Consider the following 61,335-nt stretch of genomic DNA (forward strand, 5'->3'; position numbering starts at 1 on the left):
CCGGTTCGCCTCAAACAGTCTGGTTTTAACAGTGCATGAGCCAAATGAAACGCAATCCTCATTACTACTAGAAATAATGACTTACTCCTGTGTAGAAACATCAGTAATACATATTGTTAACAGTCAGAACAGCAGGAACATTGTACACACGGTTATCAATTATTGCACAAAATATATATTATATACTGAAATACACATATTAATTGTAATAGGGAATCTGTTTTTCCCAACAAGAACACACCATCAAGCATGACACCTTCAGGAGGCAAGAAGCACTGGTCGCCAGTGTTCATGACTCATGATTTCAAAGATGAGGGTGTATGTGTGGTTGGCAATCTCCAGTCAGAAATAACATTTGAATAAAAGTGCTGAATGCTTTGCATCTATGGCGGTTTACAACTGAACCAAAGTCACCTGTCTACCTTACAAACAGCATTTACAGGTACGGTGACAGGGACACGAACGGGACACGAAAAGCTAGAAAATGCGTCTATTTTTCCTCTTACACTAAAACAAGCACGGAGGAAAGTGTGACAGCACATTTCAGGCAAACTAAACGCCAAAAATGAAACAAGTGTATGTACAGTTTTCTACTAGTGTCCGTTTACATCTGAAGACATTTCTCTGACAGGATTCGAAGGCTGTTAATGGAAAACGTGAGTGTGTGAACGTGAATGCAACAAAGGGTTTTATCAGTCTGTGTGTGTGTGTGTGTGTGTGTGTGTGAGAGAGTGTTAATGTGTGTCTTATCCTCTGCGAAGCTCCCTAAGCTCTGCAGCGACTTTGCGTAACTCTGCTTCAATCTCCAGCAGCTCCTGTAGATGGAAAACATGAGAAAACACACAGTTACACTTTAGATAACAGCCCACAAATGACAGTGTAAATACTGCCTGTTGTACAAAAATCTAAAGGGAAAAAGTAGATGGGATGTAGAAATAAATGACACAGTAAATACTGAATAATTAGAGATTAGACTATCCTTTGTTTTTCTATTTTTTATCTCCTGATTGTTTTCCACCTTTTATGTCTGCTTTTACTTCATCACATTTCCTCTTAATCTTTTTATTGCCCACTTTATTTTATATAGCCCTAATTTTATTATTTATTTATTCATTATATTCTATTAATCTTTTATTATCTTTTGTTTTTGGGGGGTATTCTGAATTTTCACCCTAGCTCTGGTGTTTCCTCACAGATTCCTGTTTGTATTGAGCCATTATTTCTTTCTTTTCTTTTTCTTTTTTTACTATGTAAAGCACTTTGTTCTACATTATTGTATGAAAAGTGCTATACAAATTAAGTCTGATTGATTGATTGATTGCTTGATTGATTGATTTTAAAACTACCTGGTACATATCAAATATATAATAATAACAATATCAATTTTATCCAAATTCAGTTCAAAGCCAATGTTTACTCTGCTTACTGAATAGGCAAAATAAGCAAACTTACATTATCAGTTTATCTATAAATTTGTCACCTGTGTTTCGATACTAACATTTTCCTTTGCATGGTCTATTCTGTACAAACCACATCTATTGCACGTCTGTCTACCCTGGAACATAGATACCTCTTGGCTAATCCTGAGCTTTCATCTATTACTCCCTGTTAAAATAGTTTTTTAGGGAGGAATTTTTTTCCTTCTAAGAATAAAGGATGCTGTACAGACTGTAAAGCCCCCTGAGGCAAATTTGTGATTTGTGAGTTACTTGTTTATATGATCTCTTTCAATACTGAAATAGACACATTTTGTTTACTGTTCAACTGTATTTATTGTGGTGAAAGACTGTACTGTGTTAAATATACCAGAGTGAGTAATGCTGCATATTACAGCCTGTGTATCAAATATTCACTTTGTATTTACCTTGAAAATGTGGTGAACAATGAATAGCTTTATTTTACAGGCTACACAGCCTGTAACTACAGTGTAATTACAGAGAAAAGGGGGTGAATTGTCTCCAAGAGATTCGGTAACAACAGTCACTTCAGCTTAAATTACTCATGTGTGCTATACAAAAAAAAGTAAGTCCTCTGTTGAATTGCTGAATCACTTGCCTAACTATTCTTTATACTGTAAATTGTCCAAAAATGTCAGTGAACACCCTGTAAGCACTTAATGAATAACATATAGCTCTACTGTATGTATTAATATAAAGTCACTTCTTATTTGTACCAACTTACCTCGCCTTCATCCTCTTCTGCGTCCCCTCCATCATCATCATCTTCCTCCTCTGGCCCCTCCTCATCCTCTCTGACATACTCATCCTCATCGTCCTCATCCTCCCCGTTGTCGTTGTCACCCTCCTCCTCCTCTTCCTCCGCGTCCTTGTACCTCTCCCGCTCGAACTGCCGCGTGGCCTCGTCGCTGGCTTTCTCCATTACTCTCTTCTGCTGCGGCTCCTTCACCTCCACCGCCTCCTCCTTCGCTTTGACGTCATTCTCCACTTTCTCGTCGGACCCCTTCTCTCCGTCGCCCTGCTTCTTCTTGCTCTTTTCCTTCTCCTCCGCCGGCTTTTGATCGGCGCCATCCTCTGTCTTCTTCCCCTGCGCCTCCTGCTCCTCCTCCTCCTGCACCCGCTTCATCTTCCTGACGAGCTCGTCCAGCTCCTCCTGCTTCTCCTTCATCTCCCTCTCCTGCTCTGGCTTCTTCTTGCTCTCCTGCTCCTTAAGAAGCTCCTTCAGCTCCTTCTCCACCTTCTCCTTCTCCACCATCAGCTCCACCTCATTCTTCCTCCTCTCCTCCATCCTCTGCTTTTCCACATCCTCTGCTACATCTTCCTTCTTTTCTTGGTCCTCCTTTGGTGTCTTTTCCTTCGGTTCCTCCTTCTGCTCGCTTCCAGAGGCTTTCTGGATCTCCCTCTCCTTCACCGACTCATAGCGCTTCTTCTTCAACTCTTTCAGCAGCTCTTTGAGCTCCTCATCGTTCTTCTCCTCCTTCCCTTTCTTGGTTATCTCCTCAGCTAGCAGCTCCTCAAGCTCTTTAGCTCTCTCCTCCTCTTCGTCCCTCCCTCTGTCTTCGATCCGTGGCTCCTCGATCATCTTCTCCTTGGTGTCATCCTCCTCTGTCCCATCTTCCTTCTTGTCCTCTGTCTTGGTCACGTCGCTGTCCTCCGTCGCCTCCTCCGTCGCCTCCTCATCCCTCTGCTCAAAGTCACTCTCGTCGTCGGCCAGATTGTACTCATATCTCTCCTCCTCGTCCTCTCTCTCATTATCTCTCTCTGTGGAAGCGAGATTGCAACGGTCAGTGTAGTGCTCATCGCGGCGCCACAGTGCATGAGCACTGTGAGTAATTAAAGGTGAAGACATCACTTTCATATAATTTCAATTCCATGCAAAAGACAGCCTGACATAAATGTGTGTGAGTGTGAATTTCTGCATACCATCATCAGCCAGCCTCTGCAGTTCCCTTAGCAGACCCTGGTGTCTTTGCACTTCATCAAGTTCCTCTGTGAAGGGAATATTAAGAGACACAGCAACACTTTAACACAACTGTGCTGCAAAAACACAGTCCAGAAAAACAGCAGTGTTGCTGAAAATGAAAAGGGAACTCTGCACATCTTTGCACAACAAGAGGAATGTGATAAAACACCCATCACAGATTAATAGTAAATGTAAATTACAGCAAATAAATCTCCATCCTGTGATCGATGTATTTCAGTCATTCAGTATATTCTCATGTTCTGTTCTGTTAAATTAAACTTTATCAATGAATAATTTGGTTAATAAAACATCAGAAAATCTTGAAAAATTGCTGTAACCATTTTCTAGTAGACAATTATACATGTTGTGTCTTGTTTTGTCTGCACAACCACCAAATGTTTAATTTATGATCATATAAGAGAAAGAAAAGCAGCAAATTAAGGTAATTCTGGCCATTGTTTACTTAAAAAATACATACAAGATTCATCAATTATCAAAATTGTTAATTTTCTATTTCAGCTCTGAACACCAGATGATATTATTTGATGGATATATTATTAGAGGTGTCACCTGCCAGCTGGGGGCCACATTCATGTTGTGGCCCATCTCCATTCAGCGTCTCCTGAATAATACATTCAACCTTGAGGCACAAAAAAATATATGTAATTAATAATGAAGATATTAAAATATCTACATTATACTGAATGATACAGGATGTAAAAAAGAACTTGCTTCTGACCTTTGCATCATTAAGGGGTGAGGTTACTGGCCGGCATCCCACTGCATAAGACAAAGAGAGAGGTGCAGAAAGAGTAAAGAGAGAGAGAGAGAGAGAGAAAGGGAGAATGGCGATTAAAATCAATATGTTTAGCATTTGTGTCGCAGTTAAAAACTGCACCAAACTACCTCACAGAGCAGCACAGGTCAAACAGTTTGTTTACTCAGCAGTGGTTTGTCCTGCATGGGTGTGGGGGAAGCTGTTCCCTCATTAAGGTAAGCACAGTTACCTTGGTAAAGCGACACAGAAAAGAAGCTTATCCCTCTCTCCCCTTCACCCTCTCCATGATGCAGAAATTCCCATCGGCTTAAACTCACAGGTAGTTTCCCACCAGGGCTAAATCAGTCACCAATCCCTGCCTGCCAGTAGATCATTAAAGGCACACTAAGCAGCAGTGTGTTCAGTGTCTCTTTCTCACAGAGATACACTGAATCTAACAAGGGTCTAAATGTCAGTATAGATAAAAATCCATGTTCAGCCTGCAGACCGCAACCTTTGTTTTGTATTGGTTGAGATAATATAACATAAGGTGCTGTTCAATCTCCACACTGCTGCTTATTCATGGATCTACATGTCAGGCTATGAACTTCGGGTCAAATGAAAAAGATTTTTTTATTTTCTGACAAATTGCCACCATCAACATGATCAAAGGTACTATCTTTACTCTCAGTTGGAGTCTAAATTTTTAAAAACCCTCAATAAGGTCAACTTTTAAACCCAGCCTCAAATATTTGACCCAATATGGACTCAAACTGTACAAACACTGCGGACACAGATTCAACACTGTCTGTATCTCAAGTGTGTATACTTCTTTCACCGACGTGACAGCTGCAGGTTTCATCTGAACTCTGCGGTCTGTGTCAGCTCACAGTCAGATCAGCACAGATCAAGATCAATAAGACTAATTGATACCATGGTCAGTGATGAACCCACAATGACACGTGAGTGAGCTGCCCACAGTTTGGCCCTGTAATGCCCGGCATGTCCATGTGATGAACTGTTTGTGTGTGTGTGTGTGTGTGTGTGTGTGTGTGTGTGTGTGCGTGTTATCCACACTCTCTGAGCTGGTACACCCCAGGCTCATAATTAACACTGTGATCTGGCCCTGATTGTATTCTTAACCTGCTGCTGCACAGTCAACCAAACCAAATGTTAGAAATAAAGAAATCAAGTGCAAGCAAATGATTGGACAGGCTCAGCTCCAACATGCACAATGATGAGTTCATAAAATGATATCTTAATTTACACTGAACTGTAACTTGTATTTTAGAGGTATAGCAGCCTATCACTATTGGGCTTTTATAACATGATGTGGTGAGATGTATCTTCTAAAACCAGCCAAAAATGCTTCAGCTCTGCTTCTATAGGGTGGCTTTGACTACTGCTGGCCTATCACACACTGCGACAGGCACAAAATAAAACTTAAAGCACCAAACATTATGTAGGTTATCTGCATCAGACTGTGCGTAACACATATTAGCCTGTTTTTCACCCGTATGTCTCTGTGGGAAACAGACTCCTCTGTAATTCTCACCCTCCACAGGAAGTCTGCACTTATATTAATTAACATGATGTTCACAGCAGCTGGCTGGCGCATATCAGCGGGCACGTGCGCATCTTTTATTTCCCATTATGTTGTATACGTACAGGAGGACTGGCTCGTATAATACAAGATATGCGTATGTGTAGAAAATAAATAAATAAATAAATAAATAAATAAAAGGTGCAGAATCCAGTCTCAACAGACAGAAAGCAGAAAGGTGAGCGCATAACAAATTATGTAACAACGCATTTGTTTAGCCCATTAGTCTAAATCCCTGAGGCTTTCATTAAGGTTACCATACACACACACACACAGTCTATTTCTATTCAATATGACGCGTTGTATTTGGTCTGTTGTCTACTATAAAGGCTGTTTAATGCCAGCAGGAATAATAACTATGTGTGTGTGAAAGATGCGGCTCGCCTGAGATGAGAGATCCTCGCGTTTTGTAGCGTTTATTCCCACTGAGCGCCCCGCAGTCCATCACACTGTATCCATGTATGTGTTCAATCAATGTGATGGATTCTTACCTCCGACAGCAGCCCAAAGAAAAACCGCGGTTATCAAAATTCCCATAGGATCCGAAAAGTGAGGCTTCCTGCAGGAGATAACCTTGAAATAACGGGCTGGGAGCTTCTTCACACACCCGCCGAGCGAGGTGGAGCCGGACAGTGGAGCACAGCGGCGCGTGTGTGTGTGCGTGTGCGCGTGTACGTGTATCTGTATGTTCAGTCTGACTTAGCCGACTTTCGGGGACACACTTAAGAGTGAAGACCATTTAATTGGGGTTAGCCTGGTCAAGTAGGAACAAATTCTGGGTTCACATTTGGGAAAAGGTTGATTTTGCAGTTGTGAATGTTAGTCTATAAAATGTCCCCAAAAAGGATCTGTGTGTAGTTTGACTTAGCCTACTTTCGGGGACACATTTAAGACTAAGGACCAGTTAATAGGGGACAGCTTGTCTAATTAGGGACAAAACCTGTTTCCTCGTGTGTGTGTGTGTGATCCAGGAAATTAATGTAACTCTATATAATGTCCCCAAAAGTAACCTAAGTAAAATCAGTGGGTGAGGTTAGAGAATAAGGGTATGTCTCCAGGAAATTAATGTAACTCTCTATAATGTCCCCAAAAGTAACCTAAGTAAAATGTGTGTGTGTGTGTGTGTGTGTGTGTGTGTGTGTGTGGTCGCCCTTTGCTTACAGTGTGAACAAAATGTGGATCCTCAACGTTCAAGCTGACACTGTTAATCGCAGTACTTATTATTAGTTCTTGTCAAAGTGATGTCATTTGGAGAGCTTAAAGAGTCCAGGTTTAAATGCTGAACATTAATTTCCACTTTTATCTCCACTGTTCAAATTCTGATGAAAGTGCTTGTGAGAATACTGTTATCAGCTTTTATTTGACCGGTCCATGCAGACAATTCTCTTCCACCAGCTGCCGGTTAATTACTTTTGCAACATTGATTATTGATACTGTTAGAGCTGCTAATGTAACAACACATGAATACGCCTGTATGACATCTTTGGGAGCTATTAAATATGCTACTGTGCTTCACCTGCAGGCCACCTCTTCAAGGTCAGTGTCATTCAGTGTGTGTTCAAGTGTTTGTGTGTCTGACTTTCGGCACACAATACTCAGCATAAGGTATGAGGAATAAATGTGAGTTAGAAAACAACAGATAGAAATAAATACTTTAAATCTTTTTTTTTATTATTATTATTGGTTGTGCATGATGATGGCTCTCCTCAACATCTGGAAAACACATAATCAAGCTTACATTCACACTTCTCATATCATTCCACCAAAGATGAGACATAAATATATTTACATTGAGAGTAAACTTCTGGATGGAGCTCAGAACAGGGATGCACTCAATTCCCACTCAACTCAAAAAATCATACTCTAATTCATTTAGTTAAAACATAATGGAGATGTACAGCTTTTAAACAGGCATACAACATGTAGAAATTATTGTGGATGAATCATCTTTTGCATTAAATATCTGCTCTCTTTCTGAATTGAATGTGTTGAATGTGAGTTGACTGCTGCTTCAAGTATATTTGTGGAAGATGGCTGGCATCAGAGCACTACTTCTGTATTTGTGTCATCTGGTTTTGGGTGCGGGTCTGGGTGGCCGGGTCTGCTGGTTGGGTCCGATGTATTTCAGTGGGGTGCACTTTGGTTTCTCAATCACTTCGAGACCAAAATAAGGCTGCAGGGCTCGGGGTACACGCACTGATCCTTCCTGTGGAGATGGAGAGAAAGGAACAAATTTGTATCAGTAATATCATCCTGATGTCAAAAGCATTAAAAATGTCTTAAAAAAACACAAAATTTGTTTTTTTGGGGTTCTCTCCAGACAGGCTGATGTAAATCCTTAAGGAGATTTTTAATAATATGTATAGTTTTGGAAATAAAAACATAATGCAACATTTATTTTGATTTCTGTAGTTCAAATGAAGTACATTATAATTTGTATAACTGACAACAGTCACAAGAGGGAGCCACTTCAACACCATACACTTTACATAGGAGCATGCAAAGAAATCATGTTTTATTATTGTGGAAGATGGACAAAGTAACATTTTGTTGGATGAGACAAACACAAAGTATGAAATTCAACATTTACTGTTCATAAGAAGATTCACATTTTTACACTTTTGCTTTAAAAAGTGTCTTTAAAAGAAAAAAAGTTTAGTTGTTTATATGTTGTTTTTTTTACTGTCTACAGATTTTATATTTTTAGGTGTTTGGTCATGTGTGTATTTGTCCACAGCTTATCTCACATACTGCTGGACCTATCATCCTAATATTTTTTGTGCACATTCAAGACTGCATGTTCAAGGATGCTTGTGGTTGTAGTGATTCACAATTGTTGAAAAACCTATTTTATACCATGTCTGCTGACTGCTGACTCCTCACTCCTCCTAACAGGCTGGTAGGAGCTGCATGTGATCAACAACTGCAGCAAAAGACATTTGCAGCAATGTTGTGGGCCACATTTTGGCCTTTGCCGTGACTCAAAAACTGACATTCATAGAAAAGTTTGTCTCATGTTGAACTGGAGCATCTGCTGATTAATTTCATACCCAATATGTTATGATCAACTAAAGTTAGGCATGATACGAGATGATTCAATCTCTGTTTTTTTAGCTACACCATCTTGACTGTAAGGGAACCAGGAGGGATAATTGAGTGAGATTTTCAGCTATTACTGGTAGACGAAATAATACCATAACGGCAACCTGTATATTATTTAATCTAACCTTGTCTCTGTACAGCTTTTGTTGGGATATTAGCAAAAAAAAAAATTGAGGTCTTGTTACGTCTGTTTCAGTTCCTATGATGACAAGACTGTCATATTACAATTTGTTGAAAGGAAAATAGATATGTTGATGTATTTTGTCATTTTCTAGGACCTTTCCATGACTGAAGACCTGAATTAAATAATTATAGGTTGTGTCTTACTTTGGTTTGGTGAGTCTCCAGGATAGCGATAATAGTACGAGGGATGGCACACGCTGTAGCATTCACCTACAGAAAAAACACCCATCATATATATATTACAGTAAGCCAAAGCAACAGGAATGTGCACCAGCGCTGCCTTGTCTGCTTTCTTACTGTGTGGGCGTACTGCAGGCTGCCATCCTCTCTCTCATACAGGATGTTGAGGCGTCTGCTCTGGTAGTCTGTACAGTTGGACCCACTGGAAATCTGATGTATAAAAGAGATGAACTGCAATCAGAATCAACAGCAAAATGCAACCAGCTCTGTGTAGACTGATGAGTACAGCAACAGGAGGCGCTGAACTGGAATAAAGAGAGAGGCCCAGCAGTTACATCTGAGCCTTTTTTTGTAATACATGACAAGATGTTAAAAAATGAAAGAGATGGAACTGATGGACCTCCCATAAATGATTTGTTTTCTTGTTGCAAATGTTGAGTTTCACTGTAGAGGTTTGGAGGAAGGATGAGGGGGCTATGAGGGCTTGCTTGTATTTTTGATGACTCTTTGGATTAAAGGCGGGTTGAGGTTGAGTTACTTCACACATATTTGAAATATAAAATGCAAATGAGCGCAGTAATTAAGCAGGTTAGTAGGTTAATCCCAGATAACAGTGACATGATGGGGCTGACCTCTCCATAACTGTTCCTCCCAGGCATCCAGGCTTCAATGTCATACTTCCTGTACGCTGGAGGACCCAATTCCTGAGTCGGCATGTCTAGCACTCTAAAGAAAACACACAACCATAACTGATGCATTTATCTTAAATATTACTTAAAAATGAACATGTGTATAAAAGCACATGGCCAGAATGTGATGTGTGGCTGTACTAACCTGTAGTGTAGCTCCAGTGCAGAAAACATCTCTTTTTGCAAAGAGACAAACTCCTCCAGGAGCTGAGAGCTCTCCTCTCCTGTCTCATCTGCTGTCACTCCAAACATCTCCACCTGCACATTTATACACACACACACGTTATTTAAAGCTCATTGGGATATTTATTGAGTAGCTTCTAAACTTGAATGAATGAACACTTATTGTAGCCCACACCTGAAAATCTGACAGTCCTGCACATGTCATTTACAGCTAAAAATCTAATCTGATTGAAGAAATGGACAGAGTGGGATTCAAATTTGCATCCAAATGAATACTCCTGAACTTTAGACCTTGTTGAAGTGATGAACTCTGTAGAGGCCCCAGGTCTCTCTGCCCGTGTCCGTCTCCGCCCTGTAGCACGTGCTGCTGCACACCGTCCTGCAGCCAGAGATGACACATCACGTCAGCTGTAATTACTCCAATTTGACACTCAATTTGTACCAAACCAGGAAGAGTGAGAGGTGCTTCTAACCTGACAGGCAGGTCCTTCCAGTTTACTGCATGATCCATGAAATAGCCTGGAGATGAGAGACATCACATGTCTATTTTCTGCTTGTGTGAAATTGATTCTGTCATGAATCATCTAATCAAAACAGGCCGTGATTGTTAAAGTATCTAGTTAAAACCTTATACTACACAAACATCACCATTTATTCTAATACTTGGTCTGCCTTGATGATGTGTTTTACCTCTTACATGTCATCTTTGCTATTATCATTTTACAAAATAAAATGACTCCACGTAAAGAAACATTTGATGTGAATTCAAGGTTGTTGCATTCAACATTTATGGTAAATTATACAAATGTAAAATTTAGGTTTGCCTAAAAAGTCTTGACAAAAATAGCATTTTAGAATTACAGAACACATCAAATACATAGTAAAGTATGTAGTGTCTGTTAGTTCACTATTCATTCTTGTGTCATTTATCAGGATGCACTGAGAATCCCACTAACATGAACGTCATTGATTAACATCTCTGAACGTATTCAATGAAAAATGAAAGTTCATCCTGCTGTACAGTCACTGGTTGTTTATTGCTACAGAGAAATGGAGACGTGTTGAAACAATGTGGTGAACTGAGATTCACCTGCCGCTCCGACCTCTCCGGTCCCTGCCAGGTTGAGGTCTGGGAAACGAGCCGGATCCATTGAATAGACCTGGGAGCGATGAGCGTTGGGTTGCATGCCACAACCCTCCTGGAAGATAGGAAAGGTAGAAGGGGAGAGTGCGACATTGGAAAAGTTCAACTTTTTGAGAGATTTGATTTCTTGCCGAGGCACATGGGGAAATTTACACCACTCTCTTGTTTGTACAGTAAATGTGAATCTATAGCCAAAAGCCAGGTACATAAACTCCCGACCTAGAAACAGTCCAGCACATACCACCCCCCCTTAAATAGTACAATGTTGTTTTTAAACTGAACAAATAAGAAATAACTTATTCATTAGTAAGATTTAGAGATGTTATTTGAGACACTGAGCAGGGCTAGCTGCAGGTGGCTAAGCTAAGTTAGCCACCTGCAGCTTTTTAGCTACTATGTGGACATGACAGTGGTATCAATCTTTCCCTATAATCAGTTCATTCTTGCAGCATGAATACAGACTACCGACAGAAATCTTAATAGTACTTTGTGAATGCAAGATACTTAATGTGATATTTAATTTATAACAAATTAAATCTTGAAAAAAAAATCCATTAAATCATATTCTGTTATCGTGACAACTGCAAATGCTAAGTCAGGTCTGATGAACACAAATGGCACAGAGTCAGTGTAGAAGAAACTCACAAATACTGCCCCCCTGAGCATGTCAGGTACAACCATGGGAATGAAGCCCTGCAAGAGACAAATGGAAAAGTACAGACGTAGCTCTCCAATAAAAATGACTACTACACATTCATTTTACTCATGTACAATATTTCACAGCCTTACTCGACGCTGCAGTGTGTCAAGGGCGAAGTTTTGGAGTGCAATCTGTAGTCTGGCCCCTGCTCCTCTCAGATAGTAGGACCTGTGGCCTGAGACATGAGCTAGATGCCTGTGGGAAAGGACAGAGGAATAATATAATCAATGAGGGTAGACTAAATATTAGACAATATATTTAATATTGTGTCATTACTGTATTCATATAAAACAATATTTCTTTTTCGTAAAGTCTTCATAGCGCTCAACCTGCCGTTGAATAAACTGAAATACTAGCATCCTCTCACATTGCACAGACAGTACAGCAAGAGGAATATCAAGAGGAACAACCACAGTCATCCTCACCTCTGCCTGATGAGACCCAACTCCTCCCCCAGTTCCACATGGCCTCTGGGCTTGAAGTCAAACTCTACAGAAAAGATGGAGCACATTTTACAGTCACTTTTAAACTCATGAGGGTAAAGCATGTCTATTAAAAAGGTCAATTCATCCACAGTTCAGGTATAGTGTAGTAGAGAAATAATATTCATTATAGTTTCATATCCACTTTAGTCTTTTGAAAGAAAACCTGTACTCTTGTGTAAACAATGTATCTCTCTTATAGTGTGTGAAAGTGCTCCCACTCAGGCACTGATAACACACCACCTGTGAGGCCTTGTCATGTCTTAGTATAATGAGCTGATTCTCAGAGCAGGGTGGGATGAGCGGACAGAGATTATAACTTTGTGTTTTTTAGTTAGACAGTCAGTTCTCTGTACATTACCTTGTGTGTGCTGTCTACTGAGCTCATCTTGTACAAGACTTTTCAAAATACTAGTTTGTGATTTAAATGTATTTACTGGACTCATGATTTTCTCTCACCACTTAATCTCCATTACAATAGACCACATAAATCACCTGGTTTCTGTCCAACCAGCTCCACCACCGTCGCCTGGCTCTCATCTCCAATTGGCTGAAAAAATGGAAAGGGAAACTTTAGGAACATATGTAGCAAATGTCTCACCACATACTCCAGAAAAAAGTGTGTGTGTGTGTGTGTGTGTGTGTGTGTGTCCTCACCACATCAGGGTGTGTGGTGTTGGGTAGCCGGAGCGCTCGTAGGTAGTGTTCCTGGTCCAGCTCAGTCTCTTTGGCGGTGAGATGGTTGAGTCTGTTGCGGATGTCTCGACCCCTCTGCAGAGCCTGGTTGTACTCAGGAAGCTGTGAGATTAAAACAACAAGGACTCAGAACTGGGCTCATATTACATTTACAGTGCCGGTGCAATATCAACAACACTGATGATTCAATTAACTAAATAATAGTTGAACTTACACTGGTGAGAGTCTTCTTGTCATTCTTGACCTGTGAGGAAAACATGACGTCACATGAGATATTATAGTAGTTTTTTTGTGTCTATATTTTATGCAGTGATCAAAACAATCAAAATAAATAACTACAAAAAGTCTGTCTACACTAAACACATTGTGGGAAACTGGTAATAGTGAACAGTGCAGTAATGACCTTTGACCTTTACTGACCACTAGTGCTTTGACTGTTTCACTGATGTGTTTCTTCTGCTCCTCCAGCTCAGAGATTTCTTTCCTCACCGCCTGGAGCTGCTGCCACACACACACCTGAAACATGCGGAGAGAAAAAGCGCACACACACACACACACACACACACACACACACACACACACACACACACACACACACACACACACACACACACACACACACACACACACAATCAGTGTTATCAGCTGAGAAGTCAGTACAACAGTGGGTGTGAAACTGAAAAAGTAATTCAATTTAAACTCTTAACTTTCAGTGTTCTCCTTTGTGACCATGTTGGCTTCACTTTATTTGGCTTTGCTCAGCTGTGTGTTCATTGTTTAAATTCTGGTATGTTTTACAGTTGGAAGTATTGATGTCTTTAAACATAAACTTAAAACCTCTCCCTATAACCTGCCTGGCTTTTGATTAGATTGGTTTATTAGCTTTATGGACATTACTCATTTTATTTAATCATTTATTACACTGTAGCTGTCAACTGTGAAGCACTGTGAATTGCATTAACCTGGAAGAAAGGTGCTATAAAAATGAAGCTTGATCGATTAATAACAGACACATGCTGCTCTAACACTGATGCTTCACTATTATTAATTGAATGATCTCATATATAATAATATATCAGTCAGAGGGACCAAAGCACTACTTTTACTGTAATACTGCATACTACATCACTCATAATACTGCAGTACTTTTACTGTAATACTGCATACTACAACACTCATAATACCGCAGTACTTTTACTGTAATACTGCATACTACATCACTCATAATACTGCAGTACTTTTACTGTAATACTGCATACTACATCACTCATAATACTGCAGTACTTTTACTGTAATACTGCATACTACATCACGCTCATAATAATTATGTACTTTACTGTAACACTTTAATTACTAGTACATCAATACTTTAACCACGAAAGCAAAATAACAGTTTTAAGATTTTCAGCTACAATGTCTAAGACTCTTTCTAATGTGTTATTATGTTAACTTGTAGAATGAGAGGCTTATTTTAAATCTCAGTGATTTTACAATAATAAAAATACTGAAGTTATTAATTTATAGCTCTAGCAAATTTATATTTAGGAATGTAATATATATTGTAATATATATTATTATTATTATATATATTCAACATCTTGCCACAGTTTAGCGGTATGTATAGATTTTATTATGTATGTATACACAGAGCAGCAGGTTACAGGTTTATATACAGTATGTTTCCCTTAACTTTCCCCTGAACTTTTCCCTTACTTTCCTCTTAACCCTGAACATGACACTGTCTTGCCTGAAGAGGTCAGCCTCGCCTCTCTGTCGGCAGGTTGCATTAGCATTAAGGGGTGTATGCAGGCTAGGCTATAAGTTATTTTAGTAAGACTTTTGAACACTCACAATGTTCCGAACATCCTCCCCCCGCAGGTCTCCTTTCCTGCTCTCCACATTAGCTATGACCGAGTCAGTGTGCTCACACACTAATGTCATGTCCAGCTCTGGTTTGTCACTGTAGCCTTCACGGACATGCTCGTACAAACTGCTGCGGGCTCTGTGACAGAAGCGGTGCGGAATGACAACGCTGCTCCTTTGCCTTGAGTAGTGTCGAGCCACCGGCTTCAACACAGTCAGTGCAGCGCGTCCTACTCTCGCTGCCATGCTGAAGCCCGTCGCCATGTTTGTCCTGTGGTTGATGTTGCATTCAGGGAGCATGGGAATAATTAACATCTCTATTAGGCTCATGGTCACCCTTTGTGCGTGCGCTCAAAAAGATATGCACATTAATTCATGTTTTGATAGCATACCACCTCAATGAAGTCATATTATAATAATCATGACAATCAGAGTTCTTTTTTTTATTGTTTTTTTGAAGGATCCAGGGAGCATTATTTTTATCTCTATAGTGTCGTATCTGCCTGAAATGCAGCATGAATGCGGAAATGACAAAAACATAAAACCTTTTTTTTTTTTCAAATGTATAATAGATGTTTAACACGCATAATATCAAAGAGGGAGCGGGTGAGGTTTTAATTTTTCGAGTGTCCGAAAACGAATCCGTTCCAAAACAATCGTCACGAGCTAAAGGTCAGCCAATCAGATGGGCGGAAGTTTAACGTTTCGGTAATCCGGTTCAGACATGACAAGTGCGGCCGACTCAACCTGACCTCACTCCTGATTTTTCTGCCCTGCGGGGTCTAAAAACTACACTTTGCACCGTTTCACCACCGAGCCGGACCGCGTGTGGTGCCTGCCGTGGTGGGCCGATGCGTGTTACGACTGGGCGCTTTTGTGCAGGAGGAGCTTTTTTCCCCCTTTTTGTGAGCTAGTTTGGTCGGTCAGTCAGCGGGGATGTTGTGCGTGGGGGAGCGGGATGAGCAGCGAGTAGCCTGACGCGTCCTCTCACCGCAGGCCGGACGGACTGTTTCAGCAGAGACCGGAGGAGCCAGATACCCAGACACCCAGATGGGAGCCAGGAAAGCACCGGGAAGCTAGTGCTAATAAACGGGGTGCTTGGATACAGATAGCCCTGCTCCAAACTGCCTCACCAATTCCTGCTGGAAGTGAGACCCGACCAGCCTTCACGGTGGAAACTAGAAGAAGAGCAAAGGTAGTGTCAGCTACAAAATGTCACATCTTACCTGTAAACTACAACAGCAGTAGCTGTGTGCTTTGTGTTTCCTGTTTATTCCAGCCAGTCTGTTATGAAGACCTCCTCCTGGTGATGTATAGGAAAGCATACTGTGACATACTGTAAATCTGTAGGAAACAATCTCCACTTTGCTTATAATTCAGTTGCACAATACTATAATAAGCTATCACACGCTTCTGCTAGAAAAGCAACACTTTTTCCACAGAGATTGGTGTTATCTGGGTCATATCTGCACCAGGCCTCAATCTATTACACACAGGCCTGTGTCTAGCAGATAAGGCCTTTGCATGCATTGATGTTACAGTGTAAAGACCTGTTTGCTCAATTTGCATCCATTATGCATGTGTGTAATTCTATGTGTGTGTGTGTGTACTGTACCTCAGATGAATGCCGTGCGGGGGGGCACAGTCACCTGGCGTCCCCAGCCATGGCAGGATGGGGATGGGGGAGGAGGGGAGCCTCTATCAGACAGCGACTCAGAGGAGGAGGACTTCCCAGATGACAGCACCACACCTTTAGGAGACTACATCACACATGGTGAGACGGAAAAGAGAGAAGTTGGGTGGATGGGTGGGTTGGGTTGGGTTTTCCCTCAAGGGCAGTAATTAGTATTGTTTACTCATTTTCTGTATCTGTCTTCCCCCTCCTGTCACCTCCGCTGCTTCCCTTCCCCTTCTGCTCCGTCCTTTTGTCCTCATCATCTTCTGCATTTGTGTGTTTTCGAAGGATTGAAGCAGCTCCTGGATGCTCAGCAGCTGTGTGATGTTACTCTGCTCGTTGAGGGGAAAAAGTTCATGTGTCACAGGTATGGAGGCTATATCCTACAAGGCAGTGTGGTGATAAGCTCACATTGCACACATAATGAGCTAGGGCTGCAGCTAACAAATATGTTTGCACTGTGAGACTGTTAAGAGCTGTTTTGTTTTTATAATCAATTATTTACTCTATCAGCTGGGCAAATAATGCCTTGCCAATTGCAAGTTGGTAGATCTGTCACATACTGTGTCTTTCCACCAGTCAGTTTACAATTTCAGTATCAAGCATTTTTGCTTGACAAGTGATAATCAGAGTTGTCGTTCATTTTCTTGTCACTGAATTACTGATTAATGTTTCAGTAGCGATTTTAACATGAGAGTTTTCTTATCGGGTGAGACTACCAGACTTTTGAAGACGGGGATGTTTCCCACAGTGAAAATTGTTCTTGTAAAAGTCACTTGTAGATTTTGTTTGATATCAAAGAAGCAAAATGACAAAGAGGGTCTGCCAGGTGCAAGAATTTAGCTTTGACAGTAAGTTTTCTTCTTGTGAGTACATAGAAAATCTAATCACAGTATTGTGTAGAAATGTGAAGTGACTCTCCTTCCACAGAAGCAGTTATCATCTATACTCCTCACCCTCTGCCTCTTTAGAGTCCTCTTGGCGGCTGTGAGCCCATACTTCAGGGCCATGTTCACCAGTCCTCTGGTGGAGTCTCGTCTCACTGAGATTCGACTGGAGGAAGTGACGCCGTCTGTGATGGAGACAGTCATCCAGTTTGTGTACACCGGGGAGGCGGGTCTCTCTCTGGACACGGCTGAGGATCTGTTTGTGGCTGCCAACCGGCTTCAGGTCATGCCCCTGCAAGACCTGTGTTCCAGGTGAGTCCGCTAAGTTACAGATAATCATGTTGACAGTCTCATTTAGTTTGATATCAGGCTTCAGTTAATATATACCAGCTCCTGTCTTTTGGATTTGGTCTAATTTCCTCTCTCCTCTTTTCTCTATATTGTCCCTCTCTCTCTCTCTCCCCCTGCTGTTTTGCTCCTCTCTTATCTCTCCAGGTTTCTATTTGAGCACCTCTCAGTGGATAACTGTCTGGGGATGTACTCTCTGGCTCGCTCTCACCACGATCAGCTGCTGCTGCGTGCCTCCCTGAGGCTGGTAGCACAGCACTTCCCCCGGGTGGCCCGGCAGAAAGACTTCCTGCTGCTAGACCACGGCACTTTAGGCAGCCTGCTAAGCTCCGACCGCCTGGGGGTGGATTCAGAGGCGGAGGTGTACGACGCTGCACGCCGCTGGGCAGAGCACCAGCCCCTGGACCGCTACGCCCACATGCCAGCACTGCTTCACCACCTGCGTCCGGGACTGCTGTCACAGGAAGAGAGCCGAAGACTGAGCCAGGAGTTGGGCCCCGCCGCAGCTGGAGAGGGCCTTGGGGGGCCTCTAAGACCACGGGAGGGCATGTTTGAGAAAAAAATAGTGTGTGTGGACCTGACACCTCGGGAAGATGAGAATTTAGCTGCCAGAGACTACACAGTGGACTGCTTTGATCCTCGGACAGGGAAGTGGGAGAAGTTAGCAGCGTTGGGTTCGCTGGTCAGTCCTGGCTGCACAGCTGTGGGTGACAGGCTGTTTGTAGCTGGAGGGATTCTACGGACAGGCTCTGTGTCTGCAGCCGTGCATGAATACGATGCTGTGTTGGACCGCTGGATAGAGAGGCCTTCGATGGCCCAGCCCCGGGCTATGCTTGGCCTGCTGGGCTGTGGGGACTCACTCTATGCCTTGGGTGGCAGTAACCGCTCAGCCCTTCTGGACTCCAGTGAGATCCTGGAGCTGTCTACACTCCAATGGGCTCCCGGGCCGCGGTTACCGCTCCCTCTGCGTGCTTTTGCCTGCGCAGCGCTGCGCGGACGACTCTACCTTCTGGGTGGAACCACACTGGAACAGAACCGGGCTGTGGTTCACTCAGTGGTTCACTCAGGGGTGCTTATTTATCACACCCTGACAGACTGCTGGACACGTGTGGCACTGGACTCCGGTGCCACCTGCCTCGCTGGTGGTGTAGCAGTGCGAGGAGGAGTCTGCGCCATAGGGGGATACATGAGGGACACCACCAAGTTCCTGGATGGAAACTACACCAACCTGGAGACTTTAGACGCCACAGGGCGCGTGCTGTTTTTCAGAGAGGGCCGGGGGTCTGGAGTAGAGAGGGAAGTGACCGGGGGAGGGGTGATGGTCACCGCAGAGCAGCGGGGCGGTGCAGGTGGCGGAAGCGACCGAGCCCCAAGCCCTGTGGTTTTTCCTGGGCTGCCAAGGCGGATCGCAGCTGGGGGGGTGGCCAGGTGGAAACGGAGGATTTACGTGCTGGGCGGGGAAAACGGCTCGCGGTTCTACGACAGCGTGTACTGCTGGAAGCCCGGCTGGCGCAGCTGGGTCCAGAGACGTGAGAAACTCCCCGGAGACACTGGAGGGGTGAGCCAGTTCGGGTGCACCACTTTAAAATTCCCCAAGAAACACATCCTGTCCAGACTGAGACTAGCCAAAGAAAACTGCAAGAAGGCGGCTGACTAGCGCTAGAGGGAGACAAGCCGAGGCAGCCGTTCATGGAACGCAGACATGAGCTCTGGGCTGAGTTTGAATTAGCTCCTCCATGACCTCAAGAAATGTTGGTGTTGAATTGAACTCACAAGGAAAAGACCATTTTATACAATCCGAGAGCAGCCACACAGTCGGCCAACCATGGACTCAATGCAAACAGATCATGTTCATTTTGTTATAGCAGATTATCAGATGTACAGGCAGATAGCATGTGGGGACAGAAACGTGGTCAAAGTCAGGCAACACACACCTGAATGTAACCTAATTTCTATTTCTCAGAACAACAAAGTCCTTAAGTGAGAAAAAAAAGGGCCCCTTTTAAAATTGTTTTCTCAACGTGTAACATTATTTTCAGCTTTTTTTTGCCGGTGTAATATTTTTGCCAGGAAAGTCAAAGCAGCAGCCTCTAGGTTAGTCACAAACATATGCACATTACAGACTGCTATGTTCCACTTTCAACAAAACTTATTAGAAACTGAAACGCAGACATTCGATGTAGGATAAATGCGTAGGCTTGTGTTGTTTACTTCTGAAATGTAGTGTAATTTTCTAAAAATTTTCTGTTGCAAAATGTTGATACTAGCTGCTGCTGTGAGTGGACACAATCACTCCCCTTTTCACTCACTTTCATCTGTTCATCATGTTAAATGTGTTTTGAGAGTAAGCACCTTGTTTCCTTGCACAATATAGGCCTGTGTAATTGTTAGCGCAATGAAAGGCCGTACAAATAACTTGACTTGAGAGGAAACGTAGTCTAGCAAAAGCATCATGACATCAACTTTTTTTTTTTCTCTGGGCCAAGAAACGTTTTTATTTATGAATTTTTATTTCTTTCTGTTCTGTCTTTGCCTCAATACTTGAAGCCCATCATGGCAAAGACTGAGTAGTTTCACATCCCAGGAAGTCTCCCTGTGTACTTCAGTTCATTTTTTTTTATATAAATGAAGGACGTCGATCTAACGTCTGTGACAACTTGTACGTTTCAGTGGCTCAGTCTGATCTACATGTCCCAAGATGCTCCTTGCTGCTGGTTCAGGGAGTATTGAACTATTGCAAAGCCTTACTGGCCTCACACACTCACCTCCAGAATGTGGATTTTTAAGTGTTGAACACGGGCCACAGAGCAACTTTTTTTTTTTTTTTTTATCTGCTTAAAAACTGTGCTTATGTTTAATGTTTTGAATGCTCTTAAGGTGCTGCCTAGTTAAAGATGTGGAACATAGCAGTGGGAGAAATGTGCAGACAGGGCTAGATTGAATGGAAAGAATGACCAGGGATGCACGATAATATTGGTGCGTCTTCAGTATCGGTAAGCCAATAAAGGCTTTACAATGAAATATCGACTCAAAATGAATACTTGTGCTGATATTACAGGCCCATTCGTTACCTTCTCCTCCTCCGCCGCCTGGTTGTGCTTCCCTCTGTGGACTGTTTCACACTGATGGACGCATGGGCTTCCTCCGCAGGCTCCAAAAGCCGGGGTTATCCGGCCCCAAGAAAGCACCGGATCATCAGGGTGAAACAGTCAGTGGAAAAAAAATCCCATGTATTGGCATCGGCTGATTTTGAAAATATCAATATATCAGATATCGGCAAAAAAGCAAAAATAATCCAATATCGTACACCCCTAAAAATGAGCTGTGATAGCTTTCCAGTCATTCTGTGTGAAATCTTACAAAGGAATGATATTGTTAGTTTCTGCAACAAACCGTATCTCTATTTACAGTATTTAAAAGATCTCACTGTAACATTACAGTGACAGCGACGCATTCATAGGGGTGTGGTGCAGCCCAATGTGAAGATAACCTTCAGTATCCTTGTGTCTGGACTGTCTCTTTAACAGCATTCTTACAAAACCTTCAAGCCAGTTGTCTTTACTTAATTCAGCAGCTGTGTCCTTTTTTTTTTTTTTTTTACATTTGTTTAAGTTGCTCCAGCCAGGACTTTTATTTTGAATGTAGTCTGCACCGAGGTTATAAATGATCTGAACACAGTAGCATTGCACCTTATTTATTTAAGTGTTTTTTTTAAAGGTTTTAGTTATTTGAAATGGTAACTCTGACTGCAGTGCTTGGCCATCATATAGGATGGCACTGTAAGCTTAGGACAGGCCCCACAAATAGAAGCTGGATGTATTTAGATGTGAAAGGTGCTGAGATCGGTATACTAACTCAACTCCCAAAAATCCCAGCTTAATGAAAGTAGAACGCTTGGCCAGAAATGTAGGCACATTGTTTTGCTGCAAGCTGTTAGGTTTTCTTTGCTCTCCACTTTTGTTTTTTTTTGTTGTTTTTTTCCTTATTTATTCAAATTGATCAAATCCAGATACTCCTGCGGGAGATCGGAGCACATGAGAAACGCCACCAGCTGTGTCTGAAAATGGAAAACTTGTTTTTTTATATACCAGCATCGGCATTACTTCATTGCCCAGATTGCAAATGATCAATCGGGGCCATAAAATAAGCCACTTTTTGCCATTACAAGAGCACTGAAATTGAAGACACTAAATGTTTCATATCAGGAATGTATACATTTCACCACTGTGTGCCATGCTTTGCCCTTAGATGTGACTTCATGATTAGATTCACTGTAAATCTGTCAGTTTAAAATCAGATGTTAAGATGTATACAGGATGTGTTTCTGTAATGGCAAACTTAGACACACCCCTCTCTCACACACACACACTCACACACACACACACAGTTCTGAGAGCCACAAAACAGATTTATTTATTTTATTTATTTAACTTTACTAAACGAGTAAATTAATGCCAGTCAAAAAAACAAACTAATTTAGACTTGTTACAAAATTTGCTTTCTTGCGTAAAGCGTCTGTGTCATCGTGCATTCTTGAGCAGAGAGGACCAAGGCCAAATTCATGCATCTTTCCCTTCAAAAAAAAAAAAAAATAGGGATTCACTGTCTCTTCTCTCTCTCAAAAGTACATTTCGCAATTTTTCAACCCATCTAAAACTTTCCAGAGTGTTATGATGACTCAGTCTCCCTTGAGAACAGAATGGTGGAACTCCCCTTCCCTTCCCTAATCTAAAAGTGTTGAGTCGAGAGCAACTGGACTTCAGACTCTTTCAGGTTTCTCATGTGACCTCAACAACCCTGAAGGACGAAACAACCCCATACGGAGGTTAAATAGGTGGTACTCCCCACCTGTCAGTCATAACTATGGGAAATGCCTTCAGGAAATCCAGTTGCTCTTGACAACGCATCAACTGCTTTATCTTTTTATTCTTAAAAATGACACTTCAACCACTTTCATCTCCAATTCAACGACTCGCTCAATAAACTCAATGACGACTCCACTCTGTGCTTAAAGTGACACTTTGGCTTTATTCCATACTTTCAGCATTTCAGCTTTTTTTTAAATTTATCTCTAGCTTCTTTCAGTAGTCGTATTTAAACTGCAGCTTTTCCCTGTTACAATATTTCATCGGTTTCAACATTTCAGCAGTGATCATGTGTACATTTACTTTAGAAATCTGAACCATTAAAATCAGTCAGTCAGTATTCCTAAATGTCTTCCGTGATACTTTTCCATTTTCTCGTTGGGTGTACTCAGGCTGGTTGCGATATGTGAAGGTGTAGCAGTGTATCGATACATTAAAAACGTCATTCTGCCTTTCAGTCTGCCAGTGCCATTAGCAGATACAGCAGGGGTGATTCAGTGTTAGATTTTGGTTGTTTTTTTGTTTTTTTTGTTCTCCTACTGGTGAGTCAAAGAAGGTCATAAAAGAAAAAGACATACTGATGTTAAAGTGCTGATGATGGAGCTGTTGCCCGGCGGTGGCTCCATCTATGTAGTGGTGCTGCCCTCTTGTACAGAGACGCTGATGGGCTCTAAAAACCCTGTTCATGACTAGTTAGAGGGCAGCTGGGATGTTTGATATTCAAAGAATTGAAACCTGCTGATTATGACAGTGTGTGTGGATCACCGTAATGCATTAAAATGACGAGAAGGAACATATTAGGTTTGTGAAGCTTATTTCAATAGAAAGTTTACTAGTCGGACATATGATGAAGAGATTTTTTTTTTTTTTTTTTTTTTTTGTCCTTTTGGTTAAAATGTGTGAGCTTAAGTTTGTGATTCTAGAAAATTGATGTTCAGTTGTCTGCTTTAATAACCATTCTCTGAAATTCTCCCCTACTTGAAATGTCAAAACAATTTTCTTTTGACTTTAGTGTGCTTACAGCTTGTAAGAAATGTGAAAAGTGACTGTGTACGCATGCACGTTTTCTATGCTGAGGCGTAAAATCTGTTCAACACAAGCTCTTTGCACACGTACTGTACACACACACACACACACACCCACATCCTGTATGTCTGTTGAGAAGAAGTAAAGCTGCCCTCATTTGTACAATCTAATGAAGTTTGTGAACTGAAAGGCAAATGGATGTTTTGATGAGATAAACGATTAAAGGACTATTTGCTTACATTGTTTTGCTGGTTGACTTTATATTACAGTTGATGTGTCTGCACGTGAAACCATCGAGGTAGCAAATATTTCTCGTGGTTTGGTGTTAATAATTTCTTTAATGTATAAACTGCTGAATCTGCCCATTGCTGCTACCTTTGGCCAAAGTTCACACTCGGTCTGACCGCTGCAGTCCTGCTGCCCATACATCAGTCAGCCAGGGAGAGGGTATTTGCTCTCTTGTAGGTATTTGGCTCTAATGATATCTAAGTATAGGTGTTTTTACAGATGATGGTGATTATTTTAAGGCTCTAACCTCCATTAGAAGCAAACAGTCGGTAAATAAAGGCAGGTTGCTTGTTTACACACAGCTACAGATTCATTAATCAGTGTATTCAGATATAGAGAAGAGCAATGGAGACTTCATCAGACAAGGTCATCATCAACAACCCGGCAGACATCATCATCATCGTCGTATATTTCATCGTGGTCATCGGTGTCGGCATTTGGGTGAGTGTAATAATCAGTAGGTTATAATGATTGAATAAAATATGTGTCAGGGGACAGTTTTTGATTCTATCAGAATGTCCCCGTCTCTGTTGCAGTCCATGACTCGGACCAATCGTGGGACAGTTGGAGGATATTTCCTGGCAGGGCGGACCATGACCTGGTGGCCGGTGAGTTCAATATAGAGGCTGATTTGAGCTCATTAGTATCAGTGTATGTGTCGACTGTTAATAATAATAATAATACGTTTGTCAGTGGGCTACATTTCTTTAAAAAGTCAAGGAATCTTAATTAAATCCTGTCTGAACATTCAGGTGACAGGATTATCTTTAGGTTCATTACTTCCTTTGATGGAAGAAAGGATGTAGAGGTAAAATTTGTCCTTTTAGATTTTCATAAGTAACAGAGAAAAGAGGATATAGGGCTCGATTTTTAAACTTGTACAAAGATTGTCATGAAAATGCCTTGATAAGATGTGCTTTTTCTTCTGTGCTATTTTTATGTCCTTTTTTTTAATTCAGGTTGGTGCATCTTTGTTTGCCAGCAACATTGGTAGTGGTCATTTTGTGGGCTTGGCTGGCACCGGGGCGGCTAGCGGCATCGCTGTGGGAGGATTTGAATGGAATGTGAGTCCAGATCTTGTAAAATGACACATTAATCACTACTTTGAAACCCTGAATCAATATATGATTACCTTCATAACAAGGAGATACAGAATCTAATTTATGGTAGCACAAAGTGATTGTCATTGAGAGTGATCTACAGCAGGAGAGGTCATGGTCTCACATGTCATATGTTGTATGTTGTGTCAGGCTCTCTTCATCGTGCTGCTGCTAGGCTGGCTGTTTGTACCCGTCTACCTCACAGCTGGGGTAAGTAGCTCAGGCCGTATGATCATTTCAGCTCACTCTCACTGATTTCCTCTATTAACACACAATGTGCTGTGTTAGGTGATCACAATGCCCCAGTACCTAAAGAAGAGGTTCGGAGGGACCAGAATCAGCCTCTACCTCTCCATCATCTCCCTGTTCCTCTACATTTTCACCAAGATCTCAGTGAGCCATCCTTCAATCAGAGGAATACACTGTTTGTATTTCTTTTCCTCTTTCTTGACACTCGTCTCCATCTCTCCAGGTGGATATGTTTTCAGGAGCCGTGTTTATCCAGCAGGCGTTAGGGTGGAACATCTATGTGGCTGTCATCGCCCTGCTATTAATCACAGCCCTGTACACTGTGACAGGTATGTAAGCCAATGTCTGTTTATGCGTTGAACCTGGTCTATCATTTTATTGAATTGTTTTTAAAGGGGCACTCCACCTATTTTACACGTGGTCCACTGAAGTTGATAACAATGATCATGTCATAGTGATGTCATCAGGATTATCTTGGCATGAGTTTAAAAAATGTCGAGAGAGTTTAATGGAAATATGCTGTTGGTTGCATTGTGGGAAATGTAGTGTTTTTATGACTAATAGTCAGTATACTGTATCTCTGTCTCTGTTGTTTCGATTGTGACCATTCTTTCTCTCTCGGTCTTGCGAACCTGTCAACTTCATGGAAGTGAAACATCAAATCACTGGAGTATGCCTTTGAATCTCAAGATGTCTGTTTGCATGTGTATTTTAAGGTGTGTGTGTATGTGTGTGTCTGTGTGCGTGTCTGTGTGTGTGTGTGTGTCTGTGTGTGTCACTAGGTGGTCTGGCCGCTCTGATGTTCACAGACACAGTTCAGACCTTTGTCATCATCGCTGGAGCCTTCGTCCTAACTGGCTTTTGTAAGTCCAGACTGTGCATTATACTCATAAACTTTTTCACTTAATATTAAATCTTCCAATAGAATAGATATATAGAATCGAGTATTTGATTTTTATCGTTTTCTATCTTCTATTAAAATCTGCACACCGTTCATGTTTTTGGCTTCAGTCAGTCTCTACAGGCTTGCGTCCCTGTCCCTCACAACAGGAAAGAATTTAACTAGGGTCACTAATCATTAATTTCATTGCAGCAGCGTACAGTGTGCTGACACTGCAGAATCGCGAAAACCATAACCGCCACCTGCAGCCTTACTGATTATTTGTTTCCTTAAAAGGTCAAAAAACTGTATATCAGTGTAATCCTGGTGCAGATTAAAGAAGGAAGTAGACCAGATAAAAGTGGGAGGGGAACCCTTGGAGGAGAAAGGACAGCAAACCACTTTTGTGAATTTGTGATGCGTTGAAGATATAGTGCTGACTCAGCAGCTGACTCATATCTCCAGTCAGGACTCTATTAGACAAGGGAACTCTGGACTGAGGAACTGGGTTGGAAAAACAAATGCAGTACACTCCTTCTTACATTTAACTGATGTATTACACCTAAATGTCAGAGCAGTAATATCCATACCATAATCAATCTTATGTGAATCATCATTCAAAAACATCCTCACCCAGATTAAAGGGAGCTGAATTGAACTTTATGTGTATGGAAAGACATTTTTCTTTACTTTGCCCTTTCTGTAATTTGATTGAACTGACCCTTTAAATGACACACATCTCTCCCTTTTCCCCTGCTTTCTAGCCTTTGCTGAAGTAGGAGGCTACAACGCTCTGCTGGAAAAATACAGCTCTGCCTTGCCAACTAACTTCACCTCCCTGGACCCCGAACGCTACAACATCACCCCCCAATGCTACACCCCCAGACAGGACGCCTTCAGCCTGCTGAGGGACCCCACCACAGGGGATCTGCCCTGGCCTGGGGTACTGTTTGGGATCGCTATAGTCGGAGGCTGGTACTGGTGCACGGATCAGGTGAGTATCCCACGTTCTCTAACATTTGTCAGCTGAAGCTCTTGGACTGTGGCTGATTGACTCGAGCTACTGCAAGTCACTTTGTCACTTTGCTGATGATCTGGTGCAACTTTTCCAGCCAACCAGGATCAGAGATGACCACGACCACACACGAAAAACTTAATTAAAACCTGGTGTGTTTCTGCACGTCAGCCATACACAAGAAACACATAATAAAAAGACCAATATGTTAATAAAATTACAGCTGCACGTTATTTTATCAGCTGATGACAGATTAACTGTTTAGTGTTACGTGTTCGTACTGAAACTGATTTACTATACTTACATTTGACCCGAAAAACTGCTGGGACCTCTTATTCAGAAACTGAATCCAAACTAGACCAGCTACCCTGTGCTTTAAACCAGATTAAAAGTACTTTGTTTCCATGTGTGTCCTGTGTGTTTCTCCAGGTGATAGTCCAGCGGTGCCTCGCAGCTCGTAGTCTGACCCACGTGAAGGCCGGCTGCATCATGTGTGGCTACCTCAAACTGCTGCCGATGTTCCTCATGGTGTTCCCCGGCATGATCAGCAGGGTCCTCTACCCAGGTCTGTGGTTTACACTGGTCTCATTCCCACTGAAGGGAGGTTGATAAAAACAGAAGACGCAGTATATATTCTACTGAGGAAGTGTTGACCCAACTTAAGTGACATGCATGAACCCAGAGGTTGTCATAAGTGTCTGACTTGACTTTTGACTTGAAATCTGTATATTTACAGTGTGTGTGTGTGTGTGTGTGTGTGTGTGTGTGTGTGTGTGTGTGTGTGTGTGTGTGTGTGTGTGTGTGTGTGTGTGTGTGTGTGTGTGTGTGTGTGTGTGTGTGTGTGTGTGTGCGCATGCGCGTGTTTCCTCCACTTGTAGATGAGGTTGGCTGTGTGGTCCCTGAAGAGTGTAAGAGGGTGTGTGGGACTGAGGTGGGCTGTTCCAATATTGCTTACCCTAAACTGGTGGTGTCAATCATGCCGAATGGTAAGAACACCAAACAACGACTGCCTCGATACTGCATCCACATGTCTGCTGAGAGATTTTACCTTACACCTCTCACCCCCCACCCCATTCCACCACCACCCCACCTTTCCTCCCTGCTGTCTCTCTCTTTACAGGTTTGCGAGGTCTGATGCTGGCTGTGATGCTGGCAGCTCTCATGTCCTCTCTGGCCTCCATCTTTAACAGCAGCAGCACCCTCTTCACCATGGACATCTGGACCCGCATCAGGCCACAGGCCAACGAGCGTGAACTCATTATCGTAGGCAGGTAAACAGGCGCTGTTGTGGTAAACAAATGTTGCATTAGACTTCTAAGCATTTCAAATTATTGTAGTTCTCTAATTTTCTTCTACTTGTGGTTACAGACTGTTAATTTCTATTCCTAGTGTGGTTGTAATATAAATTAGCAGCATCTCATGGGGCTTCTGTTCTGACTGCTCCCTAATATGTATGTGTGTGTATATATAATCTTTTCATGAGGCCATGATGTTGCTACATGCATAGATGACAGCTTGAAGTTGCAAAATCGCTGCAGCAGATACTTTGTATCATTAAATATTTCAAAATGTGAGCACTCCATTCTAGAGTTGTAATGACTACATAATTCATTGACTTATTTGATTCATTGTTGGTTTTCAAGAAAAATGCCAAACATTCTGTCATTCCAGCTTCTCAAATATGAGGATTTGCTGATTTTCTCTATTCGTATTATTGTAAACTGAATGATTTTGGGGGAGAGGTTGATATTCAGACAAATGTAACTATTTTAAGACACTATCTTGGATTCTGAGAAATTGCATAAGCATTTTATTCACTTTTTTTTTTTGGCATTTAATAGACTAAATGATCAATGAATTAAGAGACTAATACACATATTTGTTAGTTGCAGCCCTATTGTAGACATTCCATAGGCTAAAGCTTTAGAGATGGACTGTTTGCCACTAAAATGACACTTAGATTTTGTTAAATGTCCTCTTTGAAACCTGGGGTACCCACAAAACCAGTCATTTTGCAACTGTTAATAATATAAGTTACTGCATCCTGGCTTCCCTTAGCCAACCAATGCAATCCAACTATAAATCAAATTTGTAATTGACCAAAAAAAAAAAAAAAAAAGATCCTGAGGCTGTGCACGCTTTTATTCCATGAAATTGTGTTGCTCTTAGTTAATATGGATAGGTTTGGATTCATCTCATATATTTCCTTTTCGTCTTCCTCCCCCTTCTCAGAGTTTGGGTGCTGTGCATCGTCGCCATCAGTATCTGCTGGATCCCAGTTGTCCAGGCAGCCCAGAGTGGTCAGCTGTTTGATTACATCCAGTCAGTGTCCAGCTACCTGGCTCCCCCTATCGCCTCGGTCTTCCTCCTGGCTGTGTTTGTCAAGCGGGTGAACGAAAAGGTGAGATGAGTATTAGCATAGATGGTAATACATGTTTTAATGATCTTGGCACATTCATATGTTGGATACATGAATTAAACACAGAGTGGAATCCTATCCATACATTCAGGGTGCATTCTGGGGCCTGATAGGAGGCCTTATGATGGGTCTGTGTCGGATGTTGCCAGAGTTCTGGTTCGGTACTGGCAGCTGTATTTTCCCCTCTAACTGTCCTTTCTTGGTGTGTGGGATCCACTATCTACACTTTGGGATCATACTCTTCTTCTGTACGTCAGTGCTGGTACTGCTGGTCAGCCACTGCACCGAGCCCATAGAGGATCAACATGTAAGTGATTTTACACTAAGACCCACCACCCAATATTTACTGTAAAAAGGTCCCTCATTCATCAAGACTCTGTGACATGAAAACAGTGAAGAATCTGCTGCGCTGGCATTTACTTGGATGTTTCAAATGCAATCAGTTTCCAGTCCAGTGAAGTTCTGAGCTCTCTCTCTCTCTCTCTCTCTCTTTTACTTCGCAGCTCCATCGTCTGGTGTTTAGCTTGCGTCATTCCAAAGAAGAGAGGAAGGATTTGGACTGGGAGCAAGAGGAGAAAGCGAGGAACGCCCAGAGAGAGGCTGCTGAGAGGAAGAAAAAGAACAACAGTAATGATGCAGATAAACAAGACACACAAATGAATCAAACATTCAATTGACATCAAGTACTGACACATTTCTCTCCCTCTCAGTGGCCGAGGAGCAAGAAAAATCTGGTATCTGCCACCAGATTGGCCGGTTCTGTGGCGGGGGCAACTCCCAGGCCCCCGAGGAAGAAGAGCCTGAGCAGACGGAGCAGCTTCCCGACATCAGCGAGGAGCCTTTGTGGAAGTACATCGTGGATGCCAATGCTCTCATCATGATGGCTGTAGCAGTATTTATGTGGGGTTACTATGCTTGACAGTCTTATCTGGAAGTGGATTTGTTTCAATTTGAGTTGTAAAAAGTGATTAATCACTTTGTGTAATAGATAAATACACCAGTGCTGTCATCTGTTGGAAATGATCCATCACTACACTTAAAGTAATTTCCATCTTTTCAGTCTCAAAAGGGTTAACTAAGCATTAGTTCACACTACCAAGTCTCACTTGTTTTCTGTAGAGCACAATAGGCGGTGCTCAGTCACCACCATTTGTCCAGTTTTGAAGAGCCTGTCTACTGCAGAGTGTGAGACTGTGCTGTTATCAGGTTAGAATGCCATTACTGTATACTGTTACACGTTGATTAAATCACCAGTCAATCTTTCCCCTGCTTCCAGCACTCACACAGGTGTGAGAAGAACAAATTTGAATCTTTGGAGATATGAATCCTGAAAGCCGGGATAAATGTTAACTCAATAAAGCCTGACGTAACCTGAAGACTTGTTTTTATTATAAAACTTTGGCTTTAAAGCGGACTTTACATAACTCACCTTCATTCACAATTCATCACTTTATCTAAAAACAGTAAAGATCAATGAATGTCAAACACTTATACTTACACCTTTATGCATTTCTAGTTTTCATAAGCATTGCCAGTCCCCTTATTGTATGTTAGGGAGACTTAAATCAGCTCTGATAGGATGTGACAAGCTTTAATCAGACACAGTGTAGACAAATGATTTAATCAATCATACACCACACAGACCAGGTAGTGATTCAGATTTCCAGTTTTAATCATCACTTCTTTTATTTAAGCAGATATTTCCCATTAGCATTGTACATGTCTGGAACCTACAGAGTTCTCCCATGACTACCCGATATCTTCCCACCTCCATGCAGAGTTTCAGCATCATTCATCACATCAGGTTTTTTTTTTTTTTTTAAATGTCCAGTCTGTCAGCTTGCAGGGGGGGTTGGAGGAGGGGGTGTAAAAGCAGGGGAGAGAAGGGTTTGGAGAGAAAGAGGTTTTTCCAAGACTGAAGAGTCAGAGCCATCATCAGGCACTGTTCATCTATCACTCCCACTCAAAGAGTTATGGGTGGATCCAGTAAAGCTGGATGGAGTCAGCATCTTAAAATCTAGCCACTTACAGGGTCCTGTGCAGCTCCCAATACTCTTGATCACTTGTGAGGTATCTGACGCCTCAATCTCCTGCAGAGGGAGAGGGGGGGTAGAGGAGGGGTGGTAAGAGGTAGGGGGCTTTTAAGGCTGGAAGCTGGTGTAAAGAGTTTCCGCAGTCTGTGGTAGTTGGTTTCACCCGCTTCGAAGCATGAAGAACGGCTTTGGCGAACACTGCCGTCAGCCGAATAGGAGGACGGAGGGGGGAAGGGAGGAGGAAAGGAAGAGAGCTGGAGCTTTAAGCAAAGATGAAGTTTAAAAAAACAAAAAAAAACAATCTTTGCAGGCTGAGTAGAGGGGGAGTAGACTGATACAGGGAGAGTCCTCAAAAATAAAAGCAAATATAACAGCAAACATTCTGACACACACACCAATAAAACAGCCAAAACAAAACAAAAAAAAAACAAACACAAAATGGCAAACAAGCAAGTCAATCAAACCATACAAAGTGACATCAGGCCTTTCCAAAGTGACATCAAGTTTCTCTTTTTAATCCCATTCAATCCCACTGGTCTTAATTCATTAAAGTCAATCTCCCATAATTCTCTGTAAACCAGAAAGTACTCAGTGGCTCCTCTTTATGGCTGGTCAACAAGGTTAGGGTCCACTCTGAAAACAATGACATGAACAGGTCTCAGTATGGTGAGACTGTGCCTGTCATTAACCAATGGTATGGCTATTTCAGAATTAACATCAGTGACACAGGCAATGATTTCAGCAGCATTATCAGGGAACTGATCAACATGGTACAACGGTACAGCACATTCAGAGAAATAGAAACGCATGGTGCAGGACAGGTACAAATGGCAGTCTTTCTACAACGGAAAATCAAGTTTGCTTTATACAATCACATTTCTAGAGCGACGCTGAACATTCCACCACTGAAAAATTTGACATCTGTTGGATTCGGTACAGCTCATTCCTTGAAGCACCATTGTACAGCTAACATAGAAGTTTGTGATAGAACACAGAACATAGAACAAGTATTTGGGAACGGGAAGCAGGCTCTAGGGCGTTACATTTCTATGCGTCACTTCATGAATGCTAATCTCAATCAAATACACTGCAAAGTTTTCACATGAATTACCTAACAACCATGTACGGAGTTGGACAGAAACCCGAATGTGTAAGAGGCAGAAAGAAGGCTGACTGACAGCAGCAGGAGGGGACCCCAACCCTGGTATGCAAACTTTTAAAAAGGTGCCACTCTGGAGCACAGTGGGAGGAGAGAGGGATTCTGCAGGGCTTTAAAAAAAAAGAAAAAAAAGGCAAGGAGAGTGACACACCTCTCTTCCTTCTTTACCTCTCAACCTCCCTCCACTGAGGACTATGAGAAAGGAGTGCTGGAACAAAGAAAAAAAAACAGTCCTGGAGTGCTGATTCCTCCTCATACTCCTCTTTATTAATGTTCAACCACTGAGTTGAGAAGAGAGGGAATAAGAAGTACGCAGGAGGAAATGAGAGTTGGTATGTGAGGTGTACTCTTTTCCTCTCTACCTGGCCTCCTCCCTCCTGTCCTCCCTCCTGGTGCGGATGGGCTGAGAGCCATCAGCAGGCTGTTGGACCCAATTGTTATCATGGAGCCCAACACGACAGCCTGGTGTGTCTTTGTCTGTGCGCCGGCAACACATCCAGTAGGAACGTCCATAAGGCAGGTCATGGTGGTAAGGTTTGGGGTGCCAACGGCACAGGGAAACATCCCCGCGCTCATATTGCCTCTTACACTGCTTGCAGGGGTCGTCCCTGTAGAGAGGGTCTTGATTCCAGCGTGAGTCCACTGCCCGCACCCCATAAGTCTCTATCAGCACCTTGAAGTAGTGGCAGGTGCACTTGAGGGCTGCCAGGGAGCGCGTGGGCAGGTAACTGAAGATGTTCACCATGATGTGGTCGGGGAGCAGCAGCATGTACTGGCGTGGTTCAAGGAGGCGCTGAATCTGAAAGCGGATCTCCAGGAAGTCATGGGACACGTGGCGGTAGAGGCGACACAATGAAGGGTCTGAGCAGTCCTCCCCAACGTTGGCCAGGGGAGAGTCTGGTCGAGTTGTCCGCTCCCCTGAGCCCACTGCCACCCCTGCCCCAGGGCCGTTGTTGTTGGCACAGTCCAAAGAGCACATTCCTGACCCACTGCCAGTGCCCGTTCCTTTTACATCCTCCTCTGCACCCCGAGGGGGCTGAAGGAAGAAAAGCTGTCCAGGAGGAGGATCATCTGATGAAGGGTCAGTGGAGCTGCCCACACCCCCACCACCTCCTCCCCCACTAGGCATAGCAAAACACACCGTCTCCTCTTGCACATTCTCTGTACTGTCCTTGCCATAAAATACACATTGGTCCACAGCACCCGTCACCACCACTTCCACATGAAAGCCGGTGACTCGCTCCCTCCCCACACAAACAGCTTTCTTCTCCCCAGAGGAGAGCTCCTGGGTTGGGTCCGGGCTGCCACAAGCCTGCCTGTCTGGGTGGTGGTCTCCTTCCGATTTGGGGGCAGCTGTTGTGGCAGCAAGCAGCAGACTACTAGGGTCTCTTGAGGAGGGACTCACGAGCTGGTAGAGGTCACAGGTGATTTTCTCTTTGGACCTGGCTGCTGCCTGATTACCCCCACCACCACAGCTCATAAACATACAGCGGGACCTGCCAGCTGGCTCCAGCTGAGACCGTGGGTCCAGGTTTGACACTCTGAAAGCTATCCTCACCTCACCGTGACTGTGGCTGGGGGGCGGAGGAGGTGTTACAATGCCAGACTCCCCTCCTTTCCTACGCTCCCTTTCTCCGTCTTGATTAGAAAAGTCTATTCCAGGACTAGCGCCCAGATGCAGCCGATTTTCCAGATTCTGGGACTCGAAGTGTGCGATGGCTTGAGCGACCCTACATGACTCCTGCTGCTCCTCCAGCTCCTGGTCTGTCTGGATGGGAGATGATGACTCTTTGGCCTCTTTGGAGGGTTGGCCGTTTGAACTCTCAGAAACAAACACGATAGGAGTGGGGTCTGATACTGTGCCTCGGAGTAGTGTGTGCTGGTGGGGAGTGAGGCCCTGGCCATGAGTGGTAGTAGGGGGCTGGTGTTGGTTTCCGTGGACAGCCACGATCCCCTGGAGGGCCATGGCTGTCCTTTGCTCAACCAAGGCGACCATCTCTGCCACAGACAGTAAGTCTGTCTCATTCACCCCTCCTAGTGACGGCTCATCGGGGCTGGGGGGTGCGTTGGGTGCCAGGGAGGACTCGTGGCCAAGGTGTGGCTCTGAGGATTGGGAGCGAGTTGGAGGATCGTAGGATGAGCATCGTCTCCGTCTTTTGGCCTTGCTGCAGTCAGTTGCCCAGTTACCTTTAACCTGTGGAGAAAAATAATCATATTTAATTGAAAAATAACCAACTGGAACTAATTTGCCCAACAAAAGAAGCAAATCCCTGCTGCACCTTACCTTCATGGCGCTGGGTCTGGGCTGGCCTGCTCCACTGAACTGGTGTGCCACGAAGAAAGCAATCTTCTCCTTGGTGTTTCCTGGTTTAATGACGTACCAGGTGTCTAACAGCACCCGGCCATCTTCCATCTGAGACCCAGAGGAGGGTGGTGATGGAGGGGCCGAAGAGGATGGAGGGGCCTGGCTCTGCGTCAAAGAGCTGGAGACAAGCTCGGGTTCAGGTGGAGTGTTCTCCGAGCCCACATCCTCCTCCTCTTCTCCATTCTGTTCCTGCACCCCCACGATCATCCCTCCATCTTCGGTTCCATCCACTGTCCTTCTGGCACCTGGAGAGGGCTCCGCCTTGCAGAGAGACGGGGACCCTGCCCCACCGCCCCCTCCGCCGCTGCCCCCTGAGCCTGGGCTCCTTGCTTTGTTCTGGGAGTAGGTGCCAAAGGGGCGCGGGCACCACAGACGGATGTGGGAGAAGGTGTCTCGGTCCATCAGGATGCGGACCACCGGGGCATATCTGCACCTACGCTGGCCAGCAAGTACCCAGGGATAGTGCTCTCATCGTGGGCTCCCTGTCCCAGTGCCAACTTGATGGGCACTGTCTGCCACCAAGCTCAACAGCAACACTGGGCATACAACCTGCAACAACAGGAAAGTGGGAGATAAGAGGAAAGGGTGGAGGACAGGCGGGATGGGAATGAGAGAAAAGAGATAACAGCACGGTCATTAAAAAACAGTTCATATCTCAGGAGCAACAAAGCTCATCAGTGCTGGAATCAGTTCAGTTAATCAATGACCAATTGAGGTTGTGCTGAATATTTGCCTCGAGGTACAAACTGGGTATTTTCAAACAGGCTCTTACACCAGCAGCTCAGTCGCTGGACTACAAAGAACTCAACTATCATCATGACACTATCTGAACTGATCGCAACTGGCACTGCCTCAAACTTTGGTGAAACTTGATTTGCATTTACGTTTGCTACTGTGCGCTAAGATCATCTCGCCCGTCTCGGAGCCTTGAAATCAAATTAAAGGGATTCCATTTCAGGTCTGGTGTCTGTGGCCTGCAGATGAAAGGGATGAAAAGATGCAACACAAAAGCTCTAAATGGACTCTCCCCTCTCTCTCTCTCTCTCTCTCTCTCTCTTTCTCCCCCTCTGCTCCTCTCCTGCATCTCAGTGCTTCAAAGAGGACTTGCTTAATAGGAGGCAACACAGGGAGGAGCATGCAGGCATATGCTGGACCTATTTTTAGCAAACAACAGGAGGGGGTAGGGTAGTAGTGAAACTGCTGTAGCTGTCCTCACCCCTCCTCTATGCCAAAGAGCCTATGCTACAGGCTTGGGAGGGGTGGAGGGTGCCTTTAGTCCACCCAGCATGCTTTGCCTCTGCTGCTATGCCAGCTGTAAGGACTGCCAGGAACGTGCTGGCACGCTTAAGGAGAGACACAAGTGGCGATGGAGCAACACGTTTGGCTCACTGCTGCTGCTGCTCCAGGCCTCCTCTGCAGCAGAGAACAGCTTGAACCCGGAGTTTCGGCTCGTCCGTCAGTCCTGAGCTGCTCCCTTCTTTGAGGTTACACTTCATATATTAAATCTTTAAACTGTATTAAAAGTGTTTTCCTTTTTAAATTGGGATTTCAAACTGTGCAATTTAACACTTCAAGATCCCTACAGCCATGTTTTAAAACATCTAAATAATACTTGACTAGGAATTCATGTCCAATATGGTTGTTCTACAAAAAAGTTAAATTACCTTATTAAAAACTCAGATGTTTAACTGCTGGACAGACGTGTATGTGCATCGGAGGCTCCATGTTTCTCCTTTGCACTCGTTTAAATTGCAACGCTGATAAAAATGCTACTACAGTCACATCTTAAATTCATATTTCTCTGTCAGCGTATAAAGATGCAAACCGTCTTCTAGTGTCAAACTCATCCATCATTCAGTAAAGCTCAAACCAATCTATCCAAATGAAGTAACAATAAAAGTCAGTTTTACTGAAGCGGGACAAACAGACTAAAACTACACATCAATATTATAGATTAGAAGGTCCAGACAAACATCATTGACTATACTGTGACATAAATTAGATTAATGATGATATATTCATCCTCACTCACCAGCAAATATACAAAGCCCTGATTGCACCAATTGTAGATACAAACACCAGGATTGACCTCTCAAGTAGTTCAGTGAAACCTCTGTTGATCTCTTTTGCATGCTATCTATCATTAACTAGATCTACAACATCTGATTGATTAGCTAGTCAGAAATTCATTCATCAACTATTTTGATAAATGATTAGTTTAACTTCTCTAGCTCAACTCAAATGTGAAGATTTTCTGCTTTTTTCTACTTTATATTATTGTACACTGATAGTTTTCAGTTTTGGACTTTGAGACTATGACAACATTGTACAGACCTAATTAATTGATTATCCAGCAGATAAAACAATAATGAAAAGAATCGTTAGCGGCAGTTCCATTATCAACACGAGCATCTGATCACATGAACCACAGCATCCAGAGGAAACAGATCACATGATAAAAGTGAGCTCTCAAACACAAATTCAATAGCAATACTGATTATATTGTTTAAACTACATATATATTGAGTGCTTTCACCAGTCCAGACACCAAAATCAAAACAATTCAGTCCTATCTTCTTTCTGTCTGATCAGTGTCAGTGAGACGGTTATTGATTAGCTTGTTAGCGAGTGCTACATTAACATACAGCATGGTAGTTTTTAGAGAGTGGCAGCAACATGACAGGTGATTAACACGTCATGGACTTTTCATAAATGTTTCAAAAAATGCATTTGATGAGCATCTTAGTTTTTTTTTTATTTTTTATAAATGGCGCTTACTGTGCAGGTTTTGCTCTTTTGTGCAGTAAGAAGAAAAACACACACACACACACACACACACACACACACACACACACACACACACACACACACACACACACACACACACACACACACACACACACACACACACACACACACACACACACACCAGCTCTAGTGGTGCTTTGTGCATTTGGACTAATGGAACAGCTCAGAGAGGTGCAAAAAGTAAACACCGCCCACATAGTGTGCTGGACCAATTCAAATGCTTCCTCTATAATCACACAGCAACAACTCGGCTAAGAGCAGGCAGATTACTGTTGTGAGAGGGAAAAAGAAAAAAAAAAAAAAAAAAGATAGTCAACCTATTTTACAGCCCTTTTTCTCCATGACCCCTCATGACTGTCTCTCTTTAACCACTTTTATTCTCTACCTCCTTTCCATCAAACCATCTTTTCCCCTCCCTCTCACTACCATCAATCCACCGCTCATAACACACTGGATGGACTGGATGGCCAGGAGAGAGACGGTATGTCCACTGCAGTGCACAATAAAACACACACATACACACACACACACACACACACACACACACACACACACACACACACACACACACCAGGAGTATCAGCCACACGACCACAATCTTTAGCTCTCATTTTCTTGTGAACAGAGTTTAATATAGAAACAGATAAGCCATGTTCATACTCGGGCAGATCAATCTAAAAAGACTAAATTACGCGTACACATTGTTTTTGACTGTCCTGAAACAACCACTGACACACAAAAATAAGATAAAAACATCTAAATCCCTTCCTTCTCTTCCTTTGTGGGTTGGCAAACAAAATTGTGTCATGCAGCCAACATTTGTCAAAGAGCAGGACGGACAGTCAGGTTACTCCTGTTGATCTCAGCAGGTTAAAACTCACTTTGATCACTTATATTGTGTTTCAATGCAGCTTAACACACAATTTAACATTTGTCATAACCTATTTTTTGTTTTTGTTGTCAGATGACTGAACCAAGTAAACAATAGTGTGTAAATGCCTCTAGTTAAGCAAAGCAAACAGTGCTGTTTATGTTGGTTGGCGTATAAAGATCGATAACAGCATTGTGCGATCAGCTTAACTGCTACTCAAAATGAGAGATTACAGAGTGTCTTAAAATGACTGCTACACACCCAAGCTTGTCTGTGCATGTTTGTATCACTGTTTTGGAAAAGCTTTGTTCCCTCGGTCCACATCCCACTCTGGAGAGCACCTCCCAAAAGCTACATTTCTACAGTGAGAAAAAGTCAGGCTTAAGGCCGACTCATGGAAGGTCGCTCTACAGAAGTGAATACAGAAATGATCAGAAGTGTTAATCAACCTGGCCCGCAGGTGGTCCAGTAGTTAGAGCGCACGCCACGTATGCAGCCGACCCCGGTTCGAATCCCGGCCGGGGGTCCTTTGCTGCATGTCACACCCCCCTCTCTCTCTCCCACGTTTCCTTTCTGTCTATTGCTCAATAAAAGGCGTATATGCCGAAAAAAATCTTTTTTAAAAAAAAACAACAAAAAAAGTGTTGATCAATCTAACATGCATCAACCTTTACTGTGACCTTAAAGACCAAATGAATAATTTGAATAATATTTACCTGTAGGTCAGACAGCTGCTGTAAATGTTAGAGAAACTTGTTTTGAGTTGAACTTAATATTAAAACTAGTCCTACGGTGGGTGATTTGTGGCAGTAATGAATACAGTTACATTAAAAACAGGATTGAGAGCAACAAAAACCAGTGACACAGAAACAACAGCAACCTGAAATAAGATGATGCACTAACCACACTTACCACAGCCTGTCAGGTCACAGCTCCACCTGCTCACAGGTGATTTCTGCAGGCTGTGTATTGTGGTTGTTTTTATTTGTAAAATTTAGTTGACATTTAAATGCTTACGTGTTACTAGACATGTAACTAACTTTGTAATCTGAGCCATCTTCCATGTGTGCTGTATCACATTGCAGCTCTTCATTTTTCTATGAAGATATTTATTCTGTTTACTTGATTTTACTCATGCATACACTGAAAAAAAGATTTAATCATTTGTTTTGAAATGTTCTACCTCAAATTTGTGAAACTGGTGCGTGTCATATTCTACCATTAAGACTAGTTTAATATCACCACTAACCATCAGGTTTCTTTTTCTTTTACTAAGGAGCAAAACATTTTTGATAATATTTTTGCCCATATCGTCTAGAAGCTACTTGAACTTTTTTCTTTTCATTTGTAGCAGTTCAGGCAAATGAAGGCTTGTGTTTGGTTTTAAGCCTTCTGCATCAACCTAATCCTTCAAATCCTGTCCGAGCACAGAAGCAGCCAGCAACATCACAGCAACACTACAGTGCCGGGGACAGCACCCATAGGTACCCAAACTGTTTGACAAATTACTTTGGTAAAAGTCAAACGGTAATAATGACTTTCTGTACACATTACTTAACTACTAACATGAACACACAACTACGCATTTCTACATGTAGACGGCAGGAAGGACATCAACTTGGATGACTCTCACAACTGTACCACACTATGCAGGGACTGTCTCAACCCCTGCATGGAGACGACCTTGCATGTTTCCCATAGAAAAGCTTAGGGAAGCTGCTGTGAACTGCTCTTCATCAGGAGGCAGGATATTTGAGGACAAAAATAAAACAGTCACTTCTCATCCTCTAAATGCTTTCTCTTTTGTACATTTTGTTTGAAAACGCATCTGATTATATATCAAATCTGCACTTCTCCTAGCAGCATCTTCTTCAGTACATTCTGGTGCAACCAGCTATTATGAGCTCATTACTGCCCTCAGAGAGCAGAAAACACCCACTGGTACTTGATGGTTTGTGAGAACCACAGTTGTAGTAGGTGTTTTTTCTCCCCAGTCACAGGGGGAAACAATGAGCCCACCCCACACATGAAAAAATGTGCTTGATTGACCGATTTATTGATTGAAGCAGAATCTGAAGGGTTAACTGTATTTTCCAGGTTAATGTGAGAACATACTTCAAAGATGGAGTTTAAATGGTTGGTTTGGCAACTGTACGTCTTGTTAACTTCCCCATCTCTGATGAAGAGCAGTTCTTCTATGGGAAGCATCCAGGACGGCCTCCATGCAGTGGGTGAAGGGATGCTAGCAGGGATGGTGTGACTGAAGCATTAACAACAGAAGATATACTGGACAGGCCGAATCATACAATAGATGAGTGTGTCTGAAATGAAAGGACAGCAATGTGAACTGGACCAGACACAGCACTTCTGCTATTTGGATGATTCTGATGAAGTGTTTTTCCAACATTGCGAAACACGTTGTTTTAGGTGCACAGATGACTCCATGCTGTTCAGTCAGCTTGCTGCAGTCATAATGTGGAAATCCACACAGTATTGACTACACAGCTACACCCAAACACATGCTGACAAGGTACTGATCTGTTTACAAATGACTCTCCTGGTGGTTGCATGGTGTGAGATTGAAAGGTTTCTCTCATTGCATTAAAACTGAAGTTTTGCTGGACTTGGTCATGTCTCTGTATGAATCGAGAGCAGTTTGGCATACATTCTGACGATGATAATGATTTCATTACAGTAAGTGTGTGGAGTTTACAACACATAGTGTACCACATCCTATATTAAATACTAATTTGAAATTTAACAGGTCTGATTATCAGTTGATGCATTCATTTTAAAGCTTGTGACTTCCTTCACAACTATCAGCACATGGGTCTAAATGAGCCCTTCACTCATGGTGAGGTAGGGCACAGAGCACAGTGCAGACACTTGGTGCAGAGGCTCTCTACCTCCATTGCTCGCATGTGTCGCTTCAGGCTATGTCACATACAGCTGTTATCTCATTTGTAGTGCTTTGAAAGGTCAGCTGAAACTGAGGTCAAAGTTGAAATAATTTGAACTTTGAGCACAGCGCTCGGTAGAAATTTTGAGCTGTGTATCACACCAAGAGTAGGGCTTCTGCCTGGTTGAGTGCCACCGTTCTCCCCAAAGGAAACAACAGCACAGACAGCGCAGAGCAGTTTTGCTGCTGATCATGTGTGGGCACCTTAGGGCTGCATTGCAAGAAAAAAAAAAAACTCAGCCTGATAAATGCAGAACAGTGTCACTCCAGCTCAGCCTCCTCATACTACACTCCAGCTCTCCCGCACTCTTTTTCGCAGCATGTCAAGCCAGCCGGCCAAAAGCTGACGAATGATAATACAGAAGCATGCCAAAAAGTCTTAGCTCAATCTCACTCTCTCCATGTGAGCTTGGGAAGACAATGCAACAGAAGCCCAGCCAGCAGGCCAGCTTTGCTGCAAACTGTCAACAAAACAAAAGGACTGAGTGCATCACTCCAGCAGTCTGCCCAGGAACATTACACCCACGGCAGTCCTTCTGTTGGGACACCTACGAAGAGAGCCTGCAGGACAAGGTAGACTTTGATGCAAGCTTTGACACCACAATCACAAAGGCCACTGTTTCAAAATGTTATCCAACTTGAACATCTGATAGAGGGAGGGCGAATCATGCTTCCTCTAACAATATAATGTCAAACACTATTCCATGCAAGATTTTATTTATTTTGTTTAATTTTATAGCAATGACAACATGATACTCTAATATACTACAATACCATCAACTGATTCACTCCAGACTTGTTTATCTTAGCTCATATATTTGGACGTTTTTCCTTACAGAAAACTGAGTTATGCCATGCAGTATGTTTGTTTATTCATAACATGTGTAATATCAAAACAGCCAATGCAGCACTATAATAAGCCTCCCTCAGTACATGGTAGTTACTGAAATACAAATGTGTTGGAGTAAAACTGGGGCCTGCAGGTCACATTACCATTAGTTTCCCTGGTCCTGTTTTGGAAACCGTATAACCCTAATAAAACTAGCTGCAATCAAGTTATGCCAACTTCTCCACTGACAACCAGTAAGTGTGGTGTCACCAAAACGCTCATTAATAACAGCTAATATATTCATCTGATTTGTCATTTGATGTGTGGCAAATCACCTTTACACGTCTTGAACCAACCAGTAGCTGGTTTTACTAACTAGCAAACAGTTGCTCATACACCGTCGCAATGAAAGCTCTGTGCCTAGAAGTACCTAGCATATATTTCCAGTAAATTTGGTTCATATTCAACATTAACTACGTTTCATGGAAGTTAAATACTCTGGTTAACTCACAGGTAGTTAACCCAGGGTAAAAAGACCCGTCGTTAGCTAAAGCTAACAAGGTAAAAAAAAAACACCTCAATGTTATATTTTGCTAGGCTAACGTTACTTACCGTAGCAGTGTTGATCTCCACAGACAACCTTACTGACTCGTAAAACTGTCGATGACAAGTGTTTTCCTCGCTGTATTTCGCTTGTTTGTCTGGTGAAATGCAGGTGACACGAGTTAACTATCCGTGTCCACGTAGCTAAGCTAAGCTCGCTCGCTGGCTGGCTACCGTCGACATTAGCCAGCAGCTACTTGTATCATCAGCCTTGTTTAGTGGCTGCTGTCGAGGATTCGTGTGTATCTGTCAGCTGTCTCAACACAATCTAGATGACTGTACGCCTTGTTAGGACTCTCGGCAGCCCCCGTAACACAAGCTTTTACGGTATGTTCTCGGGGATACCAAAATAATCAGTGTCAAAACGGCAGGAGGAGGAAGGCCATCTTGTTGACAAGCAGCTGCATAAAGGCCCGCAGCCAATAGCGATGCAGAGTCGGTGGTGTGCCCATATATGGCGTCTGCACGGCTCCCTCCCTCTGCTGCCCCCTGTACCCCCCCCCCCCCCCCCCTCTCCTCCTCCTCCTCCCCAACCCACTACACTGGACCACTCTGCACAGTCACATCATAAGGTCACTGTGTCAAAGACATTCATATATACATAAAGTAATACACATTTACACTCATAAGGTAGATTTAGTATGTGTTGTCTATATTGTGTTATGTGTTGTATTTACTTTCAGTTCAACCCTGCAATATGTGGATCAAAGACAAGATGTGTAAATTTAGTGTCCAAAGACCATTAATGTAAAATTTAAATAAATATAATATTAACACACCCAACTCTTTCCCTTTGTTTCACTCAGATATGTGTGTGTCAAAGTACTAAATTAAAAGAGTTATTGAGCTCTAAAGTGTCAAAATGTCATTCAGTGGAACTGTCCCGATTAAAATTCTAATGACAATTTTTTTTTTAAATATAGGAAATCGTCCTAAAATGTAAATGAACACCTATGGCATGATTATGTAAGTGTTTGCAACAATATATAGAATAATGGACAACATATTTTATCTTTAAAATATTTGAATAACTTATTTTCCAAAATGTGTGCGTCATCAATGTCATTCAGTGTAACAATGGTAGAAAGTCATTTTAAACACATCACATCATGCTGACCATGTGACAGTGTGTGACATCATGAAAATGACCATTAGAAGACTCTCTGCCCATGTGGTGAGGTGACTAATCTCTCTGTTATATTTAATGACATCACTTTTTCACTGTAAATACACCAATGAATCTGGGTTGCATCTCCAACCCATTGCGCTCCTCACTTGTTTTAACCCAATGTTAGGTCAAACTTACCCAACCTATAACTCCCTATAACAGCCTGAACCCAGCAGTTGGGTTATAAGAATAACCAGTTTTAAGAGTGTAAACCATGTTACATCACAATGTCATTCGTTATTCTGAATGATAAGCATTTGACAAGTGTACCGCCCCAGTCAAACCCACCCGCCATATGTGTTATGGCCTTGATAAATGCTCCATAACTGCAGCAATGGATTGTGTGTGAACTTGGGCCCCTGCTACAGCCACCAGGGTCGTGAAGTAGGTGGGTGGCCAGCTGACACCACACCAACCCACCCCATTCTAGCACCTAGTGGTTTTGACACAACAGGGACCGAAGTTTGACACAGCCTTGGGTTACCAGGGATTAACCAGCAGACGACAGGGAGAACCAGTAGAGGTCCCCAGCGAACCCAGCGACGGGCTCCATGAAAGGACTACTAAGACAGATCTCGACCTCACTAAAAACTTGGTGGCACGGGGAGAAACAGTAAGGGAGTAAAAATTCCCCTTCCCACATGGCTCTCCCAGGCCATAGAGGTCCTCACCTCTATGCCACCCACCCGAACACCGGCACAAAGTCAGCCGGCGGGGACCTCTGATGGGCCCAATTGCCAATTGGACCCAATTTGGTCACAATTGCCAGTTGATCAGTGGGACAAAAGTGGAAGAAAACCACAATTTGGGCGGCCAAACTCCTGCTTAGGTCTATGTTCTCGCAAACTGGGTTTCTGAAATTGTGCAGAAGGTGGCAAAAAGATGCTCGAGCCCAAGGGGTCTGGTCTCGCCAGTCTAGTCGAAACACTTAGAAAATTCCAGACAGTGTTTCGCAGCCCTTTAGACACTGGAATGTATATTTTTCACTTTAAATCTTTGCAGTAACAATATCAAACTCAGTTATATTATCACTCAACACCAATATTACTCTGGTACATAATGTAACGATTATTTTACTATATTTTTTACTGCTATTGTTTTTATTGCTTTATGATTTATTGTTCTCTATTCTTTTTATTGATGCTCTTCTATTTTTACTGTTCACTTTGCTGCTGCAATAATGTAAATTGCCCCATTGTGGGTCTAATAAAGGAATATCTTATCTTATTTCAGGTTTATATTACATTTATATTGTGTTTGTATTATGTGTCTTAATACCTGAGTTTACATTTTCTAAAATGTTCCACTTTTTCATTTTAAAGATCCTTTCCAGACATTTTTTTAAGAAGTACACAATAATTCTACAAAAAAGTCCAATAATCTTCTCAAAATCCCAAAACATTAACTGCTGGACTCAAGATGTCTTGACTATAAAATTCGTTCTCAGTGTTTGTGCTCTGGAGGGTTCAAGTTTCGCCCTCACACTTGAAAGAAAACACATTTCTTTAATTTTCCATCGTGTCTTAAACTTTTTTTCCTTTCACAAGTGGGGCTGGGGGCACAAACACTTCACTGCCAATGGCCTGATAATGTGTATGTGATAAATAAAAAGTGAGTTGAGTCATAGTACACTAATAGTAGGCATATTTTTACTGTGTATTTCACACACTATGTACGGATGTTATAATATTTTTCAACAACAAGATAGCAAATTTTCCACATTCATGATGAATATTTGAGAAATGTATCATAATTTGATTTTTTATTACTTAGTAAGTCACCCTTCTGATATTTTACGTATCTTAATATCTCTTATTGTTGACAGGAACAGTGTTTTGCCAATTTTGTACACTTGCTTCAATTATTTTACATTTACATTACATTGTCAACATTCTTTTTTAGTTATAATTATTAAATGATTTTTAAAAAACAACTTTTTCAGCTCTGTCTTTAATAAATAGTCAGGTACCCAAATAAACATTGACATAGTTTCTTCTTGCCATAATCTCCTGTTCATACTGACTATTAGAAGATCCCTTCATAATGCACTTACAATGGAAGTGATGGGGGCCAAAATCCACAGAGCTCCCTCTGTGCAAAAATGTATTTAAAAGTTTATCTGAAACTAATATGAAGCTTTGGCTATCTTACGGCTATCTTTCAACGTTACAGTCTTTTTATTGCTGAAGGCCGTCTTTTATTAGAATATTTCCACTGTAGCTCAAATAGGAAACACTGTCCGAGGAAACACAAAGAGGGAATTTGATGCTAAAAAGACTGTAAATGTGGCAGATATCCACTTGATATGACTAACTCAGATACCTCATATAAGCTTCACATCAACTTTTAAATACCACAAAATAACATTGTGGACACACTGTGGATTTTGGACCCCATCACTTACTATGCATTGAAAGCACATTTGAAGGAGATCTTTAAATAGCCAATATCAAGACACACAAGATGAATGATTAGCAAGGAATATCACTGCCAGTGTTCATATGGGCACCTGACTGTTGTTTTAAGACAGCATTAAAAATGTTTGAACCTGTCCTTAACTGTTTAAACTTCCACTTGAGAAACACACAAGAATCTTTCACTATCACTTGACTTCACGTGTATCTTTCCACTACATGTACCTATAGCAAATGTGGAGTAAGACAGATAGTGGTGGAGAAATACAATATGTGTGTCAGTGGCCAGACTGTTTTGCACATATTTACATTTCAGATAGGCTGCAGAGAAGCAAAAGCTTAGATCAGCACCTTCTCAGTCCAGCAGAGGGCCAGACACCACTGAATTCTGTGTGTGTATCCATCCTACATAAAGTATCTTCTTTCTGTATTGTACACATAATTGACTTTCAATACCCAAATCAACATCAATATGCACTTTATTGCCACAGTCACATGTATTTATCTGTATGAAATAACATTACACTGTACAAGATCACCATGCAAAATCTCAGCAAAATAGACAAGTGGGCATAACAGCATTGGGGTTCAGGGGTCAATGAATTAGAGTTGAAGAAAATCAACACATGAAAAATCAGTTTTATATCAATTTTTATCAATCGCTTGTCAATATTCTGTGGCTTTATATTGTGATTATATGCATGTTCAATATCTTCCTAGAATGCTTGTTGTCTAAATGAATGACTCCAAGCCAGTTGTAATTAAAAACTAACAAGCTGCTAGTCTTCCAGTAAAAGGAAGATAATAGATATCCTAGGATGGCATGATAAATCATTGTCTATTATTTGCAGTTTAATTATGGAGTGTAATTACAAACTCTTCTGTGTGTGTACATGTGACTGAACCTCACAGCTGGTAGTTGATTAGAATTAATTACTCTGGAATTGTGGGATTCTATTTTCACCACATTGTTCTTTTCTTTTCATCTCAGTGATAAACTGTTTAGTGACACAAATATCAGTATAACAAACTACATATAATTTTGTTTAAGTTATACCCTCCTGGCAGGCAATTACACTTTTATGCTATGAAAAGTAGATCTGTATAACATTTGCTCAGTAGGCCAGTAATAATGCACCTGCAGGGTTGGGAAGGATACTTTGGAAATTTAATAGGTTACAGATTACTAGTTACCTCACTTAAAATGTAATAAATAATGTAACTATTTTAAATTAATTAATTTGATTGATTGATTGATTGATTGATTGATTACTTTTTTATTACAATTCTAATTTTCTAACGAATGTTTTCAACTAGTAAGTGTACCCATTAAGGCCACCAAAAAGTTTTTTTCTCAGAAACATTTATTTGGTAACTAAATTACATGGTGCTGTTACATATAACTAGAGTGCCTAGAGTGCGCTCTACATATAACTATGTGCATTACATGTAAATGTAATGCACGTGTCATTATAATTGTAAGAGATTTTTAATTATGCAGCCCATACATCAATGGAGAGAGTAGACAAGGAGTCCAGGATGTCATGTCATGTGTGATCAGTACATGCTGTGTTCAGTTCTGAAGTTTCTGTCCTCCAGGGATAGTCTTTAAACCACACAGATAATGCCACAGGTTCAGCCATGCCCAAATATGGGCAGATCCAACACATCTACAACAATACAGAATTTAGTCCACTGGTCTACAGACAAAACAGTGCTTAGACGCCACTCAGGACCATCCACTACTCCGCTCAGGGAAACAGGCAAACACATATCTGAACTCGGCTGCTATAACAACACTATCACAATGCCTCCTGTTTTCCCCAAAAGGAGCAGACTCACTGCTTACCATCATCTCTAGGGGAAACAGTGTCTAAACCAAGATTTAGTGTTGCCTTGCAATTAGTTTGACCCAGTGCATGCTAATGATTAACTTAAATGATGGAAAATTCCCTGACAATAATTGATGCCTTTGTAAAATTAATATTGGAAAAAGACCTTCTTAGTACTCCTTTCTTATGTTTCATACACAAATGCTGCAGATACATAAAATATACACATTACGGTAGAGGATGGCCTCAAAAGAATCTATTATAAACAGACAAAGTGATAAACATTTTAAAAATTATGTCCGAAATGCAGAAGAAATGTGAGATTGTGTATAACATATTAGAAGAACAGATGTACAGTGCTTCTCTCTTTAGTTTGGTAACTGTACCCTGCTACACGTGCATGTGGGCACTCTGTAAAAAGACGACACACCCCCTTAATTCTAGACTTTGTTCAATTTTAGGCCCGCCTTATGTTGACTCCAATTGGACACACAATGGTGATTGGTGATTCGTGATAACAAAAAAAACCCTCTATATCTGCTGGGTGAAGCACAGACGTCCATCAACTGGTGTTCTGCACTGCCATTGGTCAGATAAACACACCTCTTCTGCTTTATGACTGAGGCCCCGCCTACCGCTAATATTCGGGTTGTGATTGGATGACGGTCAGGTGAGTCACATGTGAACTTCCGGGTGCTGAAAACGTTACCAAACAGACTCCCATACAAAAAGACATCTGTGGAAGAGGACAGTTAGGAAACCCTGGATAACACAGCTTTAGGAAAAGTGAGTAACTTCACTTGTTAACAAGAACCTGGGTCATTTAATAAGGTATTTATATATTACTTAGAGTTAATCCTGGATATATGTGCGTGGATGTCAATCCTCCGTCATGTCTGCTGATGTTACACAACATGGTTAGCTGTGATCATACAGAAGCTACTGAGCTATGTAACACAGCGGAGAGTTTGCACTTTAGTTTTCTGTGACTGTTAAATATCTTGTACATTTATATGACTAGTTACTGTATGTCAGTGTTGCACTGTTACTGTAGGCGACACGTGTTTCATGACACATTAGCATGTATAGAAACATGTGCAGCCAATCACTGCCAAGGTTAAAGCATATAACGGGGTTAAGCACTTAGTACATAGTGTCCAAACAATCTTTATTTTCATCTCTGACTCAGCGAATTATCTTTATAGATGTATTATATTGTAAAAAATGTCTCATATGGTAAAAGTTAAACTAAAGTGTGTAAAAGTGTGGTAGGTGTGTCTGTTTGTGTGTTCTTACATCTCACACAAAATAACTGAACTCCCTCCTCTCTCTCTCTCCTCCTCCTCCCTGTATGAAGTGATGATGTCTGAGGTCCTGCAGGTCCTTCGTGGGGCAGGTAAAGTGGGTTCTGCCATGGTCACCACTCAGGGAGAACAGCTGCGGTTAATGGCCTGCAACTCCTCACTAGGAGCAGGGGTTAAAGTGGCTCAGGACGTAGTGGAGGGGCTGGTGGGCACCTTCATGGGCGGCAGCAATACAGTGAGAATGCTTACATTACCCACCATCTGATGGATATATTGTTATGATATTGGTAATATGACATGAGATTAATATCCAGTCTAAACCTTTTTAGGTTTTGGACTTTAGTTCAAATGCAGTAAACACGTTGAATGTATCATTTAATGCACTCTAAATATGTGAATGAATTTGACAAAGTAATTATCAATGATGAGAATACTTTATATTGTAAATAACTATTAAATGCAAGCTATATGCAAATATATATATATATATATATATATATATATATATATATATATAGTGATCATTTGTCTAAATTACTGGCTCGTCTCTGTTTGTAGCAACAGTCAGTTACGGAGGATGTGTTTCCGGATGCGGAGGGCTGGGACAATATTGACCCTGATGAAGCAGCCAAATGGGCCATGGGTGCAGATTTCCATGCTGATGCAGCAGACCAAACCCAAACAGGAGCTGGAGCTGCAGGTATTGTCAAGATTTAAATTTTGCAATATTAGACTGAAAGAAGATTGTTACGTTTTTGAAAAATAAATGTATGAGCAGAAACAGTTAAGTTAAGTAAAAAGCTCTTTTCAGATAAAGCTTTTCATTACATCAGCACATCTTTAGACCTCAAACGACCAGTGTGTAGGATTTAGTGGCATCTAGCGGTGATGTTGCGAATTGCAGCCTACACATGTGGTGACCACAAAACTTGTGAAAAACTCATAAGACCCTCTTTAGAACCAGTGTTTGGTTTGTCTGTTCTGAGCTGCTGTAGAAACGTGGCATTGTAACATGGCAGGCTCTGTGGAAGAGGACCCGCTCCTCATTTAGATATAAAGAGCTCATTCTAAGTGAATGAAAACACAACTGTTCTTATTTTCAGGTGATTGCACACTAATTAAAAATATTCTTATGAATGTGATATTCCGTTTCTGCTGGATGCCATAAATTCTACACACTACACAACAATGGCTTATTCATGAAACTTTGAGTATCAACTTTTGTCAGTATTTTACCTTTAAATCTTGTAGGGCGTAAACACTGTAGAGTTCTGTCCTAACACAAGATGGTAAAAATGAAACTTCAAATCTTACATTTGATTAGACACTTTTTTTCCCTTGTGCAACATTAAAACAGTCACATGTGTTTAGTATGATCACATTAGGGTCAGAGCTTATTCTGGTGTTTAGCCCTGTGTTCAGTAATACATACATCTCCTCTCTTCACCATAGGAGTGCACTCTTCCTCAGGGGCAGCTCCAGCAGGGGCGGGATGGCCAGGGCAGAGCGCTCGCTTCCTCCACACGACCCCCGCCCTCCACCGGTACTACTACTACCAAACCAGATCTGTCCATGACACAGTGGTGGCCAGACTCACACCAGAAGACATCAAGAAGGCCAGGGAGGCTAAGCAGGCCCTGGCCAAACCTGTCAAACAGAAGGTTGGTGGAATAACTCAATCTGCAGAGTCATTATGATTCAGTAATGGCTATTGTAGATTATGTTTATATATTTTATGGATAATGGAGTTTATAGAATACCAGTGAAGCACACCATGGCTAATGGGAATCTTTAGTGGTTATATTTTTTGAATTATACTTAAGTAGCTCAAGGGAGATCTCAGAAAGGGAGGATATAAGGAAGGGTGTTTGAGTCAGCACATTTGGGCAAGATTTATAATAGATATTGCTGAATATGAGGCTTTTTATTACTATTTGAATTAGTTTTCTTTTTCCTTTTTTTCATGTAATGGTTAAGTCGTGAGGCTGTGTTGAAATAAGTCTGGAAATTCTTCATGAAGTAGCCAGCTTATTCACCAAATGATTGAATCAACATTTTAATCTGAAACAGATAATGGGGTTTATTATTCTCTCCCCACTGATCCATTTCTGTCTCTGGCACATAAATGTTGACTTACTGATAATAATGCACATTGCTGCGAAAACAATAGGCAGGTGCCAGCACCAAAGTTTGGGTAGACTCATGTTAGGAGTTAATCACAAATGGTTTAAAACATGATTTGAAATAATTCTAAATACATTTACAAAGTATTTTAACGATTTTGTTTGTCTTCCTTCAGCTGAGCGACCGTGCCAGAGAGAGGAAGGTGCCTGCCACGAGAATCAGCAGGCTGGTTAATTTTGGTGGTAAGAACAAAAAGATTTTTTTTTTTTTTCATTTTTTCATTTTATGTAAGTGCACAATCAAACCTGGCAAGCCACACTGTTCCTGGAAATGTGACCCTGTATAATAAAGCATATAGCTTATGAAACACACACACACACACACACACACACACACACACCTTTGTAGTATAGCTGTAATTCAACCAACTTCCAATTTCATTCATTCATCATTACATGACTGTAAGACTTTTCTTTTCCTCACAATACTAATGCTGCACATTTGAAAGTGTTGTAATAATTATTAGATGAATTGTATAAATCTTAAGGATCTGTGTTTCCTCAACTATAAATATAACTCATCTATGAAAACCTTTATATTATAAGCTGTACTATCATTATGCTTCAATGTTAGTTTGGCATATGTTGAAGCATCATCATTGTGTCATTCTAACAGGAATTTACATTTTGAGGATTGTTTTCTTATAATTCAAATTCTTTATAGATATATAATCTCACATTTATTTTTACAAAGGAAACGGAGTGCAACAGCTTCAAGGAACTTTTTAAACATATTTCTCAAGTGTTTGAAATTAAAAACATGCTCAGTTTGAGTTGGCAGGCTTGAAATGTGATTTCACTCTTGAACTAGCAGCAGCTGTGTAAAATCAGTGCTTCCCTCAAGCATCTGTTAAGTGGTCCTACATTTAAAATGACTTGTGTCTCCCTTCGTCCCTTTCTCCGCTGCAGGACTGGCAGTTGGGCTGGGGATCGGCGCCATCGCGGAGGTGGCGAAACAGTCGCTGGGAGGCAAACAAAAAGGAGGTAAAGATACTCTCTCCTCTTCTCTCATCTTCTCTCCTCCCATCCTGGTAAAGCCGCTTTTAGTGCAACACTCGCCTGGCGGATCCAGCAGACGGACGGACAGCTGGTCGGCCCGGAGAAGTTTCTAATGTGTCAGCAGCACCTGCCAAGCGCTGCACTGGCATTATATCAAAACCTGTTAACAAGAATTTAAACTGAGGCTTTAGTATGTGTGAAGTGAACAGTGTTTACTCCCCCACTTTTTACATATTTCTCCTTCTGAGTAGCTTGTTAAATCCCCAAGCTTAGTTATTTCACATGCTGCTGTTTGAAGATAATTGCCTGTACAAATGCCTTTTGTTTATGCTGTTGTACCTCTAATATGTTTGACAACCGTCTGTGTTGTATTTTTTAGACATGAACGCCCTGCTAGACTCTCCACTCCTGTCAGAGGCCAATGCCGAGAGAATAGTCAACACATTGTGTAAAGTCCGTGGGGCTGCACTCAAGATAGGACAGATGCTCAGCATACAAGGTACACGTTCCATCAATGACATCACCGTTCTTGCTATTTCACAGTATTTCTAGTCAGTGAAAATATTGATGATGGCTTCTCCGATTCCTTTTCTCTTCAGACAACACCTTCATCAACCCCCAGCTGCAGAAGATCTTCGAGAGGGTCCGACAGAGCGCAGACTTCATGCCTACCTGGCAGATGAATGTAAGCAGGGCTACAGTTGTTGATATGAACTGGATGTTTCATATCAACATATTAATTTTCCCACATCTCTCCCTGACACCTTTTTATATCTGTGTGTGTGCACATGTAGAAAGTGTTAGAGCAGGAGCTGGGGCCAGGCTGGAGAGAGAAGCTATCGTCCTTTGAAGACAGGCCGTTTGCAGCAGCTTCCATCGGCCAGGTGCATCATGGGGTTTTAAAAGACGGTAGAGAAATCGCCATGAAGATCCAGGTAGGAGGGTATTGACACAAACACACACACTCTAATGTCTGTCTCCTCTGTTTTATTCACTGCACTGATTTGACCGTATGTTATTCCTGTATTCATCCCAGTACCCCGGAGTGGCAGAGAGCATCAAAAGTGACATTAACAACCTGATGTCTGTACTGAAAATGAGTGTGGTTATGCCAGAAGGTAAACATTTAAATAGTATTCAACAATTCTATTCATAAGGCTATTTTCAAGTCAAAGGATGTGCTTATTTATGACAGGCTCATGCTTTATTGTAACACTCAAAATGACCAAAGATGACCTCATTACCTTGACTTTAAATTCATCAACAGAAGTAGGCCTGAAAAGTCTTTGCAGGTTTGGTTATAACACCATTATTACTGAAGAAAATCAAACCATTGCCAATATTTTTTAATTTTAAAACATTTGGACATTTCAAGTTGCAATTGTCTGTCACATGTGTTTGCAAACCATTAGGTGGTGCTATAGCTGCAAAAGTAGGTTAGTACACATTTGTTAATGAATGAGTGGCATTACGGATTTGTAGGAGATTCTGGCTTAGTATGCAAATTTAAAACCGTCTAAAGCATGAGACAATTTATTTTAGCGAGTGATAGCACAGTTGTATTGCCTTGATATTCAATGATGTACTTACTCAGCGAGCTTTCCTCATAAATGGTACACATACAATAAGGAAGAACAGATAGCCTCTCTCATTCTTAACCAGAGGTCTGTTCCATGAAGTAACTTTATTGGCTCACCTCATTTGTGTAGATTGTGTGGTGCCTACCACACAATCTACACACATGTTTGAACATGACTGACTCTATACGTTTTCTTTGGTTTTCCATGCTGAGTTTGCACCATTTCATTTTTCCACAGGTCTGTTTGCAGACAGCAGCTTAGAGGTTCTTCAGAGAGAGCTGGCCTGGGAGTGCGACTATGTAAGAGAAGCCGAGTGCGCCAAGAAGTTCAGGTAGGTTTATATGGCGCGTGTGTGTGAGTAGAAACCACACCAGGTCAGCTGTAAAGGATTATTATTCTTAAATTACGAAGGTTTCACTGGAATGCTGCTGCTGCTAAAAACTGCTCTTTCTGAGTCCTAAATCTTCAAATGACTGACTTGATTCTAGATTTCTTTAGAACAAAAACACTGTTTCTCTGACATGTTGGGTACTAATAGAAATTCAAATTGCTGTACTTGTTTTATTTTTTTTATAATTTTATTGATGTGTATAATCTTAAAAAGGACACTACTATTACTCATTCTACAGATATGAAGTATAATTGTTGTCATATTTGTGTCTCTGGCCTCCAGGTCACTACTGGAGGGAGAAGAGCGTTTTCAAGTCCCCAACGTGATCGATGAGCTGTCAGGGCGCACAGTGCTAGCCATGGAGCTGGTACAAGGAGTCCCTCTGGACCGCTGTGTAGACCTGGACCAGGAGACCAGGAACCAGGTATGGGTCGACTCAACTACCAATTACAGTTAAAACCCAATGACAGTAAAGGGAGCAGACTGGATTACTGCCTCCCTACAGTAGATTTGTATTGACCTTTAACGTATTGCTTATCTGTATTTCATCACTCCAGCTCAATAATGTTAGAAGGAAGTTTTGCCTATGTAATATAAATCACTTTAATTTGTCCTTTCTGTCATATGCCATAATGTGACAAGTGCAGGGCTGAGCAGATGCAGTTATTTGTTGGCAAATGAAGCCATAGGATACAATGTGAAAAGGACAGCAGCTGTAAACATGAGTCATGGTGTCACTGTAAAAACATGCTTTTAACAGCTGAGATTGAAGCACATGAAGCATGACCTACAGTAAGGCAGCATCTTTAGACATGGCAAGTGTGTCACAGTGCACTGAGTGAGAGTACCATGAGATAGCCACCCTGAATAGAATAAGATGTATAAAATGGGATATATCTATCAGACCAGAGCAGAACATGACTCCTGAGGTGGAAAGAAGCTGTAGCATGAAAATAAGAATGATATTTATAGCAGCAACATCGCTCTAAACAAACCCAAACCTCTCCTCTCCGTCCCAGATCAGTTTCAACATCCTCCAGTTGTGTCTCAGAGAGCTGTTTGAGTTCAGGTTTATGCAGACGGATCCAAACTGGGCCAACTTTTTCTACAACGCAGACACAAACAAGGTGAGGGATATAAGAATCCTTATATCTAACATAGAAAGCATCATTTGTACGTTTTAGCAAGAAAAAACCCCTCATCATATACAGAACATACATCCTCTCGTCTTGTCTTTAGGTGATTCTGTTGGATTTCGGAGCGTGCAGAGGCTACCCAGAATCCTTCACAGATGACTACATACAGGTACGAAGAAATCTGAAATTATGAGAAACTCAGCAGTGAATCACACAACATGATTTATGCAAAGAGATCTCTGTAAATAATTAAGTGCTGGAGCCTTTGGAGAAATTTTTGCAGCATACACAATCAAATGCATGTGCACTCTTTCTCCTAATTACAGCTACTTCAGTTTTCTGGTGCCTTTTGTAAAAGGAAAGTCTGAAAATAAACATGATTAACAGATCCATATAATTGATTTGTGTGTGTGTGTGTGTGTGTTTGTTCAGGTGGTGCACGCAGCTTCCGTGGGTGATCGAGCCACGGTTCTTTCCAAATCAAAAGACCTGAAGTTCCTGACAGGCTTCGAGGCCAAGGTAAAGATATTTTAGTCACTGCTGCCGTGCTCATTTATTTTTGATACGGTTTATCCTCCTCGGTCTCCTCCGATTTTTATTACTGCCTCTCACTGCCTCACATCGATGTCGTTCCCCCACAGTCAGATTACATCATCCCCCTTGAGTTCTTTCTGAAGGGGTTTTAATGAAATGTGGTGGGCAGAGAGAGGTGAGGGTGAGGGAACAGCCGATGGTGACTAAATAAATGAATATTTACTGTCACAAGTAACACTTATAAACGAGTGTGTGCTGTGTTAAGGTGTTCAGTATTGGCCAGAGATTGGAATCACATTTTCCTCTTCATGTTTTCTAAAGAAGAGTGAAAATTAGCCAAACAAAAAGGACAAAAACTCTTACTCAAAAATAAGCCCTATTTATTCACAGCTAAAGTGGAGAGATGAAAATGTGTTCATATAGCAGAAATTGTGTATACATGATTACATAACACATGCAGATTTGGGGTCATACAATTCAAATAAACACATGATCAGGCTGCTTCAGAATGCACACGCCCAACACATGCATTAGTTTCAATATATTGTAATATATCTATCTATGTACCCTTTTTTTGGGTACAGTTGAGTGAGTACAGGTGTGCATGTGGCTGACGACCTAACATGGCACACCAACACTTCAGTGGTTGTGGGCAAGGCTCAGCAGAGACTGCACTTTTTAAGACTACTAAAAAAATGCCACCTGGAGGCAAAGCTGCTGCAGACCTACTATAGATAGAAAGCGTGCTGGTGTACTGCATCATGGTGTGGTATGCCAGCTGCACAACCAAAGACAGAAAAGCCCTGCAAGGGATCATTAAGTCGGCACAAAAAATGATCGGCTGCCCCCTGCCCTCCCTGGAGGACATTGCAGACTCTCTGGGGCTTAACAGGGCAAGAAGGAAGATCCTGTCTGACCCATCTCACCCCGGCCGAGGCCTCTTCAAACTTCTGCCCTCTGGCTGAAGATACAGGGTCTTGAGGAGCCGCACAAACCGGCTCAGAAACACTTTTTATCCCTGGGCTATCAGGCTCCTGAACAATTAACACCCCCCCCCCCCTCAGCACCTTGTAAACCTAACAGTATACAACATCTACCTCATGTAACATTTGCAATAAGTGCAACATGTGCAATAGACTGTATGTGTGTGTGTGTGTTTGTGTGTAAATAGCTCTTAAAGTATTTTATTGTTTTTATGTATATATTTATTACTCTTTATTGCACCATGGGAAGAGATCCCAACCCAATCTCGTTGTGACACCTGTTGTACAATGACAGTAAAGGATATTCTATTCTACTATGTACACATACAGCCACCATAACCCCTCTTCCTCACTGCTCACCAGGCCTTCGAGGATGCTCACGTGGAGGCGGTCATGATTCTCGGCGAAGCCTTCGCTTCCTCCGAGCCCTTCGACTTCGGCACCCAGAGCACCACCCAGCGCATCCAGAGCCTCATCCCCGTCATGCTGCGCCACCGCCTCACCCCACCGCCCGAAGAGTCGTACTCCCTCCACCGCAAGATGGCCGGCTCCTTCCTCATCTGCTCCAAACTAAAGGCGCGCATATCGTGCAAGGACATGTTCCTGGATGTGTACAATGCCTACAACCAAAGGAGGCAGGCAGCGCAGGCCAGTGTTTAGACGCTCAGGGAGAACACTCGCTCCAGAAATATATCCACGTTAAGAACTACGTCTAAGAGTGGGTTTTTAGGTAAAGAGACAGAAAAGATGGGAGTGTTGAATCCAAAGATGGAGACAAAGGACCAGAATCACCCCGAACTCTACATGGAGACATAACTGACTACACCACAGTGCTCTCCCTAATGATGACTATGAGTGTGCTTGACTTTATCTGCTTGTGTCTTTTCAGTGCTGCAGATCGCTGACATCAGTCTGAGTGTGTAATTACACGTCACTCACTGACTCATCAAGACTGGATTATGCTGTCTCACGTATAGACAGACATACTGTAAATAGTTAATAACTATAATGACTTGGAATTGAATTGCTATGAAAATAATGGTTCTGTCATAACAAATGCCTATATAAGGGATTCAGTGTGTATGTTAATTGAAAAGGAAGATAATTTAAATCATTGTGAGGTTGGTTTGTGTTTCTTATAGTAAGTGTCATCCATGTCAACTGTCAAAGCAAACACTCTACATACAAAGGCTGCGGTACATTTCAAGCCAGCTTCATCTGCAAGTTTCTGAAGACAAGATATATATTTTCCATGTGCTTCCATGGCTAAAATTAACTCACATTGGCTCTTACTCACTCTGACAGCAAGTTCCACCATATTTCTAAAGAGCATGGGGATCTTCTGTCTTAAGGGCAGATAATAAGCCCTGTAATGCCTAGCCAATGCTGCGAAGTGCTCTATTTTGCTAGAAGAACTGAGTGTGCTCGCCTAACGAGTTGGCGAATAAAGCTTTCTCCTAAAATGTAACGACTGGCAGAGTAGATGAGCAGATTATCAGGGGAATTAGAGAGGATGAGCTAATGGAGCCTCAGTAATGGCCTCGCGTTATAAAGTATACTGTATTTGATACAAAACTCCATAGTGTGTCAGTCTTGTTACAGCAGAGAATTTTTTACATTGGAACACTTCCTTATGCTTTCTAACCTGCAATACAGTGTGCTGTGTTTTGCTTTTTTTTTAATGAAATATGAAATAAAATGTGAGAATGATTTGTGTATTGTGACGTGAGCTTTACTGGCAGGTCTCAAGATAAGGTCATAAGCCAAGTATGTCCTCTACTCCATATTGATCTTTCCATTTCAGTTTTAGACCTCTTTGGGAATTGTCATTGACTGGAGGCCATGTTTTACCTCATTCTCTCCCGACGCTGTTCTTGTATTGATCACCGAGCATTATAATATAATAATTTTGGCTCACGTGGCGTTAAGACTTGAGGTAATGGTGGCATTGATGGCTTTTTTTTTAGGAGCTATTTTAGCTTCAAGGCGGCTAAGTCTTTTTTTGTTTCCAGTCAAGCCATCACAGCACTAACAGGACTGTCTGCAGGCTGCTCACACAGTGTTAGGAGCTGGGATGTGAGGCTTTCACTAACATCATAAAATCCTGATGGAGAAAGATGCAGCCTTTTACTGTATCTTTATTAGCACTTGCTTTTAGTGTTTCTCGATTGAGCTGTGCTACATCCTGTACAGTACAGCTGCTGAGCAGGTTCTGCAGCTAAGCCTGGCTCCAATGCACTACATCAAAATCACAGTTTATTTTTCAGTGTTTTGGGAATGGGCCACAGTTAATGACTGCAGCACATGTTGGGAGAAGAAAAAGCACATTCTTCTCTTGTCGTTTCACGCAATGGAAAGTTGGAGCGTTGCTGTGCATGTAAGAAGCAGCAGCTGGCTTCAGTTTTTTTGGAGGGGAACTGGTTCTTTTTGGCCCCCGGTCTCAAACTTTTTCATCAGGGCTCACACTGGACTGGCAAGGACCAATAACCAGGACCAGTTCACTTAATGAGAGAGAAACATGGTGCATATTAAGAGACGAATGGTTCAGTATTTACATTATGTTTGTGCAAAAATCTCAATACATTCAACATATTGCAGGCTGTAGGTTTTTATCCTTATTGGTGTTGCTGAAGGTAACGGGGTTACTGGAGGACACTGTGAACATTAAGGCATGGTTGGCAGCTACTCCGCTCTGTAGACGTACCATTATATCATATGGGCTGAACTGGCTGCATTACTGGAACTTTACTGTTAATTTTCTATCTTCAGCATTTATGACCATTATGATTCCCTGTGGTGGCTTACTGGACCTTATTGTGTTTGATTTCAGCAGAACTATAACTATTAACCACACTGAGGTCACAACCGTTATATGTTTTTTCTAGGAATGTGGGGCTTTCTGCAACCTGGAAGGACTTTCTACAATTAAAAATGACCGCTTTCTGAATATTTTATCTGGTATTTTTAGACTCTGCATATTTTAACGTGCCTAATTTTTAGGCCAACAGTAAATAAATAATAGACTCAGCATTTCCCCAACAAAATTTTATTCCTAAAAATGTGCAGAGGGCTTTAGAGCTTCATGTTGGGAAATAAAATGTACATAATATAATCTTGCTCTCTGGTCAGGTTGGAATAAAAACTAATAGGGAAGAGGGACGAGAGGGGGTCTCAATCTAGATCCATGACCTTTTGTGACAGCTCTTTATATCAGGAATATTTTTTTAATAATTTTTATATACCTTCCATGTAAAGTCTTATCACTGAGTCAGGATTGTACCATTTAGAGCTGGCCACCATTCATTAGAGTGCATTTAACAAGACGGTGTAAAGAGGTGGTGTTGCAGACTCACCAGCAGAATACAAGCCTCAAGCAAAAGCACCTTTGAGCAAGGCACTCTCCGTCTATAAACCCATCTGGCTGCAACCA

The 61,335-nt window shown here is 42.0% G+C and overlaps 6 protein-coding genes across 13 annotated transcripts in view; 3 read left to right on the forward strand and 3 right to left on the reverse strand.

The window, feature by feature from the left end:
• The window catches only part of LOC128360407 (DNA ligase 1), a 7,174-nt gene extending 828 nt beyond the window's left edge, over nt 1-6,346 (reverse strand). Inside the window, exons 1-6 of the mRNA XM_053320833.1 lie at nt 6,272-6,346; nt 4,160-4,200; nt 3,991-4,060; nt 3,381-3,446; nt 2,182-3,218; nt 1-815 (exon numbers count right to left, since the gene is read on the reverse strand). The exon at nt 1-815 is cut by the window's left edge and continues 828 nt beyond it. Coding sequence (XP_053176808.1) covers nt 747-815; nt 2,182-3,218; nt 3,381-3,446; nt 3,991-4,060; nt 4,160-4,200; nt 6,272-6,317 — 1,329 coding nt within the window. The 5' untranslated portion in view covers nt 6,318-6,346 and the 3' untranslated portion in view covers nt 1-746. The remainder of the gene's footprint in view (nt 816-2,181; nt 3,219-3,380; nt 3,447-3,990; nt 4,061-4,159; nt 4,201-6,271) is intronic.
• Nucleotides 6,347-7,474: 1,128 nt separating this feature from the next.
• sars2 (seryl-tRNA synthetase 2, mitochondrial) lies at nt 7,475-15,336 on the reverse strand. Its single transcript, XM_053321255.1, has 16 exons — nt 14,991-15,336; nt 13,560-13,655; nt 13,354-13,383; nt 13,101-13,241; nt 12,939-12,993; nt 12,387-12,450; nt 12,051-12,156; nt 11,907-11,954; nt 11,208-11,316; nt 10,591-10,636; nt 10,409-10,496; nt 10,080-10,192; nt 9,878-9,971; nt 9,363-9,455; nt 9,210-9,275; nt 7,475-7,986 (listed from the first exon to the last, which is right to left on the reverse strand). Exons 1-16 carry the CDS (start codon nt 15,330-15,332, stop codon nt 7,846-7,848), a joined length of 1,632 nt encoding a protein of 543 aa, XP_053177230.1. The 5' UTR covers nt 15,333-15,336; the 3' UTR covers nt 7,475-7,845.
• Nucleotides 15,337-15,555: 219 nt separating this feature from the next.
• Nucleotides 15,556-20,132, forward strand: si:dkey-260j18.2 (uncharacterized protein LOC325231 homolog). Its single transcript, XM_053320710.1, has 5 exons — nt 15,556-16,197; nt 16,623-16,776; nt 16,966-17,044; nt 17,649-17,876; nt 18,060-20,132. Exons 2-5 carry the CDS (start codon nt 16,623-16,625, stop codon nt 19,567-19,569), a joined length of 1,971 nt encoding a protein of 656 aa, XP_053176685.1. The 5' UTR covers nt 15,556-16,197; the 3' UTR covers nt 19,570-20,132.
• A 4,304-nt stretch (nt 20,133-24,436) lies between these two features.
• On the forward strand, nt 24,437-31,046 carry slc5a2 (solute carrier family 5 member 2). Of its 7 annotated transcripts, none has more exons than XM_053320408.1 (15): nt 24,437-24,532; nt 24,628-24,699; nt 25,051-25,155; nt 25,342-25,401; nt 25,480-25,584; nt 25,664-25,769; nt 26,223-26,303; nt 27,085-27,314; nt 27,765-27,900; nt 28,214-28,321; nt 28,456-28,606; nt 29,568-29,736; nt 29,846-30,061; nt 30,258-30,396; nt 30,468-31,046. In XM_053320408.1, exons 1-15 carry the CDS (start codon nt 24,437-24,439, stop codon nt 30,671-30,673), a joined length of 1,980 nt encoding a protein of 659 aa, XP_053176383.1. In that variant the 3' UTR covers nt 30,674-31,046. The 7 variants fall into 7 exon arrangements, with proteins under 7 accessions (XP_053176383.1, XP_053176384.1, XP_053176385.1 ...); XM_053320409.1 differs by having other exon boundaries at nt 30,258-30,389; nt 30,476-31,046; XM_053320410.1 differs by lacking the exon at nt 24,437-24,532 and having other exon boundaries at nt 30,258-30,391; nt 30,460-31,046.
• A 2,170-nt stretch (nt 31,047-33,216) lies between these two features.
• fbxo46 (F-box protein 46) lies at nt 33,217-43,750 on the reverse strand. Its single transcript, XM_053321222.1, has 3 exons — nt 43,391-43,750; nt 35,231-35,860; nt 33,217-35,140 (listed from the first exon to the last, which is right to left on the reverse strand). The coding sequence occupies exons 2-3, from the start codon at nt 35,711-35,713 to the stop codon at nt 33,305-33,307; spliced, it is 2,319 nt and encodes a 772-aa protein (XP_053177197.1). The 5' UTR covers nt 35,714-35,860; nt 43,391-43,750; the 3' UTR covers nt 33,217-33,304.
• Nucleotides 43,751-49,493: 5,743 nt separating this feature from the next.
• On the forward strand, nt 49,494-59,548 carry coq8b (coenzyme Q8B). Of its 2 annotated transcripts, none has more exons than XM_053320720.1 (16): nt 49,494-49,581; nt 50,153-50,334; nt 50,658-50,799; nt 51,552-51,760; nt 52,399-52,465; nt 53,192-53,266; nt 53,661-53,780; nt 53,881-53,966; nt 54,076-54,216; nt 54,318-54,399; nt 55,099-55,192; nt 55,535-55,676; nt 56,272-56,379; nt 56,492-56,557; nt 56,821-56,907; nt 58,269-59,548. In XM_053320720.1, coding segments are annotated over exons 1-16 (1,899 nt in total). In that variant the 5' UTR covers nt 49,494-49,580; the 3' UTR covers nt 58,566-59,548. The 2 variants fall into 2 exon arrangements, with proteins under 2 accessions (XP_053176695.1, XP_053176696.1); XM_053320721.1 differs by having other exon boundaries at nt 53,667-53,780.
• Nucleotides 59,549-61,335: the final 1,787 nt, after the last annotated feature.

The sequence above is a fragment of the Scomber japonicus genome, chromosome 6, assembly GCF_027409825.1.
Source record: "Scomber japonicus isolate fScoJap1 chromosome 6, fScoJap1.pri, whole genome shotgun sequence".
NCBI lineage: Eukaryota > Metazoa > Chordata > Actinopteri > Scombriformes > Scombridae > Scomber > Scomber japonicus.

Excerpts from the sequence above, each read along its gene's own strand:
- sars2 (XM_053321255.1), bottom strand. The coding sequence starts at position 15,332 with ATGAGCCTAATAGAGATGTTAATTATTCCCATGCTCCCTGAATGCAAC. Across the intron at positions 11,955-12,050 it reads TTGACACACTGCAGCGTCGA|GGCTTCATTCCCATGGTTGT; the intron begins GTAAGGCTGTGA and ends TGTCTCTTGCAG. Across the intron at positions 10,193-10,408 it reads GAGTTCATCACTTCAACAAG|GTGGAGATGTTTGGAGTGAC; the intron begins GTCTAAAGTTCA and ends ATAAATGTGCAG.
- si:dkey-260j18.2 (XM_053320710.1), top strand. The coding sequence starts at position 16,623 with ATGAATGCCGTGCGGGGGGGCACAGTCACCTGGCGTCCCCAGCCATGG. Across the intron at positions 17,045-17,648 it reads AAAAAGTTCATGTGTCACAG|AGTCCTCTTGGCGGCTGTGA; the intron begins GTATGGAGGCTA and ends CTGCCTCTTTAG. Across the intron at positions 17,877-18,059 it reads CTGCAAGACCTGTGTTCCAG|GTTTCTATTTGAGCACCTCT; the intron begins GTGAGTCCGCTA and ends TTATCTCTCCAG.
- fbxo46 (XM_053321222.1), bottom strand. The coding sequence starts at position 35,713 with ATGGACCGAGACACCTTCTCCCACATCCGTCTGTGGTGCCCGCGCCCC. Across the intron at positions 35,141-35,230 it reads CCAGACCCAGCGCCATGAAG|GTTAAAGGTAACTGGGCAAC; the intron begins GTAAGGTGCAGC and ends TTTTCTCCACAG.
- coq8b (XM_053320720.1), top strand. Across the intron at positions 53,267-53,660 it reads GGGAGGCAAACAAAAAGGAG|ACATGAACGCCCTGCTAGAC; the intron begins GTAAAGATACTC and ends TGTATTTTTTAG. Across the intron at positions 56,558-56,820 it reads TCACAGATGACTACATACAG|GTGGTGCACGCAGCTTCCGT; the intron begins GTACGAAGAAAT and ends GTGTTTGTTCAG.
- slc5a2 (XM_053320408.1), top strand. The coding sequence starts at position 24,437 with ATGGAGACTTCATCAGACAAGGTCATCATCAACAACCCGGCAGACATC. Across the intron at positions 24,533-24,627 it reads TCATCGGTGTCGGCATTTGG|TCCATGACTCGGACCAATCG; the intron begins GTGAGTGTAATA and ends TCTCTGTTGCAG. Across the intron at positions 24,700-25,050 it reads GGACCATGACCTGGTGGCCG|GTTGGTGCATCTTTGTTTGC; the intron begins GTGAGTTCAATA and ends TTTTTAATTCAG.